This window comes from Taudactylus pleione, unplaced genomic scaffold, assembly GCF_031769625.1.
Source record: "Taudactylus pleione unplaced genomic scaffold, aTauple2 ptg000318l, whole genome shotgun sequence".
NCBI classification, from domain to species: domain Eukaryota; kingdom Metazoa; phylum Chordata; class Amphibia; order Anura; family Myobatrachidae; genus Taudactylus; species Taudactylus pleione.
Window position 1 is genome coordinate 2,509,361 of NW_028284719.1, and position 60,375 is coordinate 2,569,735.

General features: G+C 40.9%; 1 protein-coding gene across 1 annotated transcript; it reads left to right on the top strand.

Moving 5' to 3' along the window:
• Positions 1–18,930: 18,930 nt before the first annotated feature.
• LOC148509642 (nicotinamide N-methyltransferase-like) lies at positions 18,931–31,186 on the top strand. The gene is made up of 3 exons (XM_088442899.1): positions 18,931–19,022; positions 19,986–20,193; positions 30,763–31,186. Exons 2-3 carry the CDS (start codon positions 20,105–20,107, stop codon positions 31,184–31,186), a joined length of 513 nt encoding a protein of 170 aa, XP_088299025.1. The 5' UTR covers positions 18,931–19,022; positions 19,986–20,104.
• Positions 31,187–60,375: the final 29,189 nt, after the last annotated feature.

The following is a 60,375-nucleotide window of genomic DNA, read 5'->3' on the forward strand; positions in this document are numbered from 1 at the left end:
TATTGTACCATGGCTGGGTACACACATCGTGTGCTGTGTACCTAAGTACTATCCATGAAGGGTACTGCAGATTGCATATTGTATAGTAGGCCCAATAGGGCATGCCCAGCGCTCATTCATCACATTGTCCCATCTTCTTTGGGGCAGCACAGCATTTGGGAAGATGTGAAAAACAACACCATGCTGCAAAAAGCAGTATTGAACTACACATCATGCCGTCATCCACTGCATCGCCTAACAATTTCGGATGGCGCAATGTATTGTACTGTGTGGTGTGTACCTAAGTCCTTTCCAGGTAAGGTACTGCTGTAATCATATATAGTTACACATTTAAAAATCATAAAGTAGTTTCATCCATACAGAACTAGAAACATGGGGATCTCTAAATTATAAAATTGGCTACTACCGCTGTTATATTTATTTCCAATGGGTCTATGAAGTTGTACAAAAGCTATAGCAATAACACAGAAATATTGATCCAGCACATACCACAACAGAGATGTGACTTTTTGTGTCACTAGAAGCAGTTCTTATATACAGAAGAGCAGAAACAGCCGTTGGCTAAAAGTAGGTCAGTACTAAAATACTCTTAATACCAAAAAAAATAGTACCTTAATACCCACGACAGCTGTGCCATGGGCTGGAAGTATCTATGATAATAGTAAAGGAAAGGTTAGGGCATGGAGTGCATCATGGCTGCTACTGACCGTATTGTAGAACTCTGTTGTAGAGGGGACAATTTTGTAGTTGTCCTTGACCAGTCCACCTTGGAGCTGCCCACCTGGAGCTGGTCTCATATCCTCAAAAATGCCATGGCAGAGTGCTGGCCAATGGCCACTGATGAGCAGCACAGGCTAAGAGGAGGCAGGTGACCAGGGACTGCGGGTGTCCTCAGCCTGTGCCCTGGTAGCAGGGGCAGCAGATACAGAGCCGTGCAGAAGGTGACTCCAGGTCAGCTCTTATTCCCTCACCGATGTAACCACAGTAGCGAATAGCATCAGAACAGATATGGAGGCAGCAGCAGCCTGGATGTGCCTGCTACCAGCCGGGAAGAGGAAATCTTCGAGCCGCCCCCCTGCAGGGTAAGTGGTGGGTGTCTTGGAGTCCCAGGCCAGCTCCTCAGTTGGGTAGGCTTAGGCGGCTCATGGCTGTCACATGCTATGTGACATCTGTGACCATAGAGCACACTCTGGCAGCAGCACTGCAGCAGGTCATGAAGAAGGAATGCCGCTGCTCATCAGCACTCTGATGCTCCTCTGTTTCTTAGCAGCAGGTGGCCCCAGAATGGCCAGGTGACAATGGAGCCATGTGCCCCCTTCAGGGCTGGCGCCTGGTGGCAAATGACTCCGTTTTCTCTGGGAGTTCAGCCACTGCTGCCAGATCTGTTCATACTCCTGGTATTACTCTCCTATATAACCCCAGAAGACCTCATTTTCCTCACACTATCTGAAGAAGCAGAGTGTCCAGTAAAACATGCAGTTATTAGAGGGGACACCTTCCCCCTTTCTTACCTACCCCTATTTTCCATCACCTATTTTCAATTTTCAATTATTTTTATAAATGTTTGATAAATTTTATTGTTTTGTATTATTTTAACTAATTAGTTATTTTAAATTATTTGTATGTTTGGAGTTTTATCCTATAATCATTCCAGAAACACTGCCGTGCCAAGAGAAAGTGTGGCTACAGTATATGCATCACTTATTATAGCTCTGGACTTGTGGATTTTTGTTGCAGCCCCATATGGCCTCAAGGGGGGGAGTTGCAAGTGCAATTGGTGGCATTTTCATGATGATACAATGGCAACTTCCCCCTTTTGTCTAATTGAATTGACTACCTCATTATAATTAGAGATGAGCGGGTCCGGTTCTACGAGAACCGGACCCCTCCACAATTGCAATTCCGAGTTGGATCCAAGACCGGCTCAGGTTTTCTCATGTGACTCGAATCTTAAAATGAGGCAAAACATCATCTTCCCAAAGTCGGATTCTCGTGGGTTTTGGATTATATAAAGGTCCCCGTGATCTGTGTCATTTTCATACCGACTGTGGAGAGAGAAGCTAGCAGACATGTAGTCACAGTCAATCATTCAGTGTGTATTTCCAGTTGGGGGCTGAAGGCTGCTGCTTTGTTGTCCATAAATGGGCCTAGGCTGCATTATATAAAAGGGGGCTTCCTTCAGTGGGTGTTACAGCTCCTGTGTTACTTGTCCTGTCAATTAACTTGTGCTGCTACTGTGTTGTTGGCTTGTCCATCAGGCTAGGGCTCCACTCCATAAAGGGGTGCTGTGTTGTCAAGGGGGGGGGGTGCTTTTCCCCAGTGTAAAAAAATAAAGGTGCTTTTTTTCTTTCTTTTTTTATGTGTGTGCATTAGCAACCTAGCTGCACTATTGTTGTTCAGTGACACTGCTGTAGTTTATCGTCCATGTATTTGTGACTCTGCAGTTGGTCTGTCCACACATGCAGGGGTGCTTTGTTGTCCATAAAGAAGGGGTGCTGTCTGTGTTGTTCAACAAGGGGCTGCTACCTCTTTCAGGGGTGCTCTTCCCTATTGTTAAAAAAATAAAAGTGAAATAAAATTAATATTATCAATCCACAAAAAATAAAATATATATTGTTTTGTGTGTGTGCATTAGAAACTTAGCTGTGCTATTATTGTTTGGTGACACTGCCACCTAGACCGCAGTTTATTTTACTTGTATTTGTGACTCTGCAGGTGGTCTGTTCACACTCGGCAGGGGTGCTTTGTTGTCCATAAAGAAGGGGTGCTGTCTGTGTTGCTCAACAAGGGGCTGCAGCCTCGTCCAGGGGTGCTGTTCTTCAGTGTAAAAAAAATATTGATCGGTGACACTGCTGGTCAGACCACATTGTAAGTTTGTTGATATGGAGGATGATCAAATGAGAGGAGAGCAGGAACCACATACTGTACAAGTCTTTCAGCTGCTGACAGCAGTCATGATGATGATGCAAGGCTGATAAAATCATCTAAGAATGCCAATGCCCAAGGGCTTAAGACAGGGCATTTAAAATCAAACAAGCAATCTTTTACAGTGTTAAAGAATAAAAATTAAAGCTAAGTTAGCAGCAGTGAAACAACAAATTGGCAATATGCCATTTACTACACAAAGTAGCAAGGAAAGAATAAGGCCTTGGCCTTTTTTATGACTAGTAGTTATGCATATTATGATGATGTAAGCCCTTCTCCCTGTAGAAGTGCCAAAAAAAATTAAATTGCTAAGGCACATAAACAAACTGTGTGCTCAGAAATGTCACAGATCCCCAAGGAGAGTCCAGGTTTGTCTGCAGTTGCCATGTGTGAGCCTGACCTTTCTAATACTGAACTTGAAGAGTATCCTACTTGCACCATTTGTGTGCTCTCAGCAAATGTGCGGATAAGCAGGAAAAGTCAACATGCTTATGTAGAAATCGAGGATGCTTCTGTGGAATTGCACCTAAAGGATGAGGAGGATATTTCTGCATTTGGTGCTATTAATGATGAAGAGTATGTTGATGATGAGGATGTTTATGATGTTGTTTGTATAAATCAGGTATTAGTTGTTGCCCGTTGTATGAAAAAGCTATTCGTCATGCCAAAGCAGAAAAGTTGTCATGCCATCTGTAGTGTTTGCCAAGCAAGAGTGAATGAGTAGAGGTAAGGCCCTTAACCATCTAGAAACCTCCTCCCTGTTACATCACTTGCAGTGCATTGATCAAATTCCAAAGTGTTTACAAAATTTTGTAACTTTGGCATAAAACAAAACTATCAATCCAGCGTCACCTAGCTGCTCCCTTCTCTCTGTTAGATCCAAGCACCTGCAATCTCTACCATTAACACCTGCATCATCAACATCCTCAATCATGATAAGAAGTAGTCCTGCTGCTTCCAATTTCATAAGCATGACTGACTCCTCTCCTATCCATGTTTCCTCAACAGGATACTTGAGTGCTACACCTGCTGCTGCTGGTGGTGGATCTTCATCCCAAAAAGGGACCAAGAAGATTATTATTAGTAGTAATTAAAAAAACAAGTGACTATTAAACAATCCTTTTATAGAGGAAGTAAGTATAATAGCTGTCACCCAGTTGCACAGCGGATCACTGACGCAATGATGGCTGTGCTAGTATTAGATGGTTAAATAATAGAAAATGAGGATGATAGTGTGGAGCAAGTGCAAAAGGAGGATGAGGGGGAAATTTGTGTCATATCTTATGCTAATGAGCATGTGATGATGAGGATGCTGTTTGCGTAAATCAGCCACTAGTGGTTACTTGTGAAAAAAAGAAAGACAGAAAAACCACATCTTGGGTTGGAATTATTTTAATCTAAATTCTGACTACAGTTGTACAGACATCTGTACCATTTGTAAAGCCAAAGTTAGCAGAGGAAGGGACATTAACCACCTAGGCACCTCCTCCCTGTTACATCATTTGCAGTGAGTTCATACAATTTGTTTAACAAAATTATAATAATTTATAAATTAATAACAAGCAGTCCAGTATAAGCTACCAGCAGTTTGGACCAGCACATGCGATCTCCACCACCAACACCCTCATCATCAACCTTCTTCTTAAAGATTGGAGGTAGTCCTTCCAAAAAATGTTTTGTGGGGGCCCAAACAAACCAAGGACTTTAGCCACAAAAGTGTCAGTCCTTGTCGATAAAGTGCTTGGTTTTTTAAACTGTGCATGTCCTTTTAATATCCCACATAAGAATGACTGGAAGGGTCCAATGACAATTCCATCTTGCACCTCTTTTCTTTACATTTTGCACAATTTGAGGCATTGCCGACTGTCATTATTATAATTCATTAAACTGCCATCCTGTCTGCCACTGCTATGTGGTAATGTTTCATAGATGTCCTTGTGACCATCACCATGGGTTACGGCGATTCATCAAAAGCCTGTGTCATGACTTTAAGTAGTTTTGTGTGCTATGTATAATGTGTGTGTATAATCATAATTCCCTAAAGTATATATTTCAGGAATGGCTGCTTGCCATGAATGGATACAGTATGTCAAAATTGGATTGCTTTAGCTAATCAGAGCATGGCCACGTGACACCTAGCCTTTGAAGAAAAGCTTCAGGGAGGTAATATCTGCTCACACACTAGGTGGCCCTGCTCAAGGAGCAGTGCAGTCACACAGGCTGCTAGAAGGGTCATTTGTAACACCTCATGCTAGCAGTCTTCTTATAATAAACTACCCTAAAGGCTCCAGGAAAGTATATTAGTATCAGGTCTTGTAGCTGTGCTATTTTGCATTTACACAAGAACCTGGGAGAACAAAGGACTTTACTTTTGAGCCTGGGAAGGGTGGGGGCTGCTGAGGTAGAGGGGGGCTGCTGGGGGATGAGCAAGTCATGGAACTATAATGCTCAGCAGTACACAATGCTACGGGTTCACTTCTAGGGATAGCTGAGAGCGAAGAAGTGCTCCAAATGTCGGTCTATGGTGGTCTCTCTCCACACAGATTCTCAAAGACTTCAGCGTAAGATACCTTAGGATTCTGACTTTCTAACCTTTACTTATCTGTAATCAATCTGTGCATTTATTATTATTACTATATATATGTCTTGTTTATTTACCTATTTTTCTTGTAATTTAACCCTGGAGATATTTCTCAATAAATACTAAAACTTTATCAGTGTTATCTCTGTGTTCTAATGAATTCATGTTCCTGTAGAGGCCCACGCTATATTTGTGTAATCACTGTGAGTTTAAGTGAGATTTATGTGTCTGGTGAATGTAAGAGCGCTATTTTAATACTCTTCGTGGTGGCAGCTTAAGTAAAACCCATGTCACAACCACCCAGCTACGTCAGGTTGGCGTACCCAGCTACGTCAGGTTGGCATATCTGAGCGCAAGTTGGGCATGGTGTCGTGACAAACTGGTGGCAAGTGGTGGGATTTGATATTTTTGTTTTTATCATAAGAGCTTAAGTGAATTAGCGGTGTGTGCTTCTCAGAAAGTCAGCACCCTAATTCGCCAGAGAGTACGCCCAGGGTTAAAATTTTAAAAAGACATACTGTGCACTGTTGATCTCTGTTTCCTCCCTCTCTCTTGTTTTTCTTTTTCTATCTTTTTCTTTGACAAAAGTTTGTGGTCCAGAATGATCATGGAGTACCAGCAGTTAAAAGGGGATGAACTGGCTCCCCTTCCCTTTTAGAACCCAATTCGAGGTTCTCACACTTGCTTACAAAGCCCTCACCAATTCCTCTCCCATTTACATCTCTGATCTCCCTCCACTCTCCTGGCCACCCGCTTTGCTCAACCAATGCACGTCGCCTCTCATGCCAACTGATTACTTCCTCCCACTCCCGCCTCCAAGATTTTGCCCATGCTGCCCCTGACCTTTGGAACTCTCTCCCTCTCCCTATCAGACTCTCCTCCTCTTTACAATCCTTCAAACGGGCTCTCAAGACCCACAACTTCATCAAAGCCTTCCAGCTCCCATCCTAACTTACTGCAACATGCTCCTTCCTCCGTTTACCCCATCTTTGTCACATCTGTTTGACTGCCCCTCCCCTTTAGAATGTAAGCTCTTATGAGCAGGGCCTCTACCCTCTTGTGCTTCTCCTTACTTTACTTTCACCTACTTCTTACCCCCCACCAGGGCACCTAACACTTGGTTGCTTATGCTCTGTTGCATATCTAGGTGTTATGGTCACTTATGTATCAATGTATATTATCCTTGTCCTTGTCCTATTTTTTACTGTAAGTCAGTAGTCAAATTATTTGTTTATGTACTTTGTAAGGCACTGCGGAACACTTGTGGTGCCAAATAAATAAAGGATAATAATAATAATAATAACTGGCAGTCCTGTGCATGCAGAGGAACATTGGCTGGACTGGCCAGAGCAGAGATCGACTGGTCCAAGCACTCAAGGAGGCTGATCAGAACCTTGCTGCTGAAAGGAGCCAGACAATGTCCAACCCTGCTACAGAAGCTCAGTCTGTCCTGGACCTTACCACAGATGCCCAATGGGGATCGGACACCTCTGCTGGATCAAGTGAGTCTGCCCTAAGGAGTTTCCTTCAAACTGCTATAAGGCATATGAAGGACATGGACCAGGCAAGAGCCATGCTGTTGGTGCAGCAGTACCAAGCGACGGCAGGCTGCAGAGCACCAGGCTGAACGCATGTTCCAACTGGAGCTGGCCAGACTCCGCAGCCAGAACACCACCTGTGACCCGGGTAGGAAAAAGCCCCGGCACAACCAATTCCTTGTGTTGGAGAAAGACGGCGACCTCGATACATTCCTGAGGGGATTTGAAAGGACTTGCCAACAATTTGCGCTGGAACCCAGTGAATGGGCCAGCTATTTAACACCGAGACTGAGAGGGAAAGTGCTGGAAGCATTTGCTGACCTTCCTCCAGGGCTGGATGGTGATTACCGCGCCATTAAGGAGGCGCTGCTAAAGCGATTCAACCTCACCTCAGAAACTTATCGTCAGAAATTCAGAGACTCAGAGCGCCGTCTGACACATATATACAGGGTTGTTAGCGCACTTGGCAACCACGATGTATCAGTGGATTGACGGATTGAAAGTGACTGACTTTGATAATCTGAAAGATTTCATCCTGCAGGAGCAGTTCCTCACACTGTGCCCTACAGATGTGAAAGAATGGGTCATGGACCCTGACCCTAAGTCATCGCAAGAAGCTGCCAGCCTGGCTGATAAGTACATCGCGACCAGGGCTCCAGCAGCAAAGAAGTCATTTGGGATGTCTGGGCAGTCAGCCTGGAAGGAGAGGAGTCCTGGAGGGCTCCCCACATTTGCCTCTTCAATGAAACCAGCTGTGGCTGCACCGTTTGGGGGTGTGGTGGGCAAACCTGTTTTGGGCGATGCCTGCAGGTGTTTTAATTGCAACCGGGTGGGGCACATCAGTGCCAATTGTCCCTCCAAGAGGCAATCAAAGTCCCTTCCTGTCGTAGGCTAAGCATTGAAGACTGTGTCAACAGTCCTGTATGCTGGGGGACTCCAGGAGCGACCACGGGACAATCTTCAAGCAGTACAAGTCTGTGACAAGGTAACCATTGGCATGCATGATTCCGGGGCTGATGTGACTCTGATACACCCAGATTTGGTGCACCCTGAGAACATTTTACCGGGGAGAACAATGGCTGTACAGGGGGTGGGCGGAGTACACTCTGCGGTACCCCTAGCCAGGGTTTATTTAGACTGGGGGGCAGGTTGTGAAATCCGTGATGTTGGGGTACTTGTGGACCTGCCTGCCATGGTCTTATTGGGGACAGATTTGGGGAAGATGTCTGCTACATATGTGACTTACCAATATGTGGCCCCTGATGTAAACTTGCCTGTCAATAATGTTTCTCCCCAGCTTACACCAATACCGATATGTACTAAAGTGTCAATATGTACTGATGATACTGCAGGGAATAACGCTTTTCAACTTTGCAGGACAGAGATTGAAATGTGTGATTCTGAATGTTCTAGCATAGAACCGAGTACTGTACAGTTAGCTAATAATTTTACAGCTGTTGCCACAGTGACTACACGCAGTGCTGGATGAAGGGAAGAGTGTTTGTTAGCCCCTGCAGATGCAGAGGCAACAGCACTGAACGGTCCTTCAGCAGTGAACGGTCCTCCACCCCTGCAGGGGTGGAGGACCGTTCACTGGATGGCAATCCCCCTTCCCCCCTCCCCTTCTCTCCTGTGAGAGCAGAGGAGGGGGGCAGCCTCCCAGTCCACTGCCCTCCACTGACCAGACTGTGTTTAAAGTATATCTAAACATAGACCCAACGCTGGAGTCAATAAGGGTTCAGGCTAATCATATGTGTAAAGAAGGGGACTCAAATCAGATATTTTGGGAAAATGTTTTTTGTATAGGGCGCACAATGTCAGCACTGAGCATTCCAATGTAATTATTGAAAAGCAATTTATTGTGCCAGAGTCTTACAGGGATGGTTTATTGAAGGTGGCTCATGAAATTTCCCTGGCAGGACATTTGGGTGTGTCCAGAACCAAGGCCTGGCTAAGACACAATTTTTATTGGCCTGGCATGATGACAGACATAGCTAACTACTGTCGTTCATGTCATGCATGCCAGGTGGTAGGAAAGTCGGGTAATGTAAAAAGGGCGCCCTTAATGCCCTTGCCAGTTGTCTCAGAACCCTTTGAGCAGGTTGCTGTAGACATTGTGGGGGCCCTAGCTATTCCCAGTAGCTCTGGGAAGGAATATATTTTGACGGTGGTAGATTATGCCACATGGTATCCAGAAGCAGTGGCTCTGTCATCCATCTGGGCAGATAAAGTTGCTGATGCCCTTATTGCCATATTTTCTAGGGTGGGGTTCCCAAAAGAGATGTTAATGGACCAAGGTACCCAGTTCATGTCAAACCTTATGCAGAGCCTCTGTAAAAAGATGCACGTGGATCACCTCATTATGACGCCATACCACCCGCAAATGAAACGGACTGGTGGAGACTAAATAGTACAAATGTTGTGGACCTTTGTGGAGTCCCAGGGAAGAGACTGGGAGAGGTTCCTGCCGCACTTCCTCTTTGCATACCGTGAGGTGCTACAGGAATCCACTGGATTTTCACCCTTTGAACTCTTATATGGGCGCCATGTGCGTGGCCCTTTAGATCTGATCACGGATCAGGTAATAATGGGAGGGTAAGCTGGTAACTTCTGAGCAGTCACTGGTGCCCTATGTGGTACAGTTCAGGGAGAAGCTGCAATCTCTGATGGGAATGACACAGGATAACCTGAAAGCTGCGCAGGCAAAACAGAAGAGGTGGTATGATCGCCATGCGAGAGAGCACATACTTGAGGTAGGGCAGAAGGTTCTGGTCCTAAACCCGCTGTAGGAGGAACAAGTTGCAGGATGCCTGGCAAGGCCCCTACTCCATAATACAGCGCATCCATGATGTAGATTATGTAGTAGAGCAGGAGGCAGGCCGTAAAAGACAGAAAATATACCACATTAAAATGCTGAAGGCGTACCATGACAGGGAAGCGTGTGTTGCAGTAGTGTGTAGCTTGCCTGAGAATGAGCACGAACCTGACCCCCTGTTAGACCTGGCAGGAAGGAGGGTCTCTGACAGATGCTTACCAAGGTGAGACGCTGTCTGCAGTACAGCTAGGTCAGCTAGCTGACACCCAACACCCATATCAGGCACATTTTACAGGGAAGCCTGGCAAGACACACCTAGTGACACATCATGTTAACACTAGCACCCAAACCCCATTGCGACAGGCAGCCTACCGCACCTCCCCAGAAGTGTTAGCATCCATGAAAAGGGAGATTGATGAGATGCTGCAGCTAGGGGTGATTCAGAGGTCTCATAGTTCATGGGCGGCCCCTGTGGTCCTGGTTCCCAAGAAATGTGAAGGTACCCGATTTTGTGTTGATTACAGGAGGTTGAATAAGGCCACAGTGTTCGATGCATACCCCATGCCTACGATAGATGACTTCCTGGATCAGCTGGCCCAGGCACGCTACATCACTATCATAAAATGGGGGGGGATACAATCGGCACTCAACCAATGAAGGTGTGAGAGAGTACAGTGGGATTCAATAAAAATAGATCAGGATGATGTGCACAAATAAATATCAATCATGGTAGATTGGATAAAAAACTTTACTATAGGATATACAGTGTAATAACATATAACAATGAGTATAGCATGAAGTATTGCCTACTATATCCATAGGACAAACGCAAGTGATGCTATATAGTGTTGCTGGTAGCAACCACAAATATTCTGTGCTCAGATCGTTTGTTAGTACAATGCTATGGGTAATAAGACCCTATTGATCGATGATAAAGGTGTACTGTGTCCAGTAGGGGAGCGGCGTCCCGCTGATGATGTGATACTATTGTTAATGAATGGACTAAGCACCAAGTCTAATAGGATGTTGGTATTGCCTGTTGCAGGTGTGCTTGGTCTTCTGCCCGGGTAGGAGAAAAACCACACAGTAGGTCAGTGCAGGGACTCCGGACTGGGTACAGTCGGCTAGTTCCCGAGCGGGTGATAGGTCTAATCCAAAGAACTATCCCGCACTCAGGATGAAGAGCCTGGCGGTACCCTGTCACTGGAGGGGAAAGGCTGGAGTCAACCGTGCCCGATCTCTATCCGCGTCCCCCTCCGTACGGAGACTCACTTGCCCTGATGCTGCATGTGGCTGGATCCCTCCTCCTCCCGTGCTCCATCTCCTCTTCCTGATTCGTGTGCGGTGTCCTCAGCTCCCTGCTGCTTCCGGGTTGTGTGCTTGTTGTGTCACGTGTGACTCGCCGGTCACATGATGTGCTCGATCGCGATCTAAGGTCTTAGTGTAGAATCTTGTACTGAATATATCTGAACATGGAATTAGTTGCATTTACACAAGAACCTGGGAGAACAAAGGACTTTACTTTTGAGCCTGGAAAGGGTGGGGGCTGCTGAGGGGAGGGGGGCTGCTGGGGGATGAGCAAGTCATGGAACTATACACAATGCTATGGGTTCACTTCTAGGGATAGCTGAGAGCGAAGAAGTGCTCCCCATGTCGGTCTATGGTGGTCTCCCTCCACACAGATTCTCTAAGACTTCAGCGCAAGATACCTAAGGATTCTGACTTTCTAACCTTTACTTTTTTTATCTGTAATCAATCTGTGCATTTATTATTATTACTATATATATATATGTCTTGTTTATTTACCTATTTTTCTTGCAATTTAACCCTGGAGATATTTCTCAATAAATACTAAAACTTTATCAGCGTTATCTATGTGCTTTATTGAATTCACGTGCCTGTAGAGGCCCATGCTATATTTGTGAAATCACTGTGAGTTTAAGTGAGATTTATGTGTCTGGCAAATGTAAGAGTGCTATTTTAATACTCTTCATGGTGGCAGCTTAAGTAAAACCCACGTCACAACCACCCACCTACATCAGGTTGGCGTATCTGAGCGCAAGCTGGGCACGGTGTTGTGACAGTCCTGTATTTTTAAACTGCTGTGCATTTGTGCCAAGCAAGAGAGAGTTAATTTGATCACTTACTTTAGCTAGCCAGTGCATAGGCAAACGCAGGGGGGGGTTTCCATCTGCCTGGAAATCCCCCTCCCCAGCACACACCATGGCCACAACAGAAATAGTAATATAATAGAATATTACTAGTGCTGCATGTTCTTCTCAGCATCACAAAATGAAATGATTAGCACCAACTGTGGATCTCTTAAAATGTGTCAGCCAGTAATAAATATACCTGTGCACCAACTAGGAGATGTGGAAAACATGCATTGTTAGGGGTGCACTGCTATAAACCATCAATAGGGTTAATAATTAATACTGTATAATAATAAACTATCCAGTACATAAGGAGACCAATATGTACATATATGTCCAGGGCAGTGCTAAGTTCTTCTGCTGCTCCCTCAGACGCCCGGACTTGCTCCGATGCTCAGGAATGGTGCCCACATCTGAAGAAAAACATTCTGATCAGACAGGAAGGCCATACTGCCGTATTTAATGGCTTACTGTGATTGCTGGTCCTGTATATGCTGGAATTATGCAACACAATATACTTTGTATGTAACATATTAAAGCTGGATAAGTGCTAATTATGCCCTCTTCAGGGACAGGCCACACTTACTCTAAAATCAAGCAATTGGGAAACCCCCCTCAAGAAATCCTGCATTTGCCACTGCAGCCCGATGCAACCTTTATCCTATATTAGTGAAAAATAGTGAAATCAATTTTTGTTAGCTGTGAGGTGATTTAAAATGTCTGCAAATGCCTGAAAATGAATGTTAGTAAGGTTGATAATACTGTAGGAATAAAAACAGGTCCAAATTATGTGGTTTTGGCTGTCTGTAATATTTTTTCTTAAAAAAATACAGATCCAAAACCAAAACAAAAACACGCAAGTGTGGTTTTGTAAAACCAAATCCAGATCCAAAACTTTGAAAGAGATACAGATCTAAAACCAAAACCAAAACACGAAGGTCGGCACACATCCCAAGTTATAATAAATGCTTGAATATTTTACAACTACTTTCTATCAGCAATTGAAATGAAAGAAAAACACAATTGCTGATCTTCTTCCTTTGAATACTTTTTTGACTTCTGTTTACATTTCTTACAGCATGATACATTTAATAAAAAATTTGTTCTGCTACTGCATTAGCTATGTCTTAGGGGTATTATTTAAAAGTTACATCACAATAAAACATAGCAAGCAGATTCAAAAAGAGTAAGGGGCTTCTGCGGGTAAATTAATCTAGGGAAAAATAGCATATTTGCACACACAGTTTATGAGATGTGTGTGTATTTTAGAGATTATTCCCCCCCCCCCGTACTTTTTTTGTGTTGGCAGTTTTTGTGTCTGGTTTATACTATGTCATCATTCTGTTTTATAGAGATGAAAATTTCAGATTCTGAGATGTCCCATAGTACTGAATTTGGGGTTTCAGAGTAGAACTGAGTCACAGTATGTGTCCTTCCCCCAAATATGGTTCCCAAAATAAGACAAAACATCCCCTTCATGTGTTTTGGTTTTGGATCTGTATTTTATTTATTTTTGCAAAAAATAATAAAACAGTTAAAGTCATATAATTTGGGCCTGTTTTGTTTTCTAATGTACTATAAACATCACAAACATTAATTTTCAGTCATTTTCAGTCAATTTTGACCACTTCACAGCTCACAAGATTGTTTTTACCCAGTTTAGGCCAAAAGGTTGCACCAAGTTAGCTGACTGTCTAAGATAAGCCAGAGCAGTGGGTGGAAAAACATGTGACAGTTCAACTTCAAACATGGCACATCTAAGAAACAGAGTTGCACTGCAGTGGCACACAGGATGACAGTTTAATAAACTATACGGCCCCATAGAAAGTTGAACCAGGAATGTTTTCATTAATCAAGAACTAGATCAGAGGTTAGAGGGAGATGGATTATGTATGTAGTGGAAAGCAGGAAAGAAAAAGAAGGATGGATTGATTTGTCAGTTAATTTAATTAAATTGCTTGATTCTGAAAATTACAATTTATCATTGGGGCATTGGGGATGTTTTTTCTTTAATAGACCAACATTTTTATTATTGCTTTAATCTATTACTAATTTGCAACATATTTTTAAAACAAATAAAATATTCAACTTTAAAAGCATAGGATTCCTGGCTAGGCTTATGAAGCCAAAAAAATGAATAGCTGCACTGCAGAGCTGCAAATATTTCAAAATTCACCAAAAAAATATAGCCCATATAGCCCACCTTTATGCAACTGAAGTATACCAGAATGATTGAGTGATTTTGATTAATTAAAATATCTTTCCATCTAGGTGACTGTTTAGACATTGTCTTCCCTACCCCTTTTCACTCTGGCATTTCCGTCCGGGTTGCATTTGCTGGGCATGTACCATAGGTGTAACCATTTTAAGGCCAAGAGTGCCAATTATGACCATTCACTGACTCCAGTGGAGGTCATCCTATTTTAGACCATGCTTGTAAAGTCCATAGAATTGTCGACTAGGAGAGCAGAGGTGGCATGAAAGTGCTCCTGGCTGGCAGATCTGCACTACAGCAGGGTGTTTGCACTGCCCAAGTGCCACCCTTCCACATTTAAGTGTGGAAAGGTGGGACAGGAGCAGATTGATTAAAAAAATAAGATGTATGAGTCACCACATTATCTCTAGTTAAAAATGTGTTGCAAATTTAGTAAATTTTTTAGAACAATTCTCTATGGAGGATACCATATCTTTGTAAGTGGATGATATGCTTCTGTTCTTGACTGATGCTGATGACTTTCTGCGCTAATTTGCTGAGCATGGTAAATACATTTGGACTGTATTCCAGTCTTTTAAATAATTTGAGCAAATACACTATTTTTTATCTATAAAGGGCTCCAGGTAAGTGAGAAAACGTGTCTGTTTGTCTTTTATGCATGGCCAGTGTTTTGGACCTAGCACCACCAAATTTGTCATGGTGGTGTAGTTTGACCAGGATTAGGTTTTTCCTAGGTTTGAACATTGTCAAGGCCACACACTGTCACACAATTCTTTAAAATGGGGACAATCTTAAATTACACAGGTTCTAGGGCTGGCTCCAGTGGAAATTGGCAGTCTGCCATAAACCTTTGAGAAAATTACAAAAGTATCCTTTTAACCTTAGTCTGAGGAAATGTGATGACTCATGCAAGTCTGTATTAAATCCAGAGCCTCTATGTTTGCATGCAAAGACAGAATTAGAATTTTATGGGCCACATAGAAAAATGTTAAAAGGGCCCCTCCAGAGGTAAATAAACACAGACATTTTCCCACACCCAGAGCCCATTTTTTGTTATGCGGCACAGAGCCCATTCAGTTTATGCCACACTGAGACCAATCAGGTTATGCCACACAGTAGTACCATTTATAAACATTATGCCATGCAACAGTAGTGCCACTTATACATTATACCACATAGTAGTGCCCCTTACACTACTCAGTATTGCCCCTTACACATTATACCACAAAGTAATGCTCTTTGCAGATTATACCACATAGTAGTAGTATCCCATATAACACATGCCACACAATAGTAGTGCCCCTTACACATTATGCCCCCCAGTAACTCACCTCCCCATGCCCTCCAGCAGCCTCTTGCCTCCCTCTGTGTATAATCAGCAGCAAACAGGTGTGGATTTGTGGCCAGGCAATCAGTTAATTACAGTTGGTGCACCAGCAGGCAGTTGTGGACAGCCAGCACCAGCGCAATTTGAATCTGGTGCTGGTTGCTAGCCTATCAGAGCTCTTGGATTGGCAGCCAATCAGGAGCCACAACTGCTGATTGGCTGCCAGTCAGTGAGCTCTGAATGCCTCGTGACTGGTGGTGCTGTCGTTTTATGACTGCCTGCCAGTGTATGGGGCAAGATTACACAACCCAAATGTGTAGTCATGTAATAGTAGATATGTGTAGTTATGCATGAGATAAAGTGCATCATTATGCATTGTACACTGTTTGCCAGGTACATATCCACACATCGGCAACCGGCGTCACGTTGGCTAACCGAGAAACCCAATGAGGTCTGGGCCAAACCCGTAAGTTACTGCCAGTGAAATTGACTAGTGACTTAAGTGAAGAACAAAATGTATCTATTCTTGTAGATACAGGGGTGGCCAGACTTAGAATTTTGCTCTAAATTTGTCTGTCACCAAATAAGCTATTTCGGCCATGGCGGTAACAAGGAAAGTACATCATTATCAATAGCATTCTTTTCTGCTAGCTGCAGCGGCCCCTATACATTTAATTTTTTTTGTGTAGGATAGGATGCATTATCTATTGTAAACCTGATGGAATGTTTCTACTCAGAGAACCGGGGCCGCCCAAACATGGAAACTCTGAGTCAGATTTGAGTCCAGCTTTGATATTCCCACCTTACTCAGATCCGAAAACAAGGCAAAATATCATCAATCCTGAATCGGATTCTTGCAGATTTTGGATTGTATACAAGTCCCTTCCAACTGTGATCGGCACCATTTCCTTGCTGAGTCCCGGGCTGTGTTGTCACTGCTGTACTCTGTCCAGGGGGGATTTGTTGTCCAATACAGGGGTGTGTTGTGCTCTATCCAATGGGCTGTATTCTACATCCAGGGGTTTGCAGGGGTGTGCTGTGCTTCGTCCAGTGGGCTGTGTTGCCAATCCAGGGGTGTTCAGGGGTGAGCTGTGCTTTGCTCAAGGCACTGTGTTGCTCATCCTGGGGTGTTATAAACACCAAAGAGCTCAAAATAGATCTTTGAAATGAAAAACATGCTGTAGTTTAAAAAGTGGTGAATTGCAAACCGCACATTCAAACAGCACAGTTTAACCATCCAGGAGTGCGCTGTGCCCTGTCCAGGGGGCTGTGTTGTCCAATCCAGGGGTGTTCTGTGCTGTCCATCATGGAGTGTGCAATCCAGGGTGTACTGTTCATCCACAGGCTGTCAATAAAAGTAAAAAAGAAGAAGTTAAAATAATAGTTAAAGAGTAGATTTTGTGCTGTACCCCAGTGTATCCATATTATAAGCACTGTGATGCTGCAGGCCAAACCCTCTCCCCCAGTGTATCCCTATAAGCACTGTGACACTGCTGGCCATACCCCAGTGTAATATTCATACAAGTATTGTGATGCTGCCATCTGTACTGCAGTGTAATATTCATAAAAATATTGTGACGCTGTAGTTCATACCACAGTGTAATATTCATACAAGTATTGTGATATTGTAAGTCACACTGCAGTGTAATATTCATAAAAGGATTATCACGATGCCATCCGTACTGCAGTGTAATATTCATAAAAGTATTGTGACGCTGTAGGTCATATTGCAGTGTATCCATATGAATTCTGTGATGCTGCAGGCTGTACCCAATTGTATTGTGACAGTGTAGGTCAGAAGTTCCCAAATGCAGTCCTCACGGCACCCCAATGGTTTAGGTTTTAGAGATATCCACGGTTGAGCACAGGTGACTTAATTAGTACCTTAGTCAATTTGATTTAACCATCTGTGCTCAACCATGGAAATTTCTAAAACCTGAACTGTTGGGGAGCCTTGAGAACTATGTTTGGGAACCTCTGCTGTAGGTCATACCACAATGTAATATTCATAAAAGTATTGTGATGCTGCCGTCTGTTCCGCAATGTTATATACAAAAAAGTATTGATACACTGTAGGCCATACCACAGTGTAATATTCATAAAAGTATTGTGATGCTGTAGGGAATACTGCAGTGTAATATTCATAAAAGTATTATGACACTGTAGAAGTGTGTACACACTAGACGATTTGCTCCATGTGTGATATCGTCTAGTGTGTGCCCGGAAGGTGTGTGTTCAATGACGTTAACGACATTGAGCACACACACTGAATGATATCATGGGCGATATCATTCAGTGCCGGGCACCCCCTTCATCCCCTAACCTGCAATAACTTGAAAATATTGTCAGGTTGCCATGCAGGTATGGGCGAATAGCGACAATGACCAACGACCTGCGGGAGCACTCATCGTTGGTCGTTGATGCATACACACTGGCCGATATACTGAACAATATTGTTATCATTCGTCATTTAAAATATCAGCTCCTTAGGTCTTACCGCAGTCTAATATTTGTACAAGTATTGTGACACTATAGGTTATACAGCAGTGTAATATCATGCAAATATTGTGACGCTATAGGTCATACCACAGTGCAATAGTCATACATGTATTGTGATGCTGTAGGTCATACTGCAGTGTAATATTCATAAAAGTATTGTGACAAGTAGGTCATACGCAGTGTAATATTCATGAAAATATTGTAATGCTGCCATCCGTACCGCAGTGTAATATTCATACAAGTATTGTGACACTGTAGGTCATACTGTATTGTAGTATTAATAAAAGTATTGTGATGCTGCCATTCATACTGCAGTGTAATATTCATAAAAGTATTGTGACGCTATAGGTCATAGCATGGTGTAGTATTCATACAACTAGTGTCACACCGTAGGTCATACCGCAGTTTAATATTCATAAAAGTATTGTGACGCTGCCATTTGCAGTGTATCCATACAAGTACTGTGATGCTGCAGGCCATACCCAAGTGTACTGTATCCATGCAAAATTGTAAATAATGTAATGCTGCAGGCAGTACCCTAGTGTATCCATATAAGCACTCTGATGGTGCAGGCCATACTCCAGTGTATGCTTTCATACCCCAGTGCAACCATATAAGCACTTTGACGCTGAAGGCTGACCAGGGCCAGATAAGGACCACATGGGCCTGGAGCTGAGAATGTTCAAGGGCCTACACAGAGAAGGGGAAGAGCTGTCATCGGTGCTGTGCTGGGGAATGTTCTGGAAGTGCAATAAGCAGGGACTCTAGGACCCAGGAGACCGGGCAGTGTGTGCTCAGTGCAGAGCTGAAAGTGAAACTAGGTGATAGAAGCTGGAAGCAGCAGGAAAATGGCAGTGTAAGAGAGCTGCAGGAACGTGGTCTGTAGTTATCAACAGCTGAGTGAGGAGGCTTTGAGCTGGGACACCTTGCAAAGGGACAGACCGAGGAGCTGCACTGCCAGTACATGGGGTAAGCCATCTCAGTATATGACAATTCCTTCAGTCTCCTTATACCGCATGCCGACGACAGCCTGCACAGGACGAATAGGAAAATTGTGCTCTATATTGATAATTTGCAAATAATGCTTTATACTGAAACAGTTGTTTGTGGGACATATTGTCATGCATAGAGAGTTTATTTGTTAGTTGAGTTTAAGGTACTTATTTATCAGTTAGTAAACGAGAAGCAAGTATTGTAATATATTACTGTGATGACTATAGTATGCATTAATGAGTGTTTGAAGACAATTCTAGTTACTATGTAATGGTTATTAAATGATTCTCGCATGTTCAAACGTATTCACTACCAGTGTGACAAAGTGCTCCTGCACAATAAAACTAATGTCACTCTCAAAGTGTGTAATTACTGTGCTGGGTTCTGGGGGATCTCCTGTCTCTCTGCTGTGATAGGAGGAGCCTGAAAGAGGAACTGCACTGATCCACGCCCAAGCAGGTTCCAGAAGGTACAGTCCACTCACTGACATCCCATCAAATTGGGGGTGTTACATATACATTACTTACACCACAATAACTAACACTACAAATAATTTTTGAAGTCTAATTTTATGACACTTCGTATCACATGGTGTTGTCATGCTTATTGACAAGGGTAATAATTATAGCAATTATTTATTTTATCATAAACAGAATTCAGTTAATTGATCTTTAAATTGACACTTTTTGAGGGTCCATATTGTTGCTCATCGTCTGTAAATTAATGAATGCATGCTCTTTCATAAGAAGTGTCCCCAGATATTCTACTTAGGGTTTAATGTAAATTAAATATTATTGTATGAGTCTGCATTCCACATGCATTAAAGCAGAAACAGGAGCATTATGAAGCTGTTGTTTACCCATTACATTACATAGAGTAGCAGTGTGATGTGTAGTATAACAAACTAAACTCTTTAATCATTGTACTCCTTCTCTGCAGGTCATATTAATGGAGACATTTTAATTGACATCAGTGTTGGATCCTTTATTCACCATCTCTATTCTGCCTGTGAATTTTTTAAAGACATCTATTTACTGAGGTTCAATGAGGAATGCATTATGGAGCTGAACAGATGGCTGAACACTCGTACAGGAGCGTTTGATTGGAATCACACATCATCATATGTTACAGCATTAGAAGGAAACAGGTTCAGTATCTGTACATACATCTCTCAGTCTAATACCTCTTTTCCACCAAACACCCGGGTCTGACCTGGGTTTTTGGACATGGTTCCAACCCAGGTCAGACCCCGTTTACACTGCCCCTTCGATCTGGGTTACTCCCATGTCAGCTCTGTTTACACTGAACTCAGGTCTGCCCTGCTAAACCTGTGAGGGTCATAAAAAGTGGGAAGTGACTGCTCCACAACCACCAATCAGCTTATTTTAGGCATGACCCAGGTAGGTTAACCCGGGTTGCACCATTCACCATTACCTAGGTGCATCATCGGTCCAACCCTGGTAGCTACCTGGGTTGGATTGCTGGGTCACCCAGGTATTTGCTCTGGTGTAAAAGGAGTTAAAGAACAAACATTTGTCAGTGCACACTGACCTTTTTTAATCATGGGGGAATATGTTTTGAACAATATTTGAGGGACAAAACTGTTTTATGGTGGGTTAGCCAAAAGTATTATGAACTAATGAAATATAGCATAGAGTAACTGCAGCAGATATTTCCAATATCTACTGTGGTCCCTCCATATCTAGGTTTCTATAGGAGCTGCTATACAGATTTAACAAGCTCTGTATAGCTGTAACAGGGATTTATTTGGAAAAGGTCCCTGCGGATCCCTCTGCATCACGTTTCACTGATGGCTGTGTATGTGCAGCATATGCTGAGGGACCAAACCAGGAAGCAGAGTGATGTTTCCCCATTTTACACAGTTTCAGACAGGATAATACATACCCAGGGTATAGAGTCTCTGGAGATGATTCAGCGTCTTATGCAAATTCACCACAGGTGCTTCCACATTGCATGCTCATAAATAAATGCAGATCTTCCCCTGGACTCAGGGTTGCAGGTGTCTATGCAGCTGATTTGCCACCGTCCATCCACATGTCAATTTACAGTAGGAATCAACACTATTCTCTATGCCTGGTGCAAGAGATTCATCTGAAATTAGATAGATCTCTGCATATACAAACCTCTTCATAGGCCGCAATGTGTATGTCCCAGTTACGCCCATTCAGCTGCAAGTCATGAGTGACTGAGAAGTGCACAACTCTGAATCCATCATAGTTGCTCAAAGTTGTGTAAGGTTGGCTCAGTCATTCACAGTTTCTAAAAATCAAGTTATCTTTCCATAAGGGCCATAGAGTGGGGTGTGCGAGCAATGTCTTCCCCAAGGGCACAGGGCTCACCATTCCTGCCCCATTGCCCCTGCATCTGGCTAGCATGGTGCCTGGAACATCACCCTGCGCATAGTAGTGCTGCTGTAGTGCTGCTCGCAGCAGCGGTATAGGATGTTCCAGACGTGTATAGTGCAGTATATAGAGCCATCCGAAGCATATAGGCAGCAGGACCAGCACAGGGCACCAGAATAACCTGGTCCAGTCACTGTCTGTCCTCACTACTGTGAATCAACTCACACAGATTCCTCATGATTAAATACTCTTATGTACATTGAGGTACAGTATTCAAATTCTTCTAGAGTATACTGTAGGTGGATATTAATAAAATCCCTGTTATGGGATTTTTCTGTATGTGTATAGCTTTAGTATGTTTTTTCATGATCATTTCAATGTTCTTAGGACTCCTGTCTCTGCTTGGGGTATCTCACTTGCTTTATCTGCCTTCATAAGGGTTTTAATTATATTGTAGATGTTCCCTTTAGCTGTGTTCTTAGGTTGAGATTGGCAGTGGCCTTATCCTGTTGATGAGGCCTATCCACCTGGCAGGCCTGGACTCCATTTTCAGATGATGGGCTTTCACCATTTGATGAAGAGCTGTGTGGCTTCAATTGCTGTTGGAATGGTTAACCTCTGATATAAAAATTTGTGAAGTGAAGGCTCTGTAGTACAGTTGGGCACTACCTTTGGCTTTATGGTCAGCTCGGTGTACTGCTGGGTGTCAGGAGCCCAGACCAAAGTTCAAGGGCCTCATTGGATGCTAAGCTCCCTTTGGAGTCCAGATAACCCTTCAGGTTAATACATTGGAGCCAAGTAAAGGTATTATTGGAGATTATTTCCTACCACCTATAAAGTGTGGATCCATTTAGGACTCTGTTGCAAAGTCAAGATCTGCTGTAATGTTTAAATGATATGTGGGGCCTCTGGTGGCCACAAGTTCTCAATGCAGGTGTTTCTGATACAAAGTCAGCTGTAAACCCTGCTGTGCTTTTTTGAATATAAGGGCTGGAAGAGACCCTGTATATGTAGTAAGGCACTAATAAATGGAGTTATTTTTGCAGGATACACTATTAGAAAATAACTTTGTATAAGCCTAGCAGCACCAGATAAGGTGGAGCATGTCTCTCAAACAGACAGCACATTTAACCGATATAAAAAAGAAACAATTATTAGCTAATGCACATAATTGTATATTAACCTAAGCCCGGTGGATGTAATACTGATGTCGAAAGACAGAATAGTGAAGATCCCGACAGGATGAGTATTTTAAATATTCCTAACCCTCCTCCTCTAGTATTTTAACTATGCCTAACCCTAAGGTGCCTAAACCTAACCCCGCCTTTGTGCACCCTAAACCTAACCCTCCCGGGAGGTGATTAACCCTAATCTCCCCCGTAGTGCCTAAACTTAACCCCCCCTTTCCCTAGCCTAACCCTAACCTTCCCCAGGAGGTGCATAACCCTGTCTCTACAGGTATCCCTAAACCTAACCCCCATATCCCCAGGCTAAGTGTTCTACTTTCCCGTCACGAAGAAACAGGATTGCGGGGGTCGGTGTTCCGGCAATGGGATTAACATAGGCGTCTGTATTCCAATGCCTATGTTAAATTCCTGGCCTGGATTGCGCTGTCGGGAAGCCGCTGTTCGGCATTTCGACTGCCGGCTTCCTGATCACATACCAATTAGGGGAGCATATATATATACATCCACTGTGACAGGAGTAAGGTATCCCATTAATATTTACATTAACTATGATAGAACCCCTAGGGGGTATACAATAGGTTTAGATATCACGGAGCCATCTATATTACTGTGAGTTTGTGGCTTACTGTTATATAAAGAAGCAATCAGTTATAATGCTGATCAGTGTGTGAGCTTTATAAGTTACTACTGTATATCCTCATTAGAGCGGCACATTCTGGGACCCAGCTTATATACCTGCATACAGAGGCCCTGATTCAGAGCCAGATGCTCTGACAGAGCGCTCGCTCTGAATCAGGGTCGTCCCTCTGAATTTTAGAGCGCCTCCTGGCCGCTCGCATAGCTGTGGGTGAACACCCACAGCTATAGTGAGCGGCCAAAAAGATGGTCGCGATGGTCGAGACCATCGCGACAATCGGGCTTGCGACAAGACCCTTGTGGTAGGGTCTCATCTGCCGCAAGCCTTGGAGTGCTTTTGGCTCTATCAGAGCCGAGAGCACTCCCACTGACATCACTTGTGATGTCAGTGGGGCTGGCCCCAGATGGTAGGCATTCCCATGGGAATGCCTCCAACTGGCCTGTAACCCCCGGCACGCCCACCAAAGGGGGCATGCTGTCACTCACCATCGACAGCACGCCCCCTTTGTAGTGAGACCCATAGCGACACATGCGAATCAGGCCCAGAGTCTCACCAGATACTTTATCCATTTCAGAGACACACATTGGTACTCTTTGTATACATAACTCCTGTCATTCAAGACAGTAGAAACTGTTTCCAGGTACCATTAAAGCAGCATTATGTTTGATTTACCAACTGCGCTGATTTTGGGGCATATTCTTCCTGCTCCATAGGATGGAATTAGTATATCTTTTGCCTGTGAGTGCATTTTTCAATATAACCACAAATAAAACAAAGAGCAAAGACACACCAACAAGGTGGGGGTGGGAGGCCAAAAGAAACAACAGCAGGAGGAGGGGGATAATGGGAGTAGGAATAAAATGGGTGTATATAAAGGTGGTAAGTTTCTGCTCAAGGGTCAGCAATTGGGTATCGGAGGATTGCAATAGGTCTACACCAGACAACTCCACATCTACAGATAATCCTGATACTCAGCAGATTCTTTATATTCTAACTGGGAAAACCATGTAGTAATAACCTACTGGTATCTATCCTGGCTGGAAAGTGATATGTCCTCCATATCCAGTACATATCAATTCTTTGGAACCATACAGATATCAGAGGAGGGTGAGGGGCCTTCCAGTAAACTAGGATTACAGCTTTTAATGCAATGAAAATATGCTTGGTGAGGGATTTATAAGTGGGTAAGTCAATAAGATAAAGCAGCCAGGAACAGATGGGGTCCCCTCCTGAACCACAGCCCTGTGATCTAAATAACTGTAACTCAGAACTCACTAATCCTAGGGAAATCCCACCAGATATGGAGGGGGCATGAGCTAGCTAGGCCTGGGAACACTCGGGCACCTATACAATCTTGTACGAAATTGAAAATGTGTCTCCACAACTGGGATTCTCTGTGCGGAGATCTCAGTATATAAAAAGATTTGTAAATAGCACCAAAGCTCTCCATCCACCAGAAGCCACTTCACCTGAAGGGTGGAGAAGGGAGACACTACATCATTCTCCACCAGCTGACTAAGACAGAGTGGGTGCAATGTCCACCCATGTGGAAATGTGTTAGGATGTAGGCCTGGCAAGAAAGCAGGATTGTACAAGAGATAGATAAATGGTGAAAGCAAGAAAGATATGTGCTTGGGGGTCCTATGCTTTTTGAAGCACAATACCATGGGAAAGATCGTCAGGTGGTCAGAGATTGGAAAGCCGGTACCCAAGGAGTTGCTTTGATAGGGATAGGTAGAAGACTATCTTTAATTAACTCACTGTTTGGAATCTGTACCTCTTGTCCACTCAACTGTGTGACTTGCAAGGATGGCGTTGTGGTAGGTCAAAAAGTTAGAGAGCTAAAAACCACCTTGGTGTTTACACCTGTTAAGGATATAATGTTTTATTCTCTGTCTTTTGTTACCCCACAAAAAGTCCAATCATGTGGAGATCTTTAAAAAAAAGGTTGGACTATGTATGTGTTATGCCTGTAATAAATATAGTATCACTGGGAAAAAAAATATTTTGTTTATGTTAATGCACCCCAACCATGAAAATGTCATTGGAACTCTGCATTGCAAGTCCATTTTATATCTCCAGGAAGAGGTTCAGAATTTCATTTCACTGAGGAGAAGATTCAGTTAGTCTGGTAAATTATTGTAGGTGAAAAAGTAAGGTAGGCTCAGGCTTTATCGCCTGAGGCTATTCAGTTAGGCTCCCTTTTTCCCTTGATACCCGTGTTAATGCCCGTCAAATGAACAGGAATTAACACTGGTTTTCAGACATTATCACACCGAATCCATGAAAAGTTAATGGATTCATGCTTTAACTGGCTGTTATCTCTCAACAGTTATCGGCAATTTCTTTTCGGATCTCATGATATCCAAAAAGAAATTCCCATCAAGTGTGGATAATTGAATCACCCATAGCGATTAATTAGCTAGCGGTATATTACAGTGGCTAATTGAGTCTCCCATTAAGTAGGAATTATAACTTGTAAGAAAAACACCAAGATATTTAATGCAGGGGTGTATCTAGGGGTCCGAGAGCCCCTTGCAAAGTAAGGGACTGGCATCCCCCCGCTAGCAGTTAGCCTGGAGGGCGACTTATTAATTTTTAAATTACTAATTATGGGAGCCTCATATGAAGAATGAGGCTCCCATTTATACCACCACTTTGATTTACTTTTTGGGGCAAGGGGGTATTAATGGGCAGTAGAGGCACCTAAGAAAGCTGAGAGGAGGGAGAGGGCTTCCTGGGTGACACAGGCACCCTCATATATATACTTAACTCACTGACACTTCTGCCCCCCAATTCCCTCCCCTCCCTGCTTGATGTGCACACATCCACACATAAGCAAGCTGGAGTCCAGGCAGTGGCATCCATACCTGTCTTTGCAGTGCACCCGGTGCATTGGGCTTGTAGCCTTGTACTGTGCTTGCCGGGTAATCAGGGGGTGTAGCCTCACAGGTGAGTGAGTGACCTTACGGGTGGGCATGGTATAGCCACCCGAAAACCTGTTTTTTTTTTCACACTGGGGGCATGGGAGACGCAGGCTGGCCTCGGGCACCAGGCTGTGTAAAGAGCCGGCTCCCTCACTTTGGTAGGAGCCGAGTGCTGTACGTAATGCAGCACCTGGCTCCTGTCACTGTGGGGAGTCAGCACTTTGCTAGTGAGTCCAGGCATCCCTCCTCATGCCATCCTATGCACGGCAGGACACCTGCAGTTGTACACAGAACATAGACATGCTGCATATCATTTTAATCAATGGAAGCTGATTGTGCATTCTATTATCATCGTTCTGCGAATAAGATGCATTTGATGGTAAAGAGTCACATGAAAAGATGCTCAGCACTACCAAGTCATGCAGCGCTCACATGTTATGTGTAATGTGACTTGTAGCATGCGGAGGATAGATGTATGTAGACACATCTGTAGTACTAGTTTTTGTCATTAATCTGTCAAGTGTCTTAAGTAATGACTGTGTTATTGCTTTTAAAAAAAACTCACTACATCTTTTTCTTCACTTGTAGTATTTTCATTTACTTTTTACGCCGCCATTCAACAAAGCTAATATTATATACAGTAAAATCTAGACATTAAAGATGGCCGCCAATGATTTCCTGAAATTGGCTATATCTCAGCTTCTATCCTTCCAATTTTTTGTTTCAAAACTTAATTTTAATTGGAAATTTTTTTGCTATTACACTTTTTTCGTAAACCTTAGGGTTTCCGCATAATTTTCAAAAAACTGAAAATGTCATATTTTTCACAGAAGTTATTGTCAAATAACTTTTTTTTATAAATCACAATATCTTTTTTGTACTTTAGAAGACAAAATGAACATTGTTTCAGCTTTCCATTGATAAAAAGAAAGTCCCATTTTGATAAGTGAGTTGGGCTTTTTCCTAATAATGCATGTGTCTCAGTTCATTGTTGTCATATTTAGATTTTTGTTTTGTTTTGCTATAAAGCTCTTTTAAGTATAAAGTATTTGTAACTATATTTATTTCCTAAATCCTTAAGGGCTTTCAAAATTTCTGTAAAATCTAGAATGTTATTCCCTATCCTTTCTTCCATTTTTACACAAGATGTCAAATAAAATAAAAAACACTTTTTTATTATTATATTCCTCATTGTCTGATTCATTCCAGAAACAAAGTAATTATTTTCAGCAAAACAAGTAGAGCATATTAGTATAGGATCATATAAAATTATTAATTATTAATTACTCACATAGTTCTGTGTTGCCACAATGTTGACCCTTATTGCAATTTGAGCAAAGTAGCATGCAAAAAGCTTGGCCTTTGAGCAGGAGCATTGTGCACAACATCAAACAGTATAGGTGAATTTAACCAGTTCTTTGCAAGCTTCCCAAATAGAGGGCAGAGATGACCAGTCCTGCTTCCACTCCCCTTCAATCATGGTCTATTTCTTATATTTGGCCCTGAATTGTTGGCTTCTACTGAGCAGGCCGACTCCAGACTTGTCCTGCTTGAATTGCCGAATAGAGACAATGCTGCTTTAATACCTTTTTAGTTGATGGAAAACTTTAAAGAGTTTGAATTTTTAAAGTAAAGAGGAGCTATCTCACACGATTGACTGAGAAATCTTTGCCTCCATTGTAGTAAAGTAAAACAACAAACTTTTCCAGAATTGCAAAATTCTCATCAGAAAAAAATTATTGCAGAACAGAGAGAGCATGTAATGCTTCTGTGTCTTTGGGGAATAATTTTTCATTTTCATCTTTCATGGTAAATGATGAAGTTACATCTGATCCAGGTAATGCATGGAATCCTTAGAAAGGCAACAACTTTATCTTCACCTAAACATAATGCTGATGTATCTTTGAGACCTCTGAAGAGAGTCATGAAAATAGAGATTGCCAAAACAAGTACATCAGTATGTACTGTGTAAATGACAATATACTTTGCTCCATGTTCAACACTATCTTTATCGGTCAGGAAGATCCTTCTGCTTCTTCCTGTTGTCTGCATTCAACTCCATCGATTGAAGTTTCTAACAATATAGATGAACAAATTATGCCATAGATCTTAGTAATGATGTGAGTCCAATCAAACTTCAAAAGTGCTTGCTCTCTAAGTAACTTAAAAAATTCCAGTTGTTTGGTAGCATGTTTTCTTGTGCTACATGGTGATGAATACAAGCATCTCTCTTCTCTAACAAAAACTTCTGTCAAGCAAGAATCCCAAGAAATGTGTTTTCTTTTTGCATGAAATCTCACAACATCATGATTAAAAATTCTGTTTTTAACTCCATATCACAGTACTCTCTAAATGTCCATGATATTTTGGGTGGAAGAGCATGTGCTAGTGCTGGTCCATCGTATATGACTGCATTACATAAACCTTCAAACTGAGAGGCATCAACTGTTTTTTATATTCTTGCATATATTTCTGACATGCTCGCAGAACTCCATTTGAAGAAAGAGAAGGTGGAGTACTGGTGTTCTCGTAATCAAAAAGTTGTCCAAATCTAACTCCCTGCTCATCTGCACAATGCACAATGCTCCTGCTCAAAGGCCAAGGTTATTTGCACACTACTATGCTTAAACTGCAATGAACAACAATGTGGCAACACATAGAATAATAACTATTTGAGTAATTAATCATTATTAATTTTATATGATCCTATACTAATATCCTCTACTTGTTTATCTGAAATTAATTACTTTGTTTCAGGAATGAATGAGACGATGAGGAAAGAGATGTTGTTTATAGTCAAAGAGGAATCCCAATGCAGTTTAAATTATTTGCAGGAAGGTTTCTTAAATTTTAATTCTTTTTGTATTTAGCTACTATTTCATGTAATTATCAAAGTTAAAATAAAATTGTAATATAATAATTAAAACATGTTTTTTTATATTATTTTACACCATGTACAAAAAAGGGAGAAAGGATGGGGAATAACAATTGTTATTAAAAGAAATGTTAAAAACCATTAAGGATTTAATAAAGAAATATAATTACAAATACTTTACACTTAAAAGAGCTTTATAGCAAAACAAAAAGAATATTAATATGACTACAATCACTTTATCCTTGGATATTGACCCATGATTTTTCAAGAAGTTTCTTATCAAAATGGAACTTTCTTCGTATCATGGGATAGCTGAAACAATGTTAATTTTGTCTTCTGAGGTACAAAAATGATTTTGTGAATTATAAAAAAGTTATTTTACAAAACATAAAAATATTACATTTTATTTTTTTTTAAATTGTGCAGAGACCATAAAGTTTAGAAAAAAGTGTAAGAGTAAAAAAGTTTTCAATTGAAATTAGCTTTTGAACAAAAAAATATAATTTACATCAGAAGGATAAAATCTTAGATATAGACAATTTCAGGGAATAGTTGGAGGCCATATTTAATGTGAAAAGCTCTCTTCTGATGTCATCTGTGACCACAGCTATTTGTATATTTTAATCAAAAAGTGCATCATTATTTTATATACCAGAAATACTACAATTCTCAAAGTAAAAATCCAAGATTAAATTAATATCAAGTAAATATTAACCTAAAATATTGCTTAAAGTAGACAAGTATTTTTGGCTATACAGTATTCCTATAAGGAACCACTATAAAAATATATAAAACATAAAATTGTGTAATATGTCCTCTAGAGGTTTGCACACTCAGCATCCAATTAGTAATGCCCACTTGCTATAGGTGATAGTCATAGCATTGCAGTAATATCCTCTCTGCTGGACATTTAATCTAGCTGATGCTAACTGTTTAATTACAGTCTATAGACTATTGTAGATGGCAATTACTCCTCCTCAGCCCAAAATTACATTCTATATAATTTAATTTTACAAAATATAGATGAATCACAATAGTATAAGCACCCCTATAGGACGTATTATATTATTTTGTATTTTATTTTTGCTTCTGGGCCAAAAGAGGATCTTATCTATCCTAACCTGTTCTTGCACAATTTCCTAAGCAATTTTTCAAATAAACATGCTCTCATTTTTACAAGGCTGCTTTTTATTTGCTCAGATGTGCCTGCATTCAGATTCACAAATTTCAAGGGTCTTCATTATATTATAAAAATCACTGCTGTACTGTATATTTGAATGTTTTTATTGCACTTAAAATAGTATAATCCCAAATAAAGTTCACCTTGAATTTGCAAATAGTTGCCAAAGAATAAAACTAGGACTGATGTTTGACAATGTTGAGGTAGTTGCAAATGTAAGAGTTTTTTTGCAATCACTAGAATACTAAATGCCCTCCTGGAAAACATGGAATTCCTCCAATAATATGACCTCTCCACCATTTAAATAATTCTGTCCCAGAAAACATATTTGCAGCATGTGGACATATAACCAGCGTACACCTCAGTCAGTAGAGAACATTCAAAAACATCAACCTCTTTCATCAGTAAAAGGAGGAATTCTTGCATGCCTACAGATGCCATAATTTCCATGTTTCATAAACCATTGCTCAAAAACCAGAACAAAAGGCTTTTTTTGCAGAAGTTTTGCTATTACATAAATTACATTTTTTCTGTTTGTATTTTTCAGTGACCAAAATGAAGACAAAGAAATGAGGCTGAAGACTGCAATAAAGCCGATTGTGAAATGTGATGCTGATAAAGAAGATCTCACAGAACCTGTGGTCCTACCACAAGCAGACTGTGTCATCAGTGCAGTACTGCTGGAAAAGATCAGCATGGACCAAGATGATTATATCAGAAATGTTAAAAAAATTGCACGGTTGCTGAAAACTGGAGGACATCTGATATTAGTGGGGTCTTTAAATGCAACTTATTACATGATTGGCCAAGAGAGATTCCATATACTCAAATGTGATGAGAATTATGCCAGAAATATTCTTGTAGGAGAAGGGTTTGTTATTGATCACTGTGATGTCCACAAAAGAAAGTCAGTGAGTGATCTTATTGACTATGATTCAGTTATTTTCATCACAGCTCACAAAGAGAAGTAGTTGAGGAAGAGACTTGAAATAAGAAATATAACAGATTTTCATATACATTTCCCTATCTTAAATTTTATAAAGTAATTTTAGAATGTAAAGATGAGTCCTCATACATCTAACCTCAACACATGTGGAATGAGACAGCTGGTGTGAGTGAACCGCCAGATCCTATGTGACTCTGCTAGTGACTGAGGGCCTGATTCAGACCCGCTTGAGAGCGCTATGTACTCGCAAGCGGGTAGATGGTGGCCCAGTGTGCATGTGCACGATGGAGCCGGCTCCGTCATGCACATGCATGAGACCCGGATAGTGATGGGCAATACGTTGCTCCGGGTCTCGTACCAAGGGGGGTGTGCTGTCAATGTTGAGTGACAGCATGCCCCCTTTGGTGGGCGGGCTGGGGGCATGTCTGCCCAGACGGATGCATTCCCGTGGAAACGCCTACCATCTGGGGCCCCACTTACATCACAAGTGATGTCAGTGGGAGTGCTTTTGGCTCTGTTAGAGCCAAAAGCACTCTAGGGCTTGTGGCAATGAGACCCTACCACAAGGGTCTCGTCACAAGCCTGATGGTCGCAATGTTCTTGACCATCGCGACCATCTTTGTGGTCGCTCGCTATAACTGTGGATGGTCACCCACAGCTATGCGAGCGGCCAGGAGGCCACTCTAAAAAAACAGTACATGAAGCACAATGGAAAACTTGGCATGGGAAAAAGCATTGGCTGCTTCTTTGTAGCTCTTCATATACAGAGTCAGAGACTTAGTCACACACAGATGTACAGATATGTCCTCTTACATCTGTGCTCTGAGCGTGGCTTTCAGGCATCCTAGTTGCAGCATATACTGTAAATATGCGTGATGGCCTGCTTAAGATGTGATGTGAGAGAATCCACTCCATACATTACACAGTTTAACCTTTTGGTGGCGATTGTTCCACTGATGAATAATACAGTTCTGAATACAATACTGTAGCAGTGGATGGAAAGCCATGACAGATGGGCCAATCACATACACTACTACTGTACTACGGTGTAAGCAATCATAACAGGGTTTTTATTACTTTGCGTTCTCGTACAACCAATCTTTTTAATAATATTGCACAAGAGGTATTCCTATCTGCTACTGTATAGTATATAGTATAATGTAGAAAGATGGGTTTGCCGTTAAGCACTACAGACAATGTCACTAGAAGCTTGCTTGGTTTGACAATAATTGGTACAAATACTGTGTAATATGGAGCTGGTAGTGGTATAAAGATGCACTTTAAGCTTTCAATAAAAGAATATTCTGAAACTTGCAGTGTTGTGTATTCCTGCCTGTTAAATTGCTACTAAATGCACTGAGGACCAAGTCATAGACAACAGGTGTCACTCATCAAGTCATAGACTACAGGTGTCACTCATCTTGATGGTAACCTCCGTGAGTTAGTGGGTAAAGTGAATGCTTAACACAACTGTCAGCAGGGATTCGATTCCCATTAAGGCCAGGGTCATTGAGCAATGTCATTTTGTTATCAATATTATTTTTTCAACAGTATATATTTTAAAAATGTATCATTTGCACTGCATTTCAAACATTTAGCAATCAAGACACAATAAGGAGTACATTTAGTAAGATTTGAATTTGGTTAAGATTGCAATCTCGAGTGAGTTTATGGAAGTTTTTGATCTTGCAAATCTACTAAAGACAAACTCAGGTGAGTTTGGGAGATACTTCTCATTTTTCATTGAAAAACTTGGGTGAGATTGCAAACTCGATTAAACTCACCATCGGCCAAACTCTGAAGTACTTTTCATGAAAAAGATATGACTCAAGAATTTACTAAGAAACAAGATTACAATCTCGGGATTAATTTAAGCCACTTAAGTATGATGTCATCCATGTGTTTGCATAATTTGTTAGCCACCTATAGATTCCTTCATCATTAGCTCTTAATATCCAATAAAATAAAGATGCTACACACCATAGCTGGTAGGAAGAAGTTCCACATTTTATTTATCACTTCCATTAAGTTGGTGGCCTAGGAAAAGCAATTGCAAACTGTACTACTCAAATTTTGGTCAACCAAGTGGGTAATCCTACCAATGGATTGGGTTCTTCCAATCCCACTACACAGCCCTCAGAGGACATATCATTCTCACACCACATGATTATCATTGTACCTTTATTATGATTTAGTTTGCAATTGCATTTCCCACCACAGCTAGGGTCTCTTTAGGAACTAGCCCGCCAACTACTTGCCGCCTACTCCCTGCCCTCTACTAGTAGATCCTCTATCAACCAGGCCATTCCATAGTCTGACAGATGTACTCCATCCACCTTGTATAGTGATTCCAGTGAAGCCACCATTTGGGGTGCCTAATTCCCCTACCTCCTAAGTTGGTTATGAATTTGCCTATTATCCTATTCACCTTCCGCCCTGTCCTGTGCATAGCTGGCCCTGCTGCTGCCGGCCACTGACTTCTAGGAACTATGGCCCTGATTCAGAGCCGGATGCAAGTGGCTGCTCGTTCGCTCCGAGCGATGTTTGCCCAACTGTGCATGCATACGGATCGTAATACGCATGCGCGAACCACTCAGTGCGGCCAAAATTCATGTGCTCGCAAAATAGCCAATGCCTGATAATTTGAGTGACAGAAAGAGGCGTATGTGGGTGGTAACAGGGGAAGGTGCTTGAAAACGGAGAGTGGAGATCCGAACGCAGGCGTGCTTAAATGTCAAAACGGGTGTTTTATGGGTGTGCATATTTAAAACAGCAGCGTCATTGACCTCGTCACTGGGTTCTTTTATAGCCAGAACTGCTCGCAAAATTGTGGTAGCAAAAACCAACCACAATAATAGCGAGCAGTTCATACCCTGGTCGATGTACTCGATTAATCTAATAAATAGCGGACATGACGTAGGATGCGAGCGGCCAGGGGGCGTATTTTTCAAAAAAATGAACGCAAGTTTTGTTAGCTCGTTCTGACCTAGAGGCGTGAACAGACCGCAAACAGCGAACGGTTGATTTGAATAGCCACCCCTTGTTTTAGAACGAACGACCGCAAATAGCGAGTGCCTCTGAATGAGGGCCTATGTTTGACCAAACCAAAAGTGTGTCTGGCCAACATGAGTGCAAATTGCTTATCTCTATTTTGATTGCACTGACCAGGCTCCAGAAACTTTTCTTGCCTAAGTCGTTTCCCCCAAATGTAATTTTATTTTCCTTGCATATCCCTAGCAATTTCTTTGCCTAGTTGTTCTCATTTAATTTCTCTCCTTCCCAACCACCTGATCCAACCCCACTGTCTCTCTGCAGTTTGCAACAAACCATTCTCCCTTGCATTTCTCTCTGCCTAGAAGATAAAAGAATGCCCCACGTTCGAGTGGTCTCCGACCCCACTGTGCAACTCTAAAATTTAGAAAAAACGTGTCAGTAACACTGTAATGCACAACACTTTCAACCCCTCTCCCTTTGTTTGAACTACTACTAATGAATGCTCACTTGAGGTTCAAGACCCTTGAAAGGGGTGAAAACAAAAACCTCATGTTTAGAACCAATTGTAGAAGTTAGAATTTATAGTGACATGAGTAAAAATAAACCCCCCCTCAGAGGTAGATCCCCTCTCTTCCCCCAAAATCATGATGAGTATGAACCCACATCTGTCTACTTCCCTGGTCTAATGTAACTCTTGTAACTGTTTCCCTCCATAAAGTTGGTGGCCTAAGAAAAAAGCAATTGCAAACTGTACTACTCAAATTTGGTCAATGAAGTAAGTAATCCTATCCATGGATTGGGTTCTTCCAATCCCACTGATCGTGAAGTCAGCAAACTCCTCCCTCACTATGCAATACAAAGTCTTTATCTAGACTTTTGCACCACCATCCTGCATTTTGGGAGGAGCCTTCACAATCTTCAATATCAATGGGGCAATGACAATCACCGCAGAATTGCTGCATACACTTGCATAGATGTCACACATCCACATAGGTGTCCACTGCCCATCATTAGGCAGATGAGCCAAATAACTTGCAAAATCACTACACGGCTCCCCGAGGACACATCATCCTTGCACCACATGATTATCATTCTACCTTTTTTATGATTTAGTTTGCAATTGTGTTTCCCGCATCACCAACCCACCGGATCCATTCTGGACCTTTCAATTTTACATAGCACTCTTGATTCCCTGATCATGACAATAACTTAAAGCAAAACTGTGTTGTGTGACTTTCTGGATGTTGCCACCAGTTCTTCGATCCTGACAGCCCCAAAGTAGAAAAATTAAAAAAACACCTGGCTATTTCTCACCCACTACTACCCAGTTTTAGAACTATGTAATGGGATGCCAATTGGAGCAGGCATATTTCCTTGTTCTCATGTTATGAAAGTGCCAACTTCATGATAATTTTTGATGCAGCCACCCACACAAAGCCACTGGAAAAAAGCAACCTAATGGGGTTTCTAGCAACCCTGCTACTCGAACTCACCAAGTTTGTTAACATTTGTGGTCAATAGGTCTTTATATCCTCTTTTATGAGATAGCATCTCCCCTAATCCTCCAGTGCATTTGAGATCAGAAAACCTCCTGTGACATCCTTCTTACCTCTTAAGTTCATGAACTGAAGATATCTGCTATGACACCTTTGAATGACCTGAAATTTAACTCTACCAGATGTAATCTAATATAACCTGACTTCTAGTTTTACCTAGATTCATCTCCAGAAACTGAACCCACACTTTCTCACTGAAATCTCAACAACGTGCCCTATATCTGACCCAACATACCCATGACACTTGGTATGTCTTCTTGTACACATATTGAATTCTTCATTATTTATTCGAGTAGAAAGGCCTCATATTTGCTGCCTCAGAAATTGCACAGTTTGAACTGTGGGCTGCAACTGTTATTGCCAGATTATTTCTACCATGATACACATTACCGCAGTTATGACTGCATTTTATTTTAGCTTGGTATACTGTAACCTGTGGTTTATCCCCATTCTATCATATTTGAGCATAGGCACTACCAGCTAATTAGAAGTTTTAAATAGACAACCCCCTGAACTGTGAGTTTGCCAGAAACATGCACAGATTCATGTGATTTGTGTATGTTTCTGCATATACAGTAAACCTTCTCTAAAGTATTAATTGCACAGGGGTCCCCCTATATTTAAAACCAGCACTAGGCTCAAATCTGGCTACCATAGCCAGGGGACCCTATCACTGGGTCACCCCAGCCAAAGCATTATCTCCCCAAACCGGTCAACTCAAGCTGGGGATTTTTGACTGTTTTTTACAGCAGGGGTACAGGCACTGGCTGCTTGCTGGCACCTGTAGTTCCACAGAAAAAACAATACTATTTACAATACTATTATCACCCATACCCACAACCCAGTGGTGTTGGGAAGAGTCCATGGCTGCAGACTAAGCCTGAGGCACTCGGGAGTGGGGGAACCTCTTTATTGGGGGGTTTCCTACCTCCCCTGAGATTCCTGGCTTGGGCTTACTGGCTTGTGGTGATTATGCTATGGTTGGGGTGACCTGGTGATAGGGTCCCCTGGCTATAGCATTACTCCCCAGCCAGATGTGAGCCTAGTGCTGGTTTTAAATATAGGAATACCCCTACACAAATTTTCCCCCTTAGTTTTAAAACTAGGACAGGCTTAGCAGCCCAGTGCTTCTTCTTAAAATACGGGGTAACCCTATTGATTTTTTACCCCATATATGGGGCTGGTTATGCTTTTTGAGGGGATCCTACATATTTTTTTTTAAACATTTAACCCTTTTTTACAGGTACTACATAAGTAGTCTTCACATATCTCACTGATATGTGTAGGCTGCTTGTTCGGGAGAGATTGGTAGAAAGAAAACACTGCAATCTCAGGTGAGTAACCTTATCTAAACTTGCTTCTTAAGGAAGACATCTCAATATTCTTCACTATTGGCCAACTCGGTCACAGGTAAACTCACTTCTTAGTAAATTTGTGAGTATCAGAAGCATCAAATCACCCGAGTTTTGGCAATGCAAATCGAGTTGAAAAAAGAAACTGGATCAGACTCGATTCTTAGTAAATTTTCCTCTACACTTTTCTTCTTTACACTACCATTCTGTATCTTGGCTGAGCTGGCCACAAACACACAGCACAAGTTTAGATTATTATTTTGATTTTTCCTTTTTTATTGTTGGATTACTGTTTAGTATGCTTTACTAATACTCTTTTTCACTGGGTGTTTGGTATATACAGTATATCTTCATACATTTATTTGAGCAGGGACTGACCTGAGGCTTTTTATATTCCCTATTATGTGTGGTTAAAGATTTTCCCCTATTCTATACCAGGTGGACCTGGGCTATTACATCTACAGCTCTTCTGTAGAAATGCTGTTTTTAGGTGCTGTGCTGCTGCTACTGTGCATGTAGTTTTTCTTCAAATTGCTATTTTGGTGCTACTGGGAATGCACAGGTGCCTCTTGAGATAGAGAGCACTGTCTGCACTTGCGTGGCCACCACTTGTACTATGGAGCAGAGTTTGGTTTAGAGGACTGTGGTTTAGTGCTTTAATGTGTGTCTAGCTGCACAAGTCTTGTTTAATTAATAGGATGAAGTTTTAAGTTACCTAACTGTTTGAGATTGTTATCTGTTTGTTTACACCAGAAGTTATGTTACCTCTGGTACATTTCCTGTCTATGGGGTGCTAATAATGGCTATTATATTATGAGTATATAAGGAGCCTCAGGTGAGTGTGTCTTATATATTTTTCTTCTGGTGACAACTGTTTCCCCCTGAACATTTGATTGTCTTGACAAAGGTCCTTAATGACCGAAATGTTGTCCTATCATGTGACATGTGAGTCTTTTGGATTATAAAGATACATTTGCTATTTTAACTTAGTGAGTGCTCTCTTTATTGTTGAATATATTGTGGTGAGAGGAGTTGTCACTCACCTGAATTGCCCACATTCTTGTAGGATAAGCTCCCTCCAAGGGAGGCTAGATTGAAGCCTGTGCATTCTGCAGTAGCAGTCTAGGTGTGGAACTCTGGGTTTTCACAGTTGCACAGGCCTAGCTGCAGCTGATCACTGAGAGATAGAAAGGGTTTAATACTCTCATACACGCAGTGCTCTGGGCACTGACACTGGCCAGTTGCCAGTTTAGTAGGCCAAAGCAATAAGTGTTCACCTCCGGGGGGCACTCCATATTTTGTCCTTAAGTCAGACCTCCTATATAGAGTCAAGATGGAACAAGGGAAACAAGTTGAGCAGTTATTGGTACTCAGGGTACATATACCACTAGTGTTACTGGCCGATCTTACCCATCTCTGTGGAGTTCATCTCGGAGAAGAGATAATTTAAGAACATATCCTGCTCTGGTTTTTTTGGCTAGGAATCATGGACAAAGTCAAAAGGTTCTGCCAACAATCTCCCGTGTGCCAGATGACCAGCCCAAGACCTCATCTGAGGGCACTCTTGGTCCCAATGCCTATTGTCATAGTACCATTTGATCGCATTGCAATGGAGCTCGTCAGTCCACTGGAAAAATTAAATTGGGGTAACCAATATGCCCTGTTGATCTTGGATTATGCCAAATGTTATCCAGAAGTGATACCCTTACAGAATACCAAAATGACTACTATTGCCAGGGAAAATTGGGAATAGTATGTCTGCATACTGTGGCTTACCACCCACAGATGGATGGGTTGGTGGAGAGATTGAACAGGACTCTATAGTCAATGATCTGCCAAGCTGTCTTAAATAGTAAATGGGACTGGGATGAAGTATTACCTTACCTCATGTTCGCCATATATAAATTTCCTTAATCATCAACTGGATTCAGCCCTTTTGAGCTCCTCTTTGGAAGACAGCCTAGATGCACCCTAGACCTATTGAAAGAAGGCTGGGAACAGCAGAGAATTGAGGAACTGATCACTGTGGAGCTCACAGGAAATTATATGAACAGCTACATAAAATATGACCCATTGTCTGGGAAAATGTTGTAGAGGCCCAAGGTCATCAAAAATGAGCAGATGCATCAGCTCAAGTTTGAGAATTTCAACCCATCCCTTAGGACTAATTAAGCAATTGTAATATTCCAATTAGCTTAATTAGACCTTAATTACTCACCTTCTTCAACACTATCTTCTGCATCCAGAGTTGGGAGATGGCTCTTCTCCAGCAGGATGAGTATGTCAGTGTGTGTGGTGTGAGTGAGTGTGTGTGTGCATGAGTGTGTGTGTGACCCCCATGTATGTGTGCCACCCCAGTAACAGTGTGGCCTCCCGGAATGGGTGTTTGGAGAACTACATCTCCCAGCAGCGCTTGCCCCTCCCACCTGCACCTGGCGCCTACCAGCAGCCCCCGGGAGTCCCAGCAGCCCCCTCTCCAGTAAGAAGATAGAGGGGATGCGACCGGGAGCCGTGTAAACCACAGGGAAGTGCTTTTTTAACTTAATATTATGCGGTGCAGGGTTTTCAGAGTTAAAAACCCCACAACAATTATTTTAATTGGACACCACGGGTATTGGGAGTGCACATACCGATGGTATTCCAAAATTGGGCGCGAGGGGTGCAAGGTTTTTTCCTCACTAAACCTCGCGACCAAATGATTCTGCCCCAAAGGGTTCAAAACTCTCACACACCCAGTGCTCTGGTGACTGACATGGGCCACATCCAGTTTAGTATGCCAAAGATTCTTTAGTGCCAGGGACTGATGAGATTGGCTGTGCTAGAAGAGCATGGCACATTGTGGCTGCACGCCATTGCAGCAGACTGACCATTAATCACTGGGAGTGCTGGAACATTTACTTTCATCTGTTTATTTATGTTACGTGCCTTTGTGTCCAGACCTAAGCCTACTGTATGCATACTAAAGTACAATGTCTGCTGCCATTAAAGACACTGCTTTATTGAGTACCACTGCCTGAGGTGAGTACTAATTTCTACACCCCGTGTTACAATATATATATATATATATATATATAAAACAGCATGTGGAAGGGCACTCAATATGCGAGTAAATGGCCGGGGTGCCGTCCAATAAGTTATGTTTAAAATGTCTGTTGCTCCGTGGAACAAAAGATAGGCGGCACTCCTCCGGACTTGGTGAAATAAATCGATGGTTTAATACAACATGAACCAACGTTTCAAGGCCCCTGTGGCCTTTTTATCAAGGTGCATCACACCTTGATAAAAAGGCCACAGGGGCCTTGAAACGTTGGTTCATGTTGTATTAAACCATCGATCTATTTCACCAAGTCCGGAGGAGTGCCACCTATCTATTGTTCCACGGAGCAACAGACATTTTATATATATATATATATATATATATATATATACACAAGTATAGACCCCTGTTTCCCAGGGACCAGGCGGCACTCGGCGGACTTCAGAAAATATCAAATCAATTTTAATCCAGAAATCAAGACCTGTGCGTTCTTTTCATCAGGATATACATACATGTATAAAATGAAAGTGAACTAACCTATATACCCAAGTGCATCAAAGAAACAACTAACACCAATTGCTTACCGTGATCAGCGTCGTCTCGTGGAGCACAGGGTCCGTGACCTCATCCCACTGCGTCTAGACCGGCAAAGGATCCCAGAGTTGTCCGGGTAACGGTAGCTAGGCAATGAGAGACTCCAAAGCAAATTGTGCGTAGACCAGGACCACGGACCACTGCTGCTCACCGGGCGGACAGGTGTGGAAAGCACAGACATGACATTTTACTACTGAAACTATACTATTACATAGAAACATAAAGATACCCAACATGAATATATAAAGAGGCATATATAAAAACAATGTTATGGTCACATAAACAATCGAGACCCAATGTATAATAAATATTTAGACAAAGCCCATGAAACCAGACAACCTTGTAAATATACTATAGAATCAAAAATCACATAGCTATATAGAACTAGAAATATAGACCACTACGACCTAGGTTTAATTTGAAAAATTCAAAGTAGATAATGTTATATAATATATAGCGATTGCAAGATATGTAATAGATAAATCGATTATAGGCATAAGTTCCAAGGAAGTTTTTCATTAAGCCCATCAGGGGATACTGTATTCAAGGAAAAAATCCAACGTGCTTCCCTGATGGAGAGGAGTTTAGCTCTATCTCCTCCTCATTTTAGTGGGGGTATGTGGTCGATGATGTTATAGTTCAAATCTTTCAATAGATGCTTTGCTTCACTGAAGTGTCGAGCCACCGGTTGTTCACTTGTTTTACCCTCTATGGCCGCTTTGATAGCCGACCGATGGAGTGCCATCCTTTCTTTGAACATTCTGATGGTCTGCCCGACATAGCACAGGCCACATGGAGAAGTTATAATGTACACTACAAAGCGAGTTGAGCAAGTGACCACATGTTTGATATTAAACACTTTACTAATATGTGGATGTTTAAACGAGGAGCCTATTTCCATAAATTTGCATGTGGTGCAAGAAATGCACCTATAACATCCAGGTTGTTTGGTGAAGGAGAATTCATTCTTCCGTTTAATTGAGGTTATATCACTCTTCACCAGAATGTCTTTGAGGTTTCTACCCCGTCTGTAACTTACTAAAGGGTATTTATTAGATAGACCCGGCAAGTCTTTATCACTCCGGATGATTGGCCAGAGTGCTTTTGATGCTCTAGGGATCACCGAGCTGGCCAGCGTGTATTCTGTAATCAGGGGGATCTTGTCTCTAATGTCACGTACATTCGTGCTATTCAATAAAGCAGATCTTGACATTTGTAGTACCTATTTCTTTTGTTTTAATAATGTCTGTTTGTTGTATCCTCTGTTTTCAAACTTTGTGACAATCTGATCCAATTCATGCTCAACATCACTGGTTTCACTGGTAATCCGCATTGCACGAATCATTTGGGACCTAGCCAGTCCTTTCTTCAATGCCGGGGGATGAAAGCTGCTCGACATAAGTAACGTGTTGCGGTCAGTGTCCTTAATATATAGTGATATCTTAAATGTATTGTTAGTTATCTTAATTGTCACGTCCAGATAATTTATAGATGAAGTACTGAATTCAAATGTGAATTCTATCGGGGTGTTCTGTTGGTTAACATTGGAGATCATAGTTTTGAAAGACGATTCGTCCCCTTTCCAGAGCAGGAACAGATCGTCTATGTATCTCACATAGAAACTGATGTTAGCTGCCACTGCTGGATCAGTAAAGAAAAAGTATTCTTCCTGGGCAAACATGTATATGTTGGCGAAGGCCGGTGCCACATTCGAGCCCATGGCACATCCGCTTCGATGTAAGTAATATTCGCCGTTGAATAAAAAATAGTTCCTAGTTAAAGAGTGGTACTTGAAAGTTTGTGAACCCTTTAGAATGGTCTATATTTCTGCTGAAATTTAATGTAATCCACCTCAGATTTTCACACAAGTCCTCAAAGTAGATAAAAAGAACCAAATTAAACAAATTTGACCAAAAAAATTAGACATTCTCTTTTTTTTGAGGAAAATTATCCAATATTACATATCTGTGAGTGGACAACATGTCTTTTTAAAAGGAAAGGGATCTATCAAAGTCTGATGTTTACAACACATGTTTGTGGAAGTGTATCATGTTATGTACAGAGGAGATTATAAGGACCTCAGTGGAAGAGCTGTTGATGCTCATCAGGCTGGAAATGGTTACAAAACCAACTCTACAGAGTATGGACTCCACCAATCAACAGTCAGACCGATTGTGTAAAAATGGAGGAAATTCAAACCATTATTACCCACCCCAGGAAGGGTCAACCAACAAAGATCACGCCAAGAGCAAGGTGTCTAATAGTTTACTAGGTCACAAAGGAACCCAAGGTAACCTCTAAGCAACTGAAGGCCTTTCTCACATTAGCTAATGTTAAGGTTCATGAGTAAACAATCGACACTGAACAACAATGGAGTGCATGGCAGAATTGCAAGGAAAAAGCCGTTGTTCTCCAAAGAGAACATTGCTGCCCATCTGCAGTTTGCTAAAGATCACCTGGACAAGCCAGAAGACTATTGGAACAATGTTTTATGAACAGATGAGTTGAAAATAGAGCTTTTTGGTTTAAATGAGACAGAATTTGTTTGAAGAAAGGAGAATGCTGCATTCCAGCATAAAAACCTCATATTATCTGTGAAAAGTGGTGGTGGTGGTATCATGATTTGGGCCTGTTATGCTGCATCTGGCCTAGGAAAACTTGTCATTGTTAATGGGACAATGAATTCTGAAATATACCAGAATATTCTCAAGGAAAATATTAGGACATCTGTCCATGAGCTGCATCTCAATAGAACGTCGGTCATGCAGCAAGACAACAACCAAAAGCACTGAAGTCATTAGGCCAAAGAATTGTTAAAGAAGAATAAATTTTAAGTTTTGAAATGGCCAAGTCGTCCTGACCTTAATCCATTAAAAATGTTGTGGAAGGACATGAAGCGAGCAGTTCATGGGTGGAAACCCACCAACATAACAGAGTTGAAGCTGTTTTGTAAATAGGAATGGAGTAAAATTCCTCCAAGCCGATGTTCAGGACTAATCAACAATTACCAGAAATGTTTAGAAGCATTTATTGCTGGACAAGGGGGTCATGCCAGATACTGACAGCAAAGGTTCACATAGTTTTGCCAGGCACAGATATTGAATCATTTTCCACAATAAAAAAAATGAGCATATCTAATTTTTTTGTATCATTTGTTTGATTTGGTTCTCTTCATCTACTTTTAGGACTTGTGTAACAAACTTAGGTAGTTTTACACAAAATTTCAACAGAAACAGAAAATTCTGAAGGGTTCACAAACTTTCAAACACCACTATATATGTACACTAGTTGCTTCCCCTGCTTTGCCCATGATAAATGTGCATCTGCCAACCCTTTTTTTATTTGAGGTTTTCTAGTTGTATTGCTTTGCATAGGGGACCTGTTGTGGAAGTGGCCTACATGACCAGCAGTTTTTACAGACTGGTGGCACCAGAGCAATAATCAACCACTCACACCAATATCACTGTATGCCCTGTGCACAGACTGCTATGTAACCGCTCCTATTCACCCACCACTCACACCAATGTCACTGTGTGCCCTTTGCGCAGACTGCTATGTAACCTCTCCTATTCACCCACCACTCAAACCAATGTCACTGTGTGCCCTGTGCACAGACTGCTATGTAGCCTATCCTATTCACCCACCACTCACACCAAAGTCACTGTGTGCTCTGTGCACAGATTGCTATGTAACCTCTCCTATTCACCCACCACTCACACCAATGTCACTGTGTGCCCTGTGCACAGACTGCTGTCACGATCTGGGCTGTCAGGCTGCCAGGGTCGCAGCTCTTACCTCGCTGGGTGCTCTGGTGCAGTCCCTCTGGCGGTGGAGAGGGGTCCTGGAGAGTGGCGCTGGGCACAGGGGGTTTCCACAGACTGAGGGGGCTCATCTGGAGGGAGGTGTGAGCAGATGAACTGACAGTGCTGTCACGCTATGGACTCCTGGGTGCGGCCCTGTTGGAATTTGGTCAGGTGTCTGGTGGGAGCCAATCAGGTCACAGCTGTGCTGGGAGTGTTTTGCAGCCTATCCTGCACTACCTGAAGGTACTAAAGGGCTGTCAAGAGGTCTTTTAGTTGCCAGTGCAACTTCTATCACATCATAAGCAGTGAGCTAGTTCCTGTGCTCCCTTGCTCTGTACTTGCTGCAGTTCCAGAGTGTCTCAGTGTTACCACCTCATAGATCTGTACCTCTCCAGCCCTGCATTCCAACTTGCCACCTGTACCCGCTAGCTGCTGGGGACCGGCCGACCCCGGTCACTGAGTACAGTCCGCGTCCCTTCAGTGGTACCTTGCCCTCCGTGCACCCACTCACCTCATGAGTCATACTCCATTAAGACTGGCTGCCTTTCAGTATCAACAAACAAGCCTCCATTCTGCATCCGACTCCACTCTGGGTCCAAGCCCATGCAAAGTCATGACAACTGCTATGTAACCTCTCCTATTCACCCACTGCTCACACCAATCTCACTGTGTGCACTGTGCACAGCTGCTATGTAACCTCTCCTATTCACCCACCACTCACACCAATGTCACTGTGTGCCCTGTGCACAGATTGCTATGTAACCTATCCTACTCACCCAACTCTCACACCAATGTTACTGTGTGCACTGTGCACAGCTGCTATGTAAACTATTCTATTCACCCACCACTCACACCAATGTCACTGCGTGCACAGTGCACAGCTGCTATGTAACCTATCCTATTCACCCACCACTCACACCAATGTCACTGTGTGCCCTGTGCACAGACTGCTATGTAACCTCTCCTATTCACCCACCACTCACACCAGTGTCACTGTATGCCCTGTGCACAGACTGCTATGTAACCTATCCTATTTACCCACCACTCACACCAATGTCATTGTGTGCCCTGTGCACAGACTGCTATGTAACCTATCCTATTCACCCACCACTCACACCAATGTCATTGTGTGCCCTGTGCACAGACTGCTATGTAACCTATCCTATTCAAATCTATTATTACTCCCACTGTTGTGACTCCAACCTTACCCCACACCACATTATTGCCTCAGGTCACATACTTAACCTAGTGGTCAGTCTTCCTCTTCTGAAGCTGCCCATGCTCTATCACTGTGGGTCCCATTGGGTTTCCGCTGTATGAGCATTGAGGAGACATGACAGACCATTTACAATTAATATATATTCACAGTATATATTGTAAAACGGGATCTTAAAATGAGGAATCCAGACAGGCAGGGACTTGGTAAAGCAGTGTCTTTTATTGGCACCAGACACTGTACATTAGCATACATGAGTTTAGGCCTGCACATATACAGGCACATAACATAAAATAAACAAACAAACATAAAAGTCGCAGCACTCCTTGTGCTAACCAGTCAACAGTGGCTTGCAGCCACAATTTGGGCATGCTCTCCCAGCATAGCCCTTGGACCCTAGCACTGCAACACTGTCCCTACTTCCTGGCTGCTACTCAGCATCTGAGCAATGAGCATCAGGTGTGTGAGAGTTTTAAACCCTTTCTATGCTCCAATTATTATTCCAACTGGATTTATGTATATGTGAAACCCTGGAATTCCACATCTCCACTGCTAATGCAGAATGCACAGATGTCACTCCAGCCTCGGAGGGAGCTAATTCCACCGGAATGTGGGCAATTCAGGTGAGAGACAAAAACATATATAAAGAAAACAAGTTAGGCACTACAATAGTGATCCATAAAGTGCAATAGAAGTGCCACATGTATTGGATTGCCAAGCTCTTCATCCAGATAAGCACAAATTTAGAAATCTGACATGAAACAAAAAAATGAGGGCATCTCCTAGTGCAATATCAATTGATGACCACCAATTGTGTGAGAGCAAACAATACTATATATTTAATCCCAATCCCATTCATTCAGCACTCCTGAATAAACAGTTTATTAACCTGGGGGTGCCTTTGCTTAGAAAATGTAGAACTACAAGGTAGTACTGTATACATAATAGGCACGGCCCTCCAGGATTTGTTGAATTTCTTTTAGTTATAATGATGTACAGTATATTACAAGATCAATTTTTGGAGTTTGCAAAGAACCCCCGTAATCAGGAAAACACATGATAAGTGTAAAACTGTGTTTATATTATTGCCCCTCTAAAACACCATTGCAGACACCGGAGTTCTGTATAGCACAACTACCCACCTGGGGTCAATTCCAGGATAATATCAATTATAAAAATATATATATATATATTCTGCGCTATGGATGTTATTTTGAAAGCAGCTCCTAATAAAATAATATCAATATGTAACAAATAATGAGCGCTTGTGAATAAACATGTATAAATGTAACACAATACCTGTAAAAAAAGGGGATTAGTAAAAGATGTTTAAAACCCTTTTTTAATATTTAGGAAAGTCCATAATTGACATCAGGGTTCCGATTACATGCCTTGTGGTGCGCTGTGATAATGGAGTCAGACGTGAAAAACTAGCTGTCTCTCCCTATATCTATCTACCTTTAATGGCTTCCGCTCCGTCCGGCTGGTTCCCTGCACGGGGTGATCATCTTCTTCGTCCGTGTAAACGGCACGATGCTGCAAAGGTGCAGTGTGATGACGTCACTATGTCTCCACTGTGTGTCAGATGTGCGCTAAAACCAACGCGTTTCAGGCTCCTGGCCCTTTTTCAAGGATAGCATTCCATCCTGTGTGCTCCATTTTATTGAAAGATTTAATTGATTCAATTAAAAACCTAATTCTATAATTAGGTATAATTTCCTTTTAGAAATAAATAAAAATTAAGTTATTGCGTTTTTGTGTTTTTATTATGAGAATGGTATTATATTATAAAAAGTGATGTAAAAATTAGAGAAATTTAAGCAATGTATAGAATTAATTGATTAATAGGTATTTAAAGGAAAGCATTTATCTCTATATCTATATTTAAACCTGCAGGTTGCAAGGTTTGCATCCAGAAAATCCATTTTGTTTCCTTTTTTCTCAATTCTTTTGAAATGTCACCTCCTCTCCAGTTAGGGCAGATTTTCTGTATGCCCATAAATGACAAACCAGAGGGATTTTGGTTGTGATGGTCTAGAAAGTGTTTGGACACGCTATGTGTCTGTAAAACCTTTTTTGATGTTGAAAATATGCTCAGCAATTCTTGTTTTTAGTTTCCTTTTTCTCTGATCAATATATTGGAATCCACAGGGACATTCAAGTAAATAAATTATTGCTTCTGTATCACAAGTGATAGTATCCATAATTTTGTAACTCTTATTTGATACATTTGATTTGAATCCAGTTAATGGTTGTGTCGATTGTTTTCTTAAAGTTTTGCATGGTAAACAGTTCAAACAGAAAAAATGACCTTTCTTTTTGTTCCCAAAGTTGGCTCCATTATTTAAATGAGTATGACTTTTCACCAATTGAAGCTTGAGGTTGCATGCTTTTTTGTAAATAATTTTTGGTTTTGTTGGAATGACTGATTTCAATTTATTGTCCAGAAGCAATATATGCCAATGCTTATTCAATATAGATTCAATTACGTGATGTTGACTATTAAATTGTGTGACAAAGGCTATATTGAAATCCTCCTTTGTATTGTGTTCTTTATACAAAAGTGTATCCTTCCTCTCTTTAAGCGATATCTCTTCTAAGGCCTCTTGTAATTTCTGTTCGTCATATCCTTTCTTCAAGAACTTGTTTTTCATTGTTTCACTTTGTTGCAAAAAGATGTCATGTTGTGAACAATTCCTTTTTAATCTACTAAATTGTCCTTTTGGGATATTCTGAATCCATTTCGTGTGATGATTACTGGTATATAACAAGGTATTGTTTCCACTGATGTCTTTCGTGTGGGTCCTTGTTTTTATGGTGTTATTGAGAATGAAGATTTCCAAATCCAAATAAACTATCATGTTCTTGCTAAAAGTTGAGATAAATTCAAGCCCAAAACTGTTATTATTAAGATACGAGAAGAAATCAGCTAAGAGATCCTCAGGGCCATCCCAGATGAAAAATAAGTCATCTATATATCGTTTCCAAGATATGATGTTTTTCTGATAGGGGTTATTCTGCCAAATGTATTGCTCCTCCCATTTTGTCACAAAGAGGTTGGCGTAGCTGGGTGCGAAAGAAGAACCCATCGCAGTCCCTTTTACTTGGTTGTAGTAATGACCTCCATTCCGGAAATAGTTTTGATGCAAAATGGATTCAATACAGTCCATAATGAAATTAATCTGTGCATTGTGTAAATTCGTACAATTCGAAAGAAAAAATCTTGTCGCGTCACATCCCAGGTTGTGGTCTATACAGGTATACAGTGAGCGAACATCACTCGTGCACAGTATGAAATGACTTTGCCATTTAATGTTTTCCAGATGTTGTAGAATATTAAGTGTATCCTTCAAGTAACTTCTTTGTTGTTGTACTATGGTTTGGAGAAAAGAGTCTACATATTTGGAGACATTGGAGGATAATGATCTTATTCCCGATACTATCGGGCATCCGGGAGGGTTAACTGGATCCTTATGCAATTTGGGTAATTGATAAAAGGTTGGAACCATAGGGAATTCTATAAAAAGAAATTCATACTCCTTTTTTGATAGAATACCTATTTGAAGACCCTCCTCTAAAAGTTCTTTCAATTCCTTCTGATACCTCTGTGTTGGGTCTCCTCGTAGTATTTCATATGTCTCCATGTCCGATAAGAGGTTCAACACCTCTGCTTCATATTTTACTTTGTCCATAATGACAAGTCCACCACCCTTATCCGTCTCCTCAATGGTTATGTTAAATTTCTTTTTTTCCTTACCCGTTAATTTTCTGATGTCATTCTCAACCAATTTTTGAAAGCTTTCAATATGAGGGCCTTTAACAGGAGACGGAAAAAATTTTGACGGAGGTTTAAAATTGCTGTGAATATATTCTTGTTCCAATGTTGTATTTTCTTCATTTGTTGTCTTTTCAGCAAAAAACTTCTTGATACATAGTTTTCTTATAAACTTGTGTGTATCAATGTACACATTAAATTGATCTATGGTAGAATGAGGGGCAAATTTTAATCCTTTATTTAATACAGAGATTTGATGTTTCGACAACTGTCTCTTACTAAGATTGTATATGTTGTCATCTTCTGTTTCCGTAATGGCATTTACTGTAACGTTCTTCTTTCTTTTTCCACCCCGGACAACCCTTCTTTTGGAGAAAATTCCATTCATTGTTTTTTTGCTATTGTGGGAGTCAATTCTGGTGGTTTCTTTGTTTCCCAGAGGAGATCTAAAAAATCTTCATCAGTGTAATCATCTACCTCCTCCAATGGTGTTGCTCTTTTGCCGTTTCTTGGTGCTGTTGTTGTAATATTTCTGTTTTCTCTTGCTTCTATATTATTAATGAGGTTATGATATTTCAAGTTTTCTTCTGTTCTTGCTGACTCTTTTCCCTGATTAAACGATTGTTTGTTTGTCAAATATGTTGTAGTATTCCTATATTCAAAATTCCTTGGATTGTAAGGGTGATACATTTTTCTTTGCAAAGGTGTTGGTGGCCGATTCTTTATTAGTGGTTCTTTATGAATATCCCTTCTGGGAAATCTCTTGTTTTGTTTCTGATTATAATAATTAGTTGAGCAGTGAGGTTTGAATGAAGTGTTTTGTGGCTGAAAACCTGCCAATGTTGTTTTTGGTTTAATCTGTGAGGATTTCCCAAAATTCCTTCTTTCATTATCAACAATATGTTGTTTCTCCATATGGTCTCTGTGGAATTTTTTCTGTTTTTGATTCACAATAGATTCTTCTAATTCTTCCATTTTAACATTAGTAATTTTCATTAAATCTATATATTCTTTCATGTTCACCAGTGGTTCAAATTTCTTTTTCCACTTTCTTAATGTTTTCATTAATACATTCTAAGGATTGACTTCTATCTTGAATAATTAATGTAATCAGCTCTCTAGAGCAATTATCTAAAATGCTATTCCATTTCAGAAAAAAATCAGGAGTTGTGGGTTCAAAAGTAGGATTTTTTTGTATCCTTAAGCCCCTAGGGATTAAACCCAATTCTATATATTTTTTAAAGTAGTCACTTCCCACCATTGTTTAATCTCGGAAGTGTCATTTTTCTCTAACAGTAGAAATTGATCATAAAAACGTTCACTATCAATTTTAGGTTCTGGCATTTGTTTATTTAAAGTGAAAACATTGCCTAAATTATTCTGCTTTGTATGTGTGATATAACTATCCATTGTGGCAGCAGCTGAAACAATAAATAATAGGTATGATAAAAAAATATATATTCTGCGCTATGGATGTTATTTTGAAAGCAGCTCCTAATGAAATAATATCAATATGTAACAAATAAAGAGTGCTTGTGAATAAACATGTATAAATGTAATGCAATACCAGTAAAAAAAGGGGATTAGTAAAAGATGTTTAAAACCCTTCTTTAATATTTAGGAAAGTCTATAATTGACATCAGGGTTCCGATTACATGCCTTGTGGTGCGGTGTGATAATGGAGTCAGACGTGAAAAACTAGCTGTCTCTCCCTATATCTGTCTACCTTTAACGGCTTCCGCTCCAGGATAGTATCGGGAATAGGATCTTTATCCTCCAATGTCTCCAAATATGTAGACTCTTTTCTCCAAACCATAGTACAACAACAAAGAAGTTACTTGAAGGATACACTTAATATTCTACAACATCTGGAAAACATTAAATGGCAAAGTCATTTCATACTGTGCATGAGTGATGTTCGCTCACTGTATAACTGTATAGACCACAACCTGGGATGTGACGCGACAAGATTTTTTCTTTCGAATTGTACGAATTTACACAATGCACAGATTAATTTCATTATGGACTGTATTGAATTCATTTTGCATCAAAACTATTTCTGGAATGGAGGTCATTACTACAACCAAGTAAAAGGGAATGCGATGGGTTCGTCTTTCGCACCCAGCTGCGCCAACCTCTTTGTGGCAAAATGGGAGGAGCAATACATTTGGCTGAATAACCCCTATCAGAAAAACATCATATCTTGGAAACGATATATAGATGACTTATTTTTCATCTGGGATGGCCCTGAGGATCTCTTAGCTGATTTCTTCTCGTATCTTAATAATAACAGTTTTGGGCTTGAATTTATCTCAACTTTTAGCAAGGACATGATAGTTTATTTGGATTTGGAAATCTTCATTCTCAATAACACCATAAAAACAAGAACCCACACGAAAGACATCAGTGGAAACAATACCTTGTTATATACCAGTAATCATCACACGAAAAGGATTCAGAAAATCCAAAAGGACAATTTAGTAGATTAAAAAGGAATTGTTCACAACATGACATCTTTTTACAACAAAGTGAAACAATGAAAAACAAGTTCTTGAAAAAAGGATATGACGAACAGAAATTACAAGAGGCCTTAGAAGAGATATCGCTTAAAGAGAGGAAGGATACACTTTTGTATAAAGAACACAATACAAAGGAGGATTTCAATATAGCCTTTGTCACACAATTTAATAGTCAACATCACGTAATTGAATCTATATTGAATAAGCATTGGCATATATTGCTTCTGGACAATAAATTGAAATCAGTCATTCCAACAAAACCAAAAATTATTTTCAAAAAAGCATGCAACCTCAAGCTTCAATTGGTGAAAAGTCATACTCATTTAAATAATGGAGCCAACTTTGGGAACAAAAAGAAAGGTCATTTTTTCTGTTTGAACTGTTTACCATGCAAAACTTTAAGAAAACAATCGACACAACCATTAACTGGATTCAAATCAAATGTATCAAATAAGAGTTACAAAATTATGGATACTATCACTTGTGATACAGAAGCAGTAAAAAAGGTTTACAGACACATAGCGTTTCCAAACACTTTCTAGACCATCACAACCGAAATCCCTCTGGTTTGTCATTTATGGGCATACAGAAAATCTGCCTTAACTGGAGAGGAGGTGACATTTCAAAAGAATTGAGAAAAAAGGAAACAAAATGGATTTTCTGGATGCAAACCTTGCAACCTGCAGGTTTAAATATAGATATAGAGATAAGTGCTTTCCTTTAAATACCTATTAATCAATTAATTCTATACATTGCTTAAATTTCTCAAATTTTTACATCACTTTTTATAATATAATACCATTCTCATAATAAAAACACAAAAGCGCAATAACTTAATTTTTATTTATTTCTAAACGGAAATTATACCTAATTATACCTAATTATAGAATTAGGTTTTTAAATGAATCAATTAAATCTTTCAATAAAATGGAGCACACAGGATGGAATGCTATCCTTGAAAAAGGGCCAGGAGCCTGAAACGCATTGGTTTTAGCGCACATCTGACACACAGTGGAGACATAGTGACGTCATCACACTGCACCTTTGCAGCATCGTGCTGTTTACATGGACGAAGAAGATGATCACCCCATGCAGGGAACCAGCCGGACGGAGCGGAAGCCATTAAAGGTAGACAGATATAGGGAGAGACAGCTAGTTTTTCACGTCTGACTCCATTATCACAGCGCACCACAAGGCATGTAATCGGAACCCTGATGTCAATTATGGACTTCCCTAAATATTAAAAAAGGGTTTTAAACATCTTTTACTAATCCCCTTTTTTTTACAGGTATTGCGTTACATTTATACATGTTTATTCACAAGTGCTCTTTATTTGTTACATAAGGATAATATCAATGCCTTGCACTGATATTTTGTTGTAGCAACCACATATGCTGCCTCACCCTCCAGCTGTCAAACCGCAATGTTGTATAACAAAAAAGGTGAAATCTATTGGCACCTCAAACAGATTGCTTCATAAAGATAGTTAGTGATTAGACAGATCAGATGTTGAGTAAACATAAGAAAGAGTTTAAATGTAATCTAACTAAAAATAATTTCCTGCAAAATTTTGAAAGATGATAAAGATCTTATAATTAAACAAGCAGACAAGAGGGAAACTGTGATCTTAATGGACTAGGAGAAATACATGAATGAGATTTATATACAATTTACAAGTGAGAAAACATTTCAGAAATTAAAGGGGATCCTTCCAATAAAACTATGAAATCTTTATCTGTTTTGACCAAAAAGAAATAGAGAAAGGAGTCCTCACAGAAAGTGAATCTGATATGATACAGTACATATTAAAAACCCTTCTATGCCCACTACATAAAGACCCACTTAAACCCCCAGGGAGGCCAAAATTTGCAGGGACAAATAGTATTACTTCAAATCTGTCAGCTGTTATTTACTACTATCTGCAACTTTTGGTTAAAAACACCAAAGCCTACAGGCAGGATACTGGTGATGTCCTAAATAGAATTAAGGACTTGTAATAGCAGACATTATATATTATGTAGTGCTCTAAACACACTATCACTGTGATTTAAACAGCAATTGGTCTTAAAGCAGTGTCTTATTTTCTAGATCAAAGTGATATGGATAGTGATACCAAGACCTTCATTTTAGATAGTATTCAGTTAATTCTTTTTAACAATAATTTTTTTTATGGGTCATATTATATGCAATGTATTTGGAACCACTATGGGTACCAGGATTGCCCCCAGTTGTTCTACTCTTGTCATGGCATACTGGGAGGACCATTTTGTTTGGCCAAATGGCCAACTGTGGGCAGACCTGGTATCATGGTAAAGGTTCATAGATTAAATCTTTTTTGTTTGGTGTGGATCTATGGAGGAACGTTTCTCTTTCTGTGACAAGTTAAACTCTAATGAGTTTAGAGTTTAACTTGGCACAGAAAGAGGAAGGCTTTGTCACAGAAGGCATCTGATGAAGGACCCATTATGGTCGGAAATGCGTTATTTTTTGTCTAAGGCTCCAAGGACTATTGCTGCTACAGAAATACCCACAAGATGGATCTTGTATCTGGCAACCTGACCCATTCTACCCTAAATTCTATTCGGGGACAGTGGTGACTATACCCTTTAAAGCTGCTTTGCCTGTTTGTAGTATTTTATCATGCTGTTTTATCTTTGTCTATTGTAAGTGCAATATTGTAATAAATTTCCCTCTTGAAAAAGGATCACTGCACTATATTTAATTTCTTGTGTCTCCCCTGACCTATATGTGAGGAAAAGGGATACATTTGTTTTTCTACAGATTCCCCAACAAGAGGAAACCTTAAAAGTGGGAACTATTCTATGCCTTTTTTAGTTAATTCTTAACTCCTACTACTTTTGTGAACATTAGGGTGAATACATTTTCAAATGATTTACACTATGGTTATTTATTTAAGAGAATGTGTTGATCACAGAACACATGTTATTGTGTAAAATTGTAAATGTGCAGTTGGAGGTGTACTGAGCTATTGAGATCAAACTGCAGAGTGTACATTCAAGTTTTATAAAACCAAACTGGGGATTTACTACAAACTTTTTAGACCAACAGTTGTAGGGTGAATGATTTTATCAGCCTTATTTCAACATTGTTATGGCATTGTGATTCAACATTAAATATTAAGTTGAAAATATAGCATCTGATTAAGTATCTCCTTTGAATTTACTAATCTATGTGACCACAATCTTGCTATTGTGACAGATAAGAGAGTATAATTAGATAACTACCCAATTGTGAAGGGTTCTAATTAATCATTCAAAGACAATAAAAGCTGTACTGTAAATGTTGTTGCGGAATACTATAATTATTAGAGATGAGCAGGTTCGGTTCCCAGTTGGATCCAAGCAGGCTCGGAGGTTCCCGCCTTACTCAGTTCTCAAACTGTCCTATATATTTTTTTCTTCTGTGTGCTCATGGGTGTTAGGCTGAACCACAGTAGCGCACAAAATCCAGCAACTCCAGTCGTGCTCAACAAAAAAAAAACAATTAAAGTGTTTTATATATTTTTTTCTTCTGTGTGTGCGGGTGCTAGGCTTAACTACAGTAGCACACAAGATCTAGCAACTCCAGTCCTGTTCAATCAAAAAAAAATAATACAAGTGTCTTATATATTTTTTTCTTCCGTGCGTGTGTGGGTGTTAGGCTGAACCACAGAAGTGCACAAGATCCAGTGACTCCAGTCGTGCTCAATCAAAAAAAAAAAAGTGTCTTATATTTTTGTCTTCAGTGTGTGCGTGTGTGGGTGTTAGGCTGAACCAAAGTAGCGCACAGATCCAGCGACTCCAGTCATGCTCAATAAAAAAAAAACAATTAAAGTGTCATATATTTTTTCTTCTGTGTGGGTGTTAGGTTTAATCACATTTGCGCACAAGATCCAGTGACTCCAGTCATGCTCAATCAAAAAAAAAACAATTATAGTGTCTTTTATATGTTTTTTTCTTCTGTGTGTGCGTGGGTGTTAGGCTGAACCACAGTAGCGCAGAAGATCCAGCAACTCCAGTTATGCTCAATCAAAAAAAACAATTAAAGTGTCATATTTTTTTCTTCTGTGTGCTCGTGGTTGTTAGTCAATAGCGCAAAAAAGCCAGCCAGCAACACAAGTTGCAACCTTGTGCTGCCCGTGCTCCAAAAAAACCTCTGGGTCCAAGTTCTTCTGGAGCTGACAAAAAATAAAAATCATCATTTGTCTTTTTTTTCTAACATTTTTGTGTGTGCGCACGATTGCACGTGTGTGAATTTTCTTACCGCACCTTGGCTACACTATTGGTGATTGTGACACTGCTTCTAGACTGCAGAAAAAATATGGAGGGCAGTCACATGACAAGAGAGCAAAGCCAAGAACCACATGTTGTAGCTGCCGCCAGCAGTGCAAGGCCATCAACTTCCTCATCCTCTATGAAGTCCCATGCCCCAGGGCTTAAGTCACACCATCGATATGGTAAAGCAAGTTTTACAGAAGTTAAAAAAAAATTAAAGGATATTTGCCTTTAGATAAATAAAAAATTGTCAATATGCTATTCACTACATGAAGTGGCAAGGAAAGGACAAGGCCTTGGCTTTTCTTTATGAAGACTGCTGATAGCCCTTCTGCTGGTAGTAGTAGTGGTAGTGGTCCAATTAAAAATTTGAAAATTGTTAAGACAGCTCCTGGAAAATCAACTGTGTGCCCTGAGAAATCAAAATCACAAATCCCCGAGGAGAGTGCAAGTGTGTCCGCGGTTGCCATGTGTGAGCCCGACATAAATACTAGTGTACTGGAAGATCCGCCATGTTCCAACATTTGTGTGCCCTCTGTAAATGTGGGGAAAGTCAGTCAACATCTTGCATACGTAGTCATTGAGGATGCTTCTGTGGAATTGCACATGGAGGAGGATATTATGGTAGTTGAAGGCACTAAGGATGTTGAGGATTTTGATGATGAAGATGTTGGTGATGAGGATGTTGATGCTGAGGATGTCCTTTGTGTAAGTAAGGCAACAGCGGTTGCCCATGGTTTGTAAAAGCCAAAGCCCATTGTTGTCATGCCGGGACAAAAGACAAAAAAATCTACTTCTCACGTGTGGAATTATTTCCATCCCGATCTGGACAACAGTTGTCAAGCCATATGTGCCCATTGCTATGCAGGAGTGAGAAGAGGGAGGGACCTAAACCACGTAGGAACCTCCTCCTTGTTATGTTACTTGGAGCACATTCATCAAATATCAAAGTGTATGTCGCTAAGTTCCAAAACTCAAAACATAACAAGTCGAGTGTCACCTACCTGCTCCCTCTCTGAGAGATCCAAGCACCTTCAATCTCCAACACCAACACCTGCATCATCACCTACATCCTCATTCATGATCGGAAGTAATTTAAAAAAACAATTGACTATTAAACAGTCCTTTGATAGAGGAAGTAAGTATAACGGCTGTCACCCAGTTTCACAGCGGATCACTGACGCCATGACAGCTGTGCTAGTATTAGATGGTGAAATAATAAAAAATGAGGATGATAGTGTGGAGGAAGTGCAAAAGCAGGATGAGGGGGAAATTTGTGTCCTATCTGATGATAATGTGGATGTTGATGATAAGGATGTGGTTTGCATAAATCAACCTCCAGTGGCAGCAGTTCTTGCTAATGATAAAAAGAAAGCCAGAAAAGCAACGTCTTGGGTGTGGAATGATTTTAATCTAAATTCAGACAACAGTTGTGAAGGCATCTGTTCCATTTGTAAAGCCAAAGTTAGCAGACGATGGGACGTTAACCATCTAGGCACCACCTCTCTGTTACATCATTTGCAGCAAGATCATGCAATTTGTTTAACAAAATTATAATTTGTAAATTAATAACAAGCAGTCCAGTATCAGCTACCAGCAGTTTGGACCATAATATGCAATCTTCACCACCAACACCCTCATCATCAACCTCCTCCTTAATAATTGAAGGTAGTCCTTCCAAAATATGTTTTGTGGGGCCCAAACAAACCAAAGATTTCAGCCATGCAAGTGTCAGTCCTTGTTGATAAAGTGCTTGGTGTGTTAAACTGTGCATGTCCTTTTTAATATCCCAGATAAGAGTATATGGGAGGGCCCAAGGACAATTCCATCGTGCACCTCTTTTCTTTACAGTTTGCATAATTTGGGGCATTGCCGACTGTCATTATTATAGTTTATTAAACTGGCATCCTGTCTGCCACTGCTGTGTGGCAATGTTTCATAGCTGTTCTATATTTTTTTAAACAGCTGTGTGTTTGTGCCGCTGCTCTGTTGCTTACTTTAGCCAGCCAGCTTGCTGCAGCCTTTGGCCTATATTGGTGAAAAATAGTGAAATCAATATTGTGAGCTGTGAGGTGGTTAAAAATGCCTATAAATGCCTGAAAATCATTGTTATTAAAGATAATAATACTGTAGGAACAAAAAAGGCCCAAATTATGTTGCTTTAGCTGTTTTTATGATTTTTTAAAGAAAAAATCCAGATCCAAAACCAAAACCAAAACACGAAAATAAAACACGGAGGAAAAAAATCCAAAACCAGATTCAGATCCAAAACCAGGGGAGATCCAGATCCAAAACCAAAACCAAAACACCATCTCTAATAATTATATTTGAAAATGTTAACAAGCTTAGGAGGTCATCCAGACCCGCTCGCCAGCAAAGTTCGCTCCCTAGCGGGTCAATGTTTTGAGACTGCGCATGCGCACGATGGAGGGAGCTCCGTCGTGCGCATGCGCGAGATCCGGCGAGCGACGATAAATACGTCGCTCGGGGTCTCGCACCAAAGGGGGCGTGCTGTCAATGGTGACTGACAGCACGCCCCCTTTGGTGGGCGTGCCGGGGGCGTGGCGGCCAGACGGAGGTGTTCCCATGGGAATGCCTACCGTCTGAGTCCGGCCCCACTGACATCAGTAATGATGTCAGTGGGAGTGACTTTGGCTCTGATAGAGCCAAAATCACTCCTGGGCTTGCGGCATCGAGACCCTACCGCAGGGTCTCGTCGCAAGCCCGATGATCGCAATGGTCTTTGACCATCGCGACCATCATCATGGACGCTAGCTATAGCTGTGGGTGGTCACCCACAGCTATACGAGCATCCAGGAGGACGCTCCTTTTTCATGGAGGAGGGTGCCGATTCAGAGCGAGCATTCTGAATCAGGGCCTTAATCAATAACAGAACCAATAAGTTATGTGTCATAAAATGAGCTCTAAATTCTATTAAAGAGTCTTCTAATAGGTTGTAAATATGATATAAAGTAAATACAGTACATACTGTACTATGTTGTTTTAAATCAAACTTTTTTTAATGCTATATATCCCTAATTGTATGTGACTATAATACAATTAAGAGTTATTAGCTTTGTTTTAGTTAATACTGCTATCACATATTCACATCTGCACTTGTTTTATCAAATATTTTGCTGACCTCAATATATTAGGAGTATTTAATAAAATATATATTAATGAATAATTTGTAAGAGCCCTATATTGGAATACTGTTTATTTGCAGAATTATAACATAATTTATTTCTAGGATCACCTCCCTATGAAAACTAATCTTTGTCAATAATAGCAAATTAAATAATCCTAATCAATTGGAGTCTGCAGGTTCAAGGTTATCTGCATTCAAGGACGTAGCCAGTTGCTTCGACAGGCCTGGGAAATGGAGCCTACATGCCCCCATTTTAAGTCTCCCCTACTCTCCTCACTTGTATCTCCAACTGTTTCTCTGCTATCTCTTCGTGAATGTCACAATGCTTTCTAAAACTTAAACTGTTCTGATAATTTTCCCACCTTGCCACATTACATGTTATATACTGTATATATATATATGCAATTTCATTATCAATTGATGGCACAACTATCTCCTCCAGCCCCATATTGTGCTGTCTTGGACTTATCCTGGACTCCTCCCTCTCATTCTAACCACACATTCAGCACCTCTCGCAGTTCTGTCATTTCCATCTCAAAGATATTTCCAATATCAGCGATGCCTTACAATAGGGAAAGAGAGGATGTCTTACAGTATAGAGTTAAGCAGTCAGTAGAGATTGTGCATAAACAATCTTCTCAGGACAGATGGGAATGTTGATGCTAACTTCCTCTCTCTAAGCAAGAAGAATGTAGCAGCATGGCAAATAGTTTATTAGGAGGCAGCAACTCCAGTGTTGAGGTAAGTTTGTGAGCTTCTGGGTGCCTAAGAAATTTTCCAATGAAGGATATAATGTGCGGCTGTTTTGGGCTATTCATTTAGTAGTAGCAGTAGCAGTGGTAATGTTATCTTCATTGATCTTCATTGATTTGAAAGTCACAGTGTTTTACAGAGCTGGACAGAGGGGGAGACAAGGGCAAACATAAAACATAAACATAAAAGGTAT

Excerpts from the sequence above, each read along its gene's own strand:
- LOC148509642 (XM_088442899.1), top strand. The coding sequence starts at position 20,105 with ATGGAGCTGAACAGATGGCTGAACACTCGTACAGGAGCGTTTGATTGG. Across the intron at positions 20,194-30,762 it reads ACAGCATTAGAAGGAAACAG|TGACCAAAATGAAGACAAAG; the intron begins GTTCAGTATCTG and ends TGTATTTTTCAG.